The sequence below is a fragment of the Armigeres subalbatus genome, chromosome 3, assembly GCF_024139115.2.
Source record: "Armigeres subalbatus isolate Guangzhou_Male chromosome 3, GZ_Asu_2, whole genome shotgun sequence".
In the NCBI taxonomy this organism is placed as follows: domain Eukaryota; kingdom Metazoa; phylum Arthropoda; class Insecta; order Diptera; family Culicidae; genus Armigeres; species Armigeres subalbatus.
The window spans coordinates 233339656-233410792 of record NC_085141.1 but is presented as its reverse complement, the minus strand read 5'-3'; the positions used below and the strand labels follow the sequence as shown (position 1 = coordinate 233410792).

The 71137-nt window shown below is 46.1% G+C and overlaps 1 protein-coding gene across 1 annotated transcript; it reads right to left on the bottom strand.

Annotated features, from left to right (window-relative positions):
- Positions 1 to 31570: 31570 nt before the first annotated feature.
- Positions 31571 to 59586, bottom strand: LOC134226735 (odorant receptor 4-like). The gene is made up of 6 exons (XM_062707700.1): positions 59296 to 59586; positions 58721 to 59238; positions 58561 to 58660; positions 58406 to 58501; positions 31687 to 31839; positions 31571 to 31621 (listed from the first exon to the last, which is right to left on the bottom strand). The coding sequence occupies exons 1-6, from the start codon at positions 59584 to 59586 to the stop codon at positions 31571 to 31573; spliced, it is 1209 nt and encodes a 402-aa protein (XP_062563684.1).
- Between the last annotated feature and the right edge of the window lie 11551 nt (positions 59587 to 71137).

Genomic DNA, 71137 nt, shown 5'->3' with positions numbered 1-71137 from the left:
GAAAAAATCGGTCAAGAAAAGCTTCCAGAAGGGTTCTCTCACAAACACTGCTTTCCCCTTTTCCCCTAATTTTATTTTCAAACAATAAGTAAGACATACAATAAATAAGACGAGTTTAGAGAATGATTTCTAAAAAATATTAGACGAAAATCGGTTACTTTCTAGAAACTCACATGAAACCAAGTATAAAAAATTTAGATTATTAGCTGCTCTCCTTGAAGCTTTCAATCATAGTTTTAAGAAGGTGCTGTAAAACATTTGGACAGAACTATACCAACTGAACTATTTTATTGTAGACATATTACGTGGCAAAAAACATGGTATCAAATCAAAGATTCTTTGTCTATAATTCGGTAAATATCCATTAAGCATCCTATCAAATTCATGACCTAAAATAGAATAGAGCATTATTATTAATAAAACATCAAAAAGACAAAAGCAACTTGAAAATTTTCCGAGAACAGCAGTAAAATTTAATTGGCATTTGTTTGTTGATAAAAAAAATAATTGAAACTCGGCATACTAGATGAGTTCCAATGTTTTCTACCTCTTGAATGTCAAATTTATGGGATCTCACGCCGCCATTCTTCTTCTTCTTCTTATTGGCATTACATCCCCACACTGGGACAGAGCCGCCTCGCAGCTTAGTGTTCATTAAGCACTTCCACAGTTATTAACTGCAAGGTTTCTAAGCCAGGTTACCATTTTTGCATTCGTATATCATGAGGCTAACACGATGATACTTTTATGCCCAGGGAAGTCGAGACAATTTCCAATCCGAAAATTGCCTAGACCGGCACCGGGAATCGAACCCAGCCACCCTCAGCATGGTCTTGCTTTGTAGACGCGTGTCTTACCGCACGGCTAAGGAGGTCACGCCGCCATTACCGTGCGCAAAATACTGGATAGTGCGAGCGATTTAGGATGAAACACGCGCAATGCTACACTCTGAAGATTCTGATCCCTAGTAACATTTTGTTTTTATACTGGTTTTATCGCACTCTTGTAGTGTAAATTATGGTCTTCAAGAGCGTTATAAAACTTAAAATGTTACTTGGGATAGCACTACCATTAATCAGCAGTTTCCAGTGAAGTTGAGCGTAGCTTTGGACGAGTTACGAGTAGTTGGAGTACGAGAAGCTATGGGAGAAGGTTCAACTCAGCTTTGGGGTTATAGTGTGTGTGTGTGTGTGTCATCCTCTATCCCTCACCCAGCTGGGGGTGGTGAGCAAGTAGTACTACGAATAATTTGATCAAATCTCATGCTCCGTAATGGTGCCCTTTTTGTTACGAATACTAGTACCACAAAAAGGATTCACTTCTGAAGCAAGAAATGTTTCTTCAGGGAGTGTGGGGAATGGGATGTACTAGTTATTCATAACAGGTACAGCAAAACTTCACAAGGACGCCCTTATTCGTACTAACTACTCAGGGAGTAGAAGGTCGAGAAGAGCCACCGTTGCAAACTAAAGCGTGAACCGGATACCTGGGACTCCCACAATATCCGCGGCAATAGCAGCAAGCGATGCCCTGTGCGTATTTAGTGTCAAATATCATGAACATAGTATTCTGAAGCACTATGAGAAATAACTGGAACATGCTCACCATTTTAGTTTGTCCAGAGTTTTGCATTTTCTATCCTCCTTTGCTTCCATTGAAAACGTGATCACAATGCCCAACTATGGCCGATTTGGAGGCTACGTTTGTTTACGCTGGGTTAGCAGCTGTGGAAGTTTTGGTAGCTGAAACTGTCATGCTGCTGCCTTCAAATAGGATCAACTGCGTCCATAGTATTGAAAATTGAATTTGAAATAGAATTCTTGAATTCTGAAAATATTTGTTCAAAAGTAGGGAGGCAGTATCAAACATTACAACATAATAACATAAGTTATTGATTGGAAATCATATACAATTTTAATACCGCCAACGGGGGTGTCATTGGGCCAAAATGTGGTATGCTCCAAATAAATGTTACAAAGCTCTAGTAGTTAACATTGAAATCAAGTTTTAATTAGTTTGGTACAAGCTTGAACAATGAATTTACCACTGTGTGGGGAAAAAATAATAAATAAGGGAAATTCTTCAAAGTTATATGTTGTTTAAAATTGGCCCATTCTCACCCCTCACAGGGGGTGACATTGGGCCACATACAATAAAGTTCAGCGGTGACGATGCAACGATTCAATCGTTCAATAAAAATAATTGCCTACATTACGGCTTTTACCATCTATGTATGGCAAATCAACCAAAGGCTTGGCCCAATCTCACCCCTTTTTAGCATGCATTGCTCGTTGCTACGAAAAAGCAAGACCGCTAAATAAATATTCATAAAATTCGATAAAACAACAAACAGATTATCGTAACATGATCACCAGGTATCCATCGATGTAAAATTTAGTTATGTAATAGATTTGTGGGGCATTACTGACACTATTTTAATACGGGTTCATTCGATCAATAGTTTTACATTCAAATTCCAAGCATTATGGTACGAGCACAATTAATCCTTGGAATTTGTTTTGTGATTTCCTAGACGTGAATTTTAATATAATTTCGAACCGTTTGAAGTTTTGATCAAAATTCGTAACAGTTTCTGAGATATTAGGAGTTGAAGCATTTTTCGTTTTTGGCCCAATCTTACCCCCTAGGCCCAATGTCACCCCGAACGACGGTACATGGAGTGACGTAATTTTATAAAAAAAAAAAAGCTATCGTTCCACAGGAAAGTAGTGATGAAGAATCAATCATAATAAAAATAGACCTTTAACCGTTCGTCGATGAATATCCTGGTAGTCTGAAGATATGCTTTGTTTTGATTCTGTTTTGATTGAAGATTGGAAAACAGAATTCTTGAAAAGAAAGATAATATGAGGAGAAGGAAGGCAGTATCATTCTTCCTATATCATATGCGTTTTTGTTTTAAATCAGGTCTGATTTTTCTCATCAAAACTTTGAAATGTATTAGAAAATTTACAGAATTCAGGTGGTGTATACATATAAACGTAGAAAGAATAAAACAACGGTATTTATGACTATGGTGGGGTGGTTATTACAAGAAATTAACAATAACTATGTTGAAGTGAATTTCGGTAAAGATTCGATGAGTGCGAGAAGACGTGTTATGCAGAAGGATCGATGAGGTTGAATACCAGTCAGTTATTTAACCATCCATAATTTGTATAGTATCAGGGTATCCATCCAGTCGGGGAAATCAAGAAAAGCTAAAAAACGGGATTTGGACCCGATTTTGGAAAAACCGTGAAAATTCGGGAAATGCTGTCCCTTATTTTTCAAATTAAAGTTAAAATGAAAGCAAAAGCTAAAAAGGAGATACGAATAGTCCTCCTGACCTCCTGACATTTTTTGACGAGCATTTTATTGTGTTGGTGGATTCATTCAAAACAAGAACTTTTTTTCTCTAAATAATCGAGATTTAAGTTTTGATCGTTTTTTAAGCTAAGTATTATTTGTAAATCATGTCACTGTTTAATGATTTAAGTGGATTATATTGCAATAAGAACTATTTTATTTCCTTTGAGTTGTTTGTCGCCAATTTTTGAACGCCCAATTCAACACAAGTGAATCACACTAAAAATTGAAAGATCTTCATCCTGGGCCTGAACCAGTTACTAGAAATTAACGAGAAAATTTATCGAGGAACTCGAAGAGCTAAACATTCTCAAGAGTTTTTTACGGAATTTATTGATTCAAAAGTTTCAAATTATGATAAATAATTTCAGATGATTTTTCATGATAACCGACTAATATAACAAGATTGTGGGTGAACATGAACAACTTTTAAACTATTTTTGATTAATTTTGTTAAAAAATATGGAGTTCTGAAAGAATTTTCAATTAATTTTAGATTTTTTTAAAATCCAAATATTTCTCTAACTTTTTACATAGAAAATAAAGAACAAATTCCATAACTTTGATAATTCTAATATTGCAATATTGTATGAAAATTTTAAAAACTTTAAATGAGGTGAAAAATTAGCAGTATTTTTTTTTTAATGAATAAATCTTGAAAAGACAAGGCCCTTTTCAAGGCCCATCTTTGTTGATGCTTCTATTAATTTTTTTCATGTCTTTATTAGGGAGACTTTCGGCCCGAGGCTGGCACGTCTCCTTTTAAAAATAATTGTAGTCAGTTTCATTAAGACTTATCAGTACGTTGCGTAGTAATGTGAATTGAATAACTTAAAAATGTTGTCAACAGATGGAAAATTCAAATTGGTTTTTATCCATGATACAAAAGCGCTACTACGGTTTGCAGTGTTAAAATCATACGAAGTGGACGTAAGTGTCGTAAGCCATTAATAGACCTTCAAACAATGTAAACAATGCTTCATAAAATTCAACTTGTCAGGGAAATGTATATACTCGGTTACATTTCAAGATATGCTTAGATCCGTAAACGTTTAGTTGATTATAGCAAATAATAAAAAAAATCAATAGGAGAAGAAGGAAGAAATCGCCGAATATCGATTTTTTTTTAAATTCGAATTTGACAACAAGGAACAATGTCAATGACAGAGGCCAAAAATAAACTCAATGAAAACTCGTAAGAATTATCTAAGAAAATTCGGAGAAAGGATCTTCCATTGAAATTTGAAGTTCCCTGTGGAAATTTGTAACCACTTCTTAAGTCGCGTTTCTAAATTTGGGTATGGATAACAACGCTACTTAAAAGTCAAACCCTTCCTCTGTCATAAAAGGAAATAACGCCTTAGCCTAAAAAGCATTGGTCTTCAGTAAAAGAGTAAACTTCTTAAATTGTAAACGAATGAAATTAAAACAGAAACTAATATTCCATCTATCTTATAAAATTTAGAGACAATTTCTCAATGATGCGTGGTGTTAGAAAATATTTTTAAATTTTCTTATTTCCTGTACCTATACTTTTTTTTTAATCTTTTAAAATTTGTTAGTTTCCTTCACCGAAGTTGTAGAATTTCATGCAAACATGCTTAAATTATTCGTATAGAAGTAGTGTAGGCATCCTTTAATCTGGAAATATTTTTTTCAATGCAATAGGCAGACTTTTGTGCGGATGTCCATCTATATTGTAAATTCGACAAATCATAAAAATATATTGAAATTATAAAAATATATTTTTTCTAATATTATTTTGACACATAAGCGATTGATGAAAGGTATTCAAAATAATCTTTATTCAAAAGAAAGAAAAAAATTGTGGTTGTTTGAAACATATATTTAAAAAAATCAAACTTTTCCGTTTTGTAAACCCATACAGAAATAAAGGGCATTTCCATCAAAGTCTGTGCTTTGGCACAGCCTTTTCAAACGGTAATAGAAAAATTATATTTAGTAGTAAGCAGCTATGTAATAAATGCTCAAATGAACACATACTACTACGTTGAACATTATGAAGAAATAATTAGTTTGTGTCTGGAATATGATTTGTGTCGGAAGATGCAAAATGAATCAAAGATTGTACAAACAAAAATACAATACTAAGTCTACTCAGTCAAAAAACAGATACAAACGGTGAATGAAACATGAACATCAAAAGTTTTACTTTACATAAGGTAAAATTATACTTATTAATCCTTGATTCAAATCCTCGAACTGGAAAGAGAACGAACGAACTTCAGAATTGGAAAGTCAAATTGATGGCTTGACGATTCCCAATGCCAATACAAAACTTCAAACTGCAGCAAATCTTTTCGAGAACTTAATGAAGTCTTCAGTCCATGGGTGGCCGGATCCAAGAAACGCCGCAGCCTCAAACTCGGATTGCGTTCAGGCTCCAGGGTAAAGTTCCAAATTATCCGAAATATGTCTATTTGTTTGCTTTTCTTCAAAATTGAAATAAAAATTGACACAACACCAGCACGAAAATTTTCACGTCCGCTTGTAGCCACAGCATACTACGCTCTTTCAACTCAGCTTCGGGGTTATAGTAGGTGAAAAATCTAGAAAGATTTTATTTGTGGCATGCCGGAACAAACGATCTTCTGTGTATAACCGTGCTGTTCGCTTTAATAAAGAAAACCTACAAATCATCGTTACTTCAAAAACTATACTGGACCGTCTGGTGGTATGGAATCGAATATAATGATTGAAGGTTTTCAGAAGAAGATGTTTGGTTAAATACTATAACAACGGATGGCGATTCAACAACTACATATAGCGAAGCTATAAAATGCTATCAAGTACGGCGCATCCATTCAACATCTGCATCATGTCACCAAGAATTGTGGCAAAAAACTCCGAGAAGGACGGCTTTTAACCTTTCATGAATAAGGGGTCTGAAAGAAGTGTGATTGATGAGACTTTTTTAGTAAATACTTTATGTTCCATTTGCAATGCACTCGTAGATGTGACAAAGATGGCGTTGCTTGTCATCCCCGTGGTACTACTTGATCCCATGTATGATATTTAATGCTAGAATAAAATTAATTGCCTACATTATGGATGTACATCCGTTGTTGTAGCGTTCCAGATTTTTTATCCGTGATGTAGACAAATATCATGTGCACCTTTTTGTACCGAATATTATTATTATTATTATTATTACTATTACTATATATAATAGCCCTGTTTGTCTGTCCGATGATTAGCCAACCAGACGCAGCACGCGGGAAAATTCTTACAAAAAATAAAATATTTGACACTTCAATTCTTTTCTACTATCAGATGCAGAAAACAAAACCAGTGAAAACCTTAGACAACCAGACACAGCATTTGATGAAAAAACAGAGACAACAGACGTTGGAAATTTTGATTGAAAAAAAAAACACTTGCCACGGGCGCTACAGCGTCCACAAATAAACTAGTTACATATATCAACGCTTGTTATCAACATTATCAGCATTCATAAAGGTATCAACCTCCTATTTAATTGTGTTACGGCTAGAGGGATTTTCTATATAATTTTTGTTATTTTAACAACCAAATTTATAAGACATTTTGTTACAATATTTTTCTGAAACAAATAACTCCCCTTGTTATACCTTTGTTATGTATTATTGATCGGGATGTTGGCATAATTGCTGAGACCAGCTCGGAAGAACAGTTCGTCCAGCACAAGTTTTGAGCTCTCTTTGTCTAGAATTGGATTGTAAGCTCTCTGGGCTTTCGAAATTGAATCTGGCACAGTGGGAAGAATTGATCCATTGATGGTAATTAATGTTTATAGCTGGAAGCTATAAAACTTCATTCAGCGATAATTGATTATTTTGCTCAACTTATTAGCTAACAAAATTGTTCCCGGAATATATAATGAGATATGAACGTGAACGTAAAATTTGATCATGTTTGATATGAACAAAATCGTTGGCTATTAAGGTTTACAGTTCGCAATTTTATATGTATTTGGTATCATTTACCGGAAACAGGAAAGGATTTTCTGACGCAAACACACTCAGAATTTTCGGAGGAAACACGCCCGCCTTAAAATTACAAGAAAAACATTATTATTTTAATATAAGTGTAGAACACCGAATCCGTCATAATGTAAGAATACATGGGAATCTTTTTTATACGAAGAGCCGCGGACCGATTCTTCTTCGGCAAAAATATTCCCTTCCTCCAACAGTTTAAAGTGATACAAAATTAGTTTTCATTGTTCTGGGAGGTCAGAGTCTAGTAATACTGGTGCTGTTCTGCACAATATTTAGTAACGTAAAGCTTTTTTAAAGTTGCTATGCTTTCGTTTACAGAATAATGTACAGTTGCTCATTAATGGCCCAAACAACTTAATGAATATAGGGTAATGTACTGTAAAGTGGTGCTCCAGTCGCAATGGTACATCAAACTGTTCCGACCTTATGCACAAATATTCATGAATAAGGGATACTAATAAATTCACTTGATCATTAGAAACGACTGGAGCTGTTATTATATCAGTAATCTCCTTGATTAAAAGCATCATCGTCATCAATTGATTGTTCGTATTTATTGATATGCTTAACCAGAAGGTCATTCATCCCCAGGGAAGAGTAAGCCTGTCATTCACGAACAAATCAAGCCTACCTAAGGTGTATTATCCGGGCCTCACCATTTAGAAAAGGCGGACCACCCCGTTTGGAAAGTATAACACTGTTTGAATTGGAATCTTATAGGATATTGGTTAATCTACTTTACTGCTGACTAACAAAAAAAATGTGGGATTGTTTATTTGCATTTGCTTCATACTACATGTTGAGGAGGCGCGATGCACCACATATTACCCCCCCGCACTTGTTTATCCCCAATACAGCTCACCAATTGAATAGTCTTCTTGGGACTAGAAAACTGTTCTCACTATACAGGCTTTAAGGTTTTTTTTTCAAATTCAAGACCAATAACGATGACGACCACGTTCTTACAGTCAATTAGGATAAGAAAAATTAGTTCAACACTCATAGCTACAAGAGACCGATGAATCCTCTGCATTTCCATGAGCGCACTGGAAAGGAATAATATGTTAGTTAGGAAGAAAATCCCTCCTTAGCCGTGCGGTAAGACGCGCGGCTACAAAGCAAGACCATGCTGAGGGTGGCTGGGTTCGATTCCCGGTGCCGGTCTAGGCAATTTTCGGATTGGAAATTGTCTCGACTTCCCTGGGCATAAAAGTATCATCGTGCTAGCCTCATGATATACGAATGCAAAAATGGTACTGGCTTAGAAACCTCGCAGTTAATAACTGTGGAAGTGCTTAATGAACACTAAGCTGCGAGGCGGCTCTGTCCCAGTGTGGGGATGTAATGCCAATAAGAAGAAGAAGAATAAGAAGGAAGAAAATCCATTGGAACTCGCCTTGGTAAGCGACTAATTATTTATTTTGAACGACGCCATATTCATGGTGATACAAAGACGAAAACGTAACCTATGTCTAACGTATTTCACCGAAGACTAATTCGGTATCTTAACCATTTCGCGACGGCTAAAACACGCACTGCACTGACATGCCCGATGGCTACTGCAAGCAATCTGTAGGAAAAATTGGGATATCATTTCTTTAAACTACATGAAAAGTCATATAGAATTGAGTCTGACTAATGATTACGTCATCAAATATATTTTGATAATTAGGTTGCTTGTAAAATTCAATATATTTAAGAGTGTTTTATTTTATTTTGGACGTTTTCATTACATTCTGTCAGAATGCTATATTGTTGATAAGATTTGTAGAATAATCACCAAATTATCAAAAAAGGAAACTAATGTATTTTTCTTCGCTCCAACGAGTAACTTTCTAGCGTTGATTGTTTCGATACCAGCCTATTTCAACGCTGGAATTTCGGCTCACCTTCCGGCCGCGAAGCTAAATCACTAGCGGAAACTTTTTACCTAGCCGTCATTAGATGCACTTTCGTTCTTATCAAGTTTGTTTTCCCCAATTTCGTCTGTAACATATCAGTAGGAGAAGAAAAAAACCCAAATTGCGTAACTTATTAAATTACATACTTTCGCCAGTTTGGCGTTATTCCGCCAGTTCGTGACGTTCGTCAGATGAAAAACGTGTTGGTCGACTTCCCCGGACAAAAACGACGCACACAATACGGGATGGAAAAAGACATGGCAAGTATCTTCCCAACTCCCTAAGTGCCAACCGGCCAGCCAGCATCGTAATCAGCAGGAACTTTGTCGTTGGTTTTTCCCAGATGTGGTTCAGCAGCGTTCAATTAAGCTGTTTGTCAGATGGATGATGAGGAAAAACCTCGGAAGCTTGGTAAGATGATACACAAGGCTGTGTATGGGGAGGGGGAAGTAGGAGAAGGAAATGATGAAGCTGTCGTCCGGCAGACAGAAGCATTTGATCGAGTGTTTATTCTGGCGGTGAACGAACGACAGCAGCTCCCCTTATTAGCTGTTTATGTATAACCTACACCCTTAATAAGTGCTTCATATGTGGGGTTTGATTTATGCTTTGTGCTTCGCTCGGTGTCACTAATCAATTTAGTTTCCTATTTCTGTGAAGAAAGCTTAACTGTTCCGAGAGCTGTGCTCGGTCAACTAACTGAGCGTGCTGATAGAATAGTGTTTAGGTATTAAATCAAGTGGCAAGGCTGGCCTTAAATGGGTTTATCACGAGAGCAATTAATATGTATCGGAGCAGATGGAGCATCAATTCTTTACCGTTTGACTAATTACACAAGTTATTCATTGCTTCTATTAGGTGCAGCGGAAGCAATAATTGTTTACATGTGGATTCAAATGCACAAGGCGCTTCTTTAGACGTTTTAGGGGTCATGCACTATTACGTTAGGAGCTTTTCAATGCCTCTCCCCCACATTGTAGGTTTTTGTAGAAATTAAGTTTGTTTATGGATCGTAAGTAATTTACAAACCCATATTCTTCCTAAGCTTTTACGTACCGTAGTTATGCGCAATGCTGAAATTGCAACTCTACGACACTACCCATAATTCCATTACCCATAATGCCATTACACCGAAGGCCACTACCCCGAACGCCACAACCCCGAATGAGTCACTACCCCGAATGCTATTACCCCTAATGGAACACTACCCCGAATGAGCCAGTACCCCGAATTAGTCATTATTACAAGTTTATACACCCGATTCTTTTTTTACACGGGGGATGCGTTCCGTGTAAAAAAAGTTTTCAGTTCAAAATTTGAAAATCCGTGTAAAAAAAGTTTTATGATTTCTCGACGAATCATGCAAAATGGAGCAACTTTGCAAAAATTTTGTATGGGATTTTTTTTACACGGCCGTATAAAAAAAATCCGTGTAAAAACAGAATTGGGTGTACTTCATTTCAATGAAAAAAATGTTACTCAATAAAAGTTTATTCATAATTCATATGAATGAACAATAATTGGAACTGTAAAAGTGGATGATTGAGTAAGAGTGGTTAAGTGAGTAAAAGTGGGTGAATGAATGAGAGTGGGTGAATGTGTAATAATTAGTAAGACAGAGGAAGTGAGTGAGTAAGGAAAAGATATTTTAGTTACAAGATAAATATTGTCGCTTCGGTTCCCTTTGTTCTGCTGTCCGTAACATGAGTGTTACTAAACTGTCAAATCATATGTATCTTTCCTTCATTGACATTTAGATCCCCTATCCTCGCCGGCAAAAGATGTTCCAAACAGCGACGACACCGACAATCTTTATCTAGTACACAGAATTTTGTTTTCACACGATTTTTTTTCGCTCGTATTTTTGATCGCGTGACTTCAATTTGCAACCAAACTCATCGCTGTTTAAAAAAAATCCAGATTAAATCAAAGAAAAATGACATGATAATTAATATACGTTAAACATTTAGGATGAGTGGAAAATTGAGAAAATGTAAATCGCGTTAAAACAAAATCCAGTGTAACTAAAATATCTTTTGAGTAAGGGGGTTTGTGTATGAGGGTGAGAGAAAGGGAGATCTTGTTTGTCTTCGGGAAGTTGCGTTGACTTAAAGAAGGCATCATCTCGTTTCGCCTTCTAACGAGCAGACGTTACTTTTAAAAAGGCAGTATTTCCTCTGTGTGCCTTATCGAGCACGTTCATTAAAAGGAGGTATCATCTCCTCTGTCTGCCTTATACCGGGCAAACCCGTCCATTTAAAGAAGGCATTATCTCCTCTGTCTGCCTTTAAACAATCAATTATTTCCTCTGTGTGCTTTATACCGGGCAAACACGTCCATTTAAAGAAGGCACCATCTCCTCTGTCGCGTCCATTTAAAGAAGGCATCATCTCCTCTGTCTGTCTTATACCGGGCAAACGCGTTTATTAAAAAAGGTCATATTTACCGTGTATGCCTTATACCGGGCAAACTCGTTCATTTAAACAAGACATTATCTCCTCTGATCGCCTTATACCGGGAAAACGCGTTCTGTTGGAAAAAAGGATCTCTTACTCCATTTCGTAGAATAGTACTTTTCCAGGTCATAATGACAGGAATGACAATTAAAGCTAATTAGAAGATAAATCAAAACTGTTGGTTAAATTGGTTGGTTAAAAACTGTTGCGATTCATCGATATCTGTTGGTGTTAAACATAATAATAGAATACTATAGATTCTAAATGTTTTCGGGGTAATTGCCTTTCGGGGTAATGGATTTCGGGGTAGTGTCCCATTCGGGGTGATGGTTTTCAGGGTACTGTCCCATTCGGGGTAGTGGCCTTCGGGGTAATGGCATTCGGGGTACTGGCATTCGGGGTAGTGGGGTGGAGCCGAAATTGCGCATCAGCTGGGAGCTGTCTTACCAGATAATGATTTAATGGAGATCATTGGGTTTCACGGATGGATAAAGAGGAGGACATTCGAAAAAGTTGTTTCATATGTAGAGATTTCGGCTATCTCAGTCTTATAAAACCATTAAACGATTAGCGTTTTACTCTGCCCGACGTTTCGACCATTGGATGTGGTCTTTTTCAAGTTTTTGCCTTTCTCGTATGGAAAGTATACGTAAAGGCTATATGTTCGCTTCAAAAAAAAACTTTTTGTAGGAGGCCCGGTGACCCATAGTGTTATATACCGATCGACTCAGCTCGACGAATTGAGGTGATATCTGTATGTGTGTGTGCAAAATTTCTCACTCATTTTTCAGGCACTTATCCTTAACCGATAACCGAGTCCTGTCCCATTGTTTCGTATTGAAAATTGGCCATATCGGACTATGGGCTCAAAAAGGTTGTATACTATTTCGCCGAAAAACATTTCGCGGAATTTTTTTTCGTGGTACGACATTTCGCGGAATGTATCAACTCTCCGAAACACATTTCGCGGAATGTATCATTTATCCGAAAGACTTTTCGCGGAAGGTACATTCCGAAAATCATTCCGCGGAATGCTATTTGGCGGAATTCAGTTAGAATAATTATCATTCAAATATTTAACGATTTCTGCTTAATTACATGAAATCCGGGCTTATTTTTTTGGATTTAATGCAAAACCGAACCCGACCCCTACCCGAGAATTTTTGCATTCGTAAACCCGTACTCGACCCGAACCCAACATAATTTAATTATTTAAGCCCGCACAAAAGTTTTCCCCGGAAAATTCATACTAGATATTTTCTGGTTCTCTTTAAATTGAAAAAATGTAAGCCCAAACAACGAACTAGCCTCACAATTAACAAAACTGAATAAAATAATTTTCAGTATTTTATTTTTTAAACCCGTAACCGACCCGAACCCGATATTGTACTAAATTTTCAAACCCGAACCCGACCCAAACCCATCGGGTTCGGGTTCGGTTCGGGTTGCGAGTTTCAAAACCTGAAACCCCACCATATCTAATGCCCGGTATGAGGCGAAAGGAGTTATTAATGTCTCCTTTCAAAGAACACGTCTTCCCGGTATAAAGCGAACGGAGGGGTTACACCTTCTTCAAATAAATGCATTTGTACGTTATAAGGCAAAAGGGGTTGATAATGCCTTCTTTAAAAAACGCGTCTGCCCGGTATAAGGTGAAGGGAGGGGTAACGCCTTCTTTAAATTGATGAATCTGCCCGCTATAAGGCGAAAGGAGTTGATAACGCCTTCTTTAAATGGATGCATCTGCCTGGTATAAGGCGAAGGGAGGGGTAACGCCTTCTTTAAAAGAACGCGTCTGCTCGGTATAAGGCGAAGGGAGAGGTAGCACCTTCTTTAAATTGATGCATCTGCCCGGTATAAGGCGAAAGTAGTTGGTAATGCCTTCTTTAAAAGAACGCGTCTGCCCGGTATAAGGCGAACGGAGGTGTGATGCCTTCTTTAAATGGATGCATCTGCCCGGTATAAGGTGAAAAGAGTTGATAATGCCTTCTTTAAAAGAAAGCGTCTACCTGGTATAAGGTGAAGGCAGAGGTAACGCCTTTTTTAAATGGATGCATCTGCCCGGTATAGGGCGAAGGCAGAGGTAACGCCTTCTTTAAATGGATGCATCTTCCCGGTATAAGACGAAATGAGTTGATAATGCCTTATTTAAATGAACGCGCCTGCCTGGTATAAGGTGAAAGGAGGGGTAACGTCTTCTTTAAATGGATGTATCTACCCGGAATAAGGGGCAATTGAAATTTTGAAAACTTATTCTAAATATTCTGGGAGGCCTTCCTTAGCCGTGCGGGAAGATGCGTGGCTGCCAAGCAATACTATGATGAAATTTATCGAAAAAAAATGTTTCGGCTTTTTAGGTATAAAAGTTTAAACGTGTTAATCTCGTGTTTAACGAATGCAAAAAAATGGTAACCTGGTTTAGAAACCTCGCAGGTAATAATTGTAGGAATGTTGAATGAACAAAGGCTATTATTATTAATATTCCGCGAAATGGTGCATTCCGCGAAATGGTACATTCCGCCAAAAGTCATTCGGCGAAAAGGTACAAACCGCCAAATGTCGTACCGCGAAAAGTTACAAACCGCCAAATGTTATTCCGCGAAATGTTCAACCGCGAAAATGAATTCCGCGAAATAGTTTTCGGTGAAATGTTATACAATCGCTCAAAAGTTATGGCCAAAATACAATTTTTATACCAAAAACGGGCGCGAAAAAACTTCTCACTCATTTTTAGGCACTTATCCTTAACCGATTTGCTCGACGCAGAATCCTGTCCCATTGTTTCGTTTTGAAAATTGGCCATATCGGACTATGGGCTCAAAAGTTATAGCCAAAATACTATTTTTATAACTCACGAGAAAGGATCCATCACCGCTAGGTGGATTATTCTGAGTTTTTTTTTAATCTTTATTATTTTTCCAAGGAAAAAAATAGTCAATCGTTTTCGTCCTAATTTACATGCCGTTCTAGGTGTCTTATGGTCATAGTTTTGGCTTTTTTGGGGTAGTTTTGTTATACAATTTGATATTTTATCAACGGTCACAGTGCTCATCTTCTCCTCTTCTTCTTATTGGCATTAAATCCCCACACTGGGACAGAGCCGCCTCGCAGCTTAGTGTTCCTTAAGCACTTCCACAGTTATTAACTGCGAGGTTTCTAAGCCAGGTTACCATTTTTGCATTCGTATATCATGAGGCTAGCACGATGATACTTTTTATGCCCTGGGAAATCGAGACAATTTCCAATCCGAAAATTGTCTAGACCAGCACCGGGAATCGAACCCAGCCACCCTCAGCATGGTCTTGCTTTGTAGCCGCGCGTCTTACCGCACGGCTAAGGAGGGCCCAGTGCTCGATATTACATTATTCATACTGTGTAGTTTTATTTAGAAAATTCTTATTTTATAAATTGCAATTTTCAAAATATGATGTTACATACAGGGGTTAGGCAAAATGATTGAGATAGGCAAAATTTAGCCCAAATTCAAATCCTTATAACTTTTTGAAAAATTGATGAAATTGGACAAAACCGGAAGCATTCGACGGCAAATTTAGTCAAGATTTAGGAACATGCATGGTCACAAATACTGGCCAACGGACACCGGAGATGTTCCGGATTTTCGGAGACCATGTCAAAAACACATTTTTTCTGCCGCTCGTATTCATGAAGATGCTTTTAGACTCTCCTGTCGAACAGAGTTCGCCTACTACAGGGCAATCATGGCAGTTGCTAGTTCTAAAATGCTTTACAAATATCAGTTTTTAAAAATCTTGAAGTTTGATACACATATTGATATAGTTCTGGACATTTGCCACTTCCCCGGGTTACCTGAAACCTACTACAGAGTGGTCATGGCAGCTGCTGGTTTTAAAATGCATTTAGAAGTAACGCCTCAAAACATCTTGAAGTTTGATACCCATATTGATAGGATTCTGAACGTTTTTCAAATTGGCCACTTCCCCCGGGGCACCTGAAACCTACTACAGACTGGTCAGGGTAACTGATCCTCCTGAATATGCTTCCTGAAGCATCTCTATGAATAATCTTGAAGTTTGATACCCATATTGATATGGTACCGGATAATATATACGTGATTGGAAGAATATACATAATAGACCATAGTATACGGAAACAGGTTTACTAAAATGGCCATATCTCGGATGTTTTTCAACGGATCTTAGCGCAACCGCCCGCATTCAATTTTCAATAAGATCTAGTTTCTAGGAAAATAGTGTTTATCGATGTAACTTCAAACCACACAAAAATACGAGCGGCGGAAAAATTTTTTTTTTGACATTGCCTCCGAAAATCCGGAACATCTCCGGTGTCCGGTGGACAATATTCGAGACCATGCATGTTCCTGAATCTTGACTAAATTTGCCGTCGAATGCTTCCGGTTTTGTCCAATTTCATCAATTTTTCAAAAAGTTATAAGGATTTGAATTTGGGCCAAATTTTGCCTATCTCAATCATTTTGCCTAATGGGCCAAACACAATGGATACGTTTGCGTACGTTTTGACAGTTTTCCCATGGGAAAACTGTCCAAACGCACGCAAACGTACCAATTGTGTTTGCCCCATAACCCCTGTATATTAGTCCGATAGATTTTCAACGTTCAACCCTGAGATGTGTTTGTGTTATCACGCTGCTTATTGTTAATTATTTTTGAAACGAAATATTGAATTTGCATGTTGGTCCGAAGCAAAATGGCGTTGAGGCCCAATCTGATTCAATGTTTTACGGAATAGTTCGAAAATTTTTTCGGCGTGGTTTATTTTTGGATCGTTTTTTGTCGTTTGACCGAATGGCTCGTTTGGCCGAAAGGATCCTTTGGCCGGAAGGGTCGTTTGGCCGAATGGGTCATTTGGCCGGCAGGGTCGTTTGGCCGAAAGGGTCATTTGCCCGAAAGGGTCATTTGGTTGAAAGGGTCGTTTGGTCGAAAGGATCGTTTGGCCGAAAGGGTCATTTGGGTCGTTTGGCCGAATAGGTCATTAGGCCGAACGGGTCGTTAGGCTGAATGGGTCGTTTGGCCGAAAGGGTCATTTGGCCGAAAGGGTCGTTTGGTCGAATGGGTTATTTGGCCGAATGGGTCATTTGGCCGAATGGGTCATTTGGCCGAATGGGTCATTTGGCCGAAAGTGTCATTTGGCCGAAGAAATTATTTGGCCGAAAGGGTCATTTAGGTCAATTGGCTGAAAGGGCCATTTGGGTCATTTGGCCGAATAAGTCATTTGGCCGAATAGACATTAAGACGAACAGTTCATTTTTAAAGTGAGAAACTAGCAATGAAAGAGACGTCTCACTTCTCACTTTTCACTTTTCTCTTCTCACTGTAAAAAGTGAGAAGCGCGACGTGAGTAGTAAGACGTCTCACTACTCCCTTCACGTTTCTCACTTTTGACAGCGAGAAGTGATACATGAGGAGTGAGAAGTGAGGCGTCTCTCTTCTCATTCCTAATTTCTCTCTTTTCAAATGATTTATTCGGCCAAATAACCTGTTCGGCCAAATTTCCCTTTTGGCCAAACGAATCTTCAAGCCAAATGACTTTTTCGGCTTAATGATCCTTTCGGCCTAATGACCATTTCAGTCAAACAACCCTTTCGGCCAAATTACCTATTTGGCTATTTCTGCCAAACAACCCTTCCGGCCAAACGACCCTTTCGGCCAAATGACCCTTTCGACTCAATGATTCTTTCGGCTAAATGACTCTTTCGGCCAAATTACCCATTTGGCAAAACGACCATTTCAGCCAAACGACCCTTTCGGCCAAATGACCCATTTGGCCAAATGACCCATTTGACCAAACGACCCATTCGGCCAAACGACCCTTTCGGCCATGGCCAAATGATCCTTTCGCCCGAACGAGGCCAAATGAATTTTTGCCCGAATAGGACATTTGGCCGAATAGGACATCGGTCCGAATAGGACATATGGCCGAAAAAGACATTTGGCCGAACAGGACATATGACCGAACGATATTCGTCCAAACGGCTCTTCCCCATTTTGAATAGTATGGTGGTTTATATTAATGGCTATTCTATTTTTGTTGATGAGTAACTTGATTTTCGCCATGAATATTCCACCACTCATCAGTTATTAAGAGTTACAAATCTGAAGGATATTTGAGTTGCTCTTCTTGATACAGAGAAAGCATTTGACAGTGTTTGGCGTGCAGGTTTGATTGTAATATTGATGAATTTTAATTTTTCTCTGTACATTATTCGCTCACTGCAGGTAAACCATCAGAATTCTAAATCTGATAGATTACTGTAAGGGCTGGTGTCCCCAAGGCAGCATACTGGGGCCCATATTGTATAACATTTTTACTTCTGACTTACCTGATTTACCACCAGGGTGTCAAAAATCTTTGTTTGCAGATGAAACGGGCCTTTCATTCGAAGGGCGAAGCCTTCGTGTCATTTGTAGTATATTGCAAAAAAGTTTGGATATTTTCTCCACTTACTTTCAAAAATGAAAAAAATCCCCAATTACTTCCAAAACTTAGCGTATAATTTTCCCACATAAGCCGAGAGCTTCTTATTTGAAACATTTTAGCAGACATATTGTTACTATGAATGGGGTTCCAAATAATTGGTCTAGCGAAGCTAAATATTTAAGACCTTAGATCAAAAATTAAATGAAACAAATATATCAAGTGACTTATAAACAGAAAATCAAAACTTTGTCTTAAGAACAAATTTTAGATTTACAAATAAATTTTTAGACCAGCCATGACTGTGCCAATATGGACTATTTGCTCCAATACCAGAAAAAAGGCACTTCAGAGGATTCAAAATAAAATTTTGAAAATGATTCTGAATCTGCCTCCGTGGTATAGTTCCAATGAACTCCATAGAATTTCTAATATGTATTGCATTCCTAATATGTATGGACATTGCAAAAAATGTCCAACAAAATAATTTCCAAATTTAAACAAAAATTGTTGCAATCTTTAACTGCAATAATTAGCTCTTTGTACCCTTAGTATAACCAGCTGAACCATCTGAATTTGAAATCACATTTGTTCTAAGGAGCAGGAAGCGAAATCTTTCACATGCCTTTGTTTTTGAACAAGTTTTTCTCAAGTATGGCGACGATTGGTAAATTTCAAATAACTTTCAAGATTGATTTTGAATAGTCAAAAAGTGCAAAAAAAAATTTAGCTTCAAAAGAGTCCACATATATTATTACAGTCAAACCTCCATGAGTCGATGTTCTATGACTCGATATCGACTCAAGGAAGCAAATTATGCCATATTAAAAAATATTTTCTGGGTTACTGTGATGGTCCATTCAAACGGCTTTCCAAAGATTTGCTATTCCTCATCTCGATATTTCCATAAGTCGATGGTCCCTTCAATATCGACTCATGGAGGTTTGACTGTAAATATTTTGTATGAAGATAAACATGTTTTGTATTTTAAGATGTACATATTCTAATGCACATATTTGGAGCATACTAATAACGCAATATTCAATAAATTGTGCATCGAATAGTTATTCGTTTGTTAGGGTTAACTGCCTTTTATATGTCGTTTTCCTTTTCCTTTCTGCAGAGCGCCTTCTATTTGCCTGTCTCTACACTAATCAACATTCAACCATTTTCCCACCCCGAGCTAGACTGGTTCGAGAATCGAATTCTTAGTTGGCAGTAGACCAATGCAAGATCTTAACTTAACCTCAAATATTTGACAGTTCACAGAGCTTGTTTACAGGGTGTTAGAATAAAAATCGATCAGCTGGAAATAAAAATCCGTAATTTAAGTTCAAAATCATTTTGATCCGAATATTCTAGTTATGTGCTTTGATTCCTACCATAAATCCACCACAGCAGCCAACAATATTTTTAATCAATCGCAAAACAGTTTTTCCGGAAGCTGCTCCAGAGACTATGTCTCTGTAAACAAGCTCTGTGAACTGTCAACCTACGTCATCATGCACTGGTCTATGCCTTTTGTTAACAAACCTAATTAGAGGCATGTTAACACTGCTCGATACCACATTCTCTATTGAGAATCACATAAATTTCCATCGACACTCGCCCCACGTGACCTGTCAATGGTTTATTTGTTTCAATCGCACTACACGGCAGCATGTGGGGCACTGCCTAACGGAAGCCGCGATATGGCCACTTCCAGTAACGATCCCCATTTGGAAAGCGAGAGTGAGAAAAGCGTAAAAAATACCTCTCAGTAAAACTGTACGCATCTCGTTTTGGAGTCCGTGTTTTATTATATATGTTGCCTCCAGCGTTCTGTTGCTTCTACATTTATGCTGCCTCCCTCGTGGACGAGTGGGACAAATAACCACCTCCCGGCCGAACAAGGCTGGAGGGTTGGAGATGGCGAGCCTCTGTCAACTTTATTGGGTGGTGTGTTGGTAGAAGAAAATGGTACAAATGGTACGTCGTACGCATTGAAATGGAAAATTTTAAAATGGACGCCAGATGAGTCTCAAAACCTTCTACAATTTTCGTCGTGCTCATGGAGTTACGTAAAGACCAAAACTCCAAGCACTTGTTATTATTGTATGGTATACTATGCCATGTAGGTCCTTCTAGTGCTTACAATGCTGCGGGGAATGCGAACGTTCATAGTTCTAACTACAATGAAGTCGAAGATAAGTTCCTCGGAGATCCCAAAAACCACGTAAAAATATACTTTATTGGAAATTGGGTCTCGTGTTTACCAAAAAAAAAGAAAAAAAGTTTTTGAAAAATCTTCGTGAAAAAAACGCGTGAACAATTTGTCACTTACGTTTGACACCCTCAATTATATCAGCGTTTTCAATTTCAGTTCCAATAACAGCAAATCCCCTTGATTTCTTGTCGAGCTGTACATAATAGGACCGCTGCCTTAAAAATGTTACAATGTTCAGCTAAAATTGAAGAAAACTGTTTCCAAATATTGTTTCGAGCAAAACACCAATACAATTACACCAAATTATTAAATATTTTATTACTCAGTAATTCATGAGATTCTATTATACCTACGTATTATTCCAGTCAAGGTGGGACAACTTTGCGCCAGTCTCTCCCCTGTGCGGACTAGTGTGATGATGGTAGGAAGCGAGAGCTACAGCGACGAATAACAAGAGTGATGTGTTGCGCAACATCCCTCACCGAGATCCGGTGCAAGTAAATAAACCGGGTGTTTCCGCCTACTTTTCTATAGGCGCAGTACATAGGTGCTCCTGCTAATTACTTTTGGGCTGCTTTTGGGTATTGAAAATGTGAGCGGTTCAACGGGATGCTCGTTTTTTTAGAAACGATCATAGGATGTGGTTTCAATGCAAAATAATATTTAAAACCCAGATTAATCCACCTAGCGCTGGTGGTGCCTTTCTCGCGCATTATCCAAGTTTAAAATTTTTGGGGACCCTTGGTCAAAAAACAATGTTTTTCCAAATATCGAATGTAATCTTCAATGGTCAACTCCGAAAGATCACTCCATCAGAAGTAACCAAGTTCCAGGTGTCGCTTCCAGAACATTTTCGCATGGGCCTGATACGATCTCATCAGCCTATGGAACGCAATGACCGATCAAGATAATTTTCAATAGGAAACAACTAGACCGCAATCCGCATCGATTGCAACTTGTTGCTACACCCAACCAGCAGATAGCAGATTTTAATACAGTTCTGCATTGGAACCTTACAGAAAATGTCTAATAATTTGGAAGATTTTGCTTGTTTGTTTATTTGTTGTTCAAACCTCATCTGGTAGTTATCTTAATGAGGGCGTAGATTTGGAAAAGTCCTTTTGAACATGTTACTGATGACGTACTCAAGAGGACATAAAAACCACAAATCTTTTCCAATGACATATAACATATAGAACGATAATTGTCGTTCTAATCACTCGTCGCGTGTTTCCAGTTCACTCTGTATTGAGTAAGGTTGAAGATGCAGCTGTTTCATATGAAGGCATATTTGCAATGTCATTCCACCCTGAAACCCTGAAACCTGCCAGCCTAACGAGTTTTTAGTTGAAATTGCTTAAGCGCCACTCCCGAAGGAGACCATTAACCTGATTGAAGGTTGCCCGACCTTGTGAGACCCTTCAGGGGAGGGTAAGATTTTTCCCAACGAGATTGGGCGGGAGACAAGTGGGCTGTTCAGGGAAAATTGGATGCCTTTAGACCGTGGGGTCTACAGGCCTGGTAGCGGGTCACTTTTTAGTGACTTGGTCACTTTTTTTTGACCTCAAGTCACTAAAGTCACTTTAAGTCACTATTTTCAACTATTTTGAAACTATTGACTATTTTTGAATGAAGCTCTATGTATAGGTCAGATGATGCTTTGTTCATGGTGGAAATGAAATTACGGATCTTGAAAAAATGATCGCTCTGAAACTTCGTCAGCCATATTACTCGCTTATTGGCATTTCACCAGTAGCTAATTGACCTATCTCGCCGAAGTTTTTAACTTGCTCAATCGATTCATCTTCTTTATCGATATTTGATTTTTAAAACTAGGCTTAGCTCTCTAATTGGTCGGGGTTCAGCCAAAACGCACCAAGCGCCAACGAAAAATTACCGATTTTTCTGCACAAACTTTCGTTTAGTAGATTTAATTGATCGTAAATCGTATCGGATATCCCTCAACCCCATAACTGAGGATATCCTTCTGCAAATGTACGTTCAAATCGATATAAAACTATATTCGTTGTCCTTCTACGAACAAAATATCACAAGTCAGTCGAAAAGTCGTTTGGTGCGGTTTGGCTGAACCCCGACCAATTCATCTTCCTCTATTCTGTCTGACTGCTCGACTTCAATTAGCGGTGTGACCTAAACTGGTGCGGTGTTCACTCTATGGTGCGGTGTTCATTCACCCTCTTTTAACGGTAAGAGCCAACTACCTCGCTGATGCGTGTGGAAGGAACGGTAGGGCTATATCGGCTTGGCCACGCTAGCAGGTGGGCTAAGACTAGCGGCACTCATTCGCCATGCGCATGAAGAAAAATAATGAAACATGCATGTTTACTCACTCTGGTTTTGCTGCATACCCACTTGGAGGCGTCTGCGGTTCTCCGCTACCACTTGGCACCAAGTGTACCACGCGCGGTCTCTCCCACGGACTACGGAAATGTTCACGCGTCGTTCAACGGTGTCGCCGTTGACGATGACGCCTCCGGCGCGAAATTGTGGTCTGCGCAACGAGATACAGCCGTCGGTGGCGTCGAGCTACGGTGTGCGCCTCCCGATTCAAAGGTCACCGGTTCGAATCCAACCGGGGCAAAACTTTTTATACGCGACCGTTTCACGCTCTGCATACCGTCACTCACGAAAAAGGTCCGGGTGTTGCCGGGAAAAACGTGCCCTGCCCTCTCCGGCCCACGTGTACCGCCGGGACGTCCTTCGTAGCAGTCAAACGTGATCAAAAGCAGTCTCCAACTGTGTAGGTGGTGTGTCGGGCCTTGCAACTTGCAACAATCTGGTAAAGAAAAGAGGACCAACACCGGTCTGGAACACCACACATTGCACCATGTTTAGTCTATACAGTCTTACCGCTTTATCCACAAGTCTACACTGCCACCAAACCGACAGAATGCACTAATCACTTGATTACGGTTTGACTAGCTAGTAGTGTAGTCGGCACTGGCCGATGCTTTAGAAAATCGTGCGGCTTAAGCGCCACTCCATTCGGAGACCGCACGACGCGTCTGAATTGCCCGGTTGAGACTGCCCGCCTACTAACTACGCAGAAACTCGGGAAACTACCCTACCACACCTCTGCATAAATCTCAAAACTTCCAAACTATTTCTCCAAAGTACAGTATGAGATCACGCATACCCTCCAACGTTGCAACCAGCAATGCTACGTTGCACGTTCTCTTTTCATCACTGGTAACTTCAACTAAAGTCCACCAGAGGCGCAACGAACAACGAGAAGCTTCACACCCGGGTGACTTACAATAGAGGTTGGATGGGTCGTTCACAAATCACGTAACGTGCGCACGTTTTATTAGTTCCACATCCAACCTCAAACTTTTATGGACGCGTCCAAATTCCTGACTCAGTCAGTCATCGACCTACGGTCGGCACAAAAAAATCCTCCGAGGCGTCCTCACCGGACGCCCCACTCGACAAAAAAGAGATCGCTTGACTCACCGACTGTTCTTCGCTTAACGATCGATGTTCGCAGCGATGAATGGCCGTTGGTGACGTGGCCAATTCACCCAGGGGCGGGGGGGGTGGTCGAAAGGGTCATTAGGCCGAATGGGTCATTTGGCCGAAAGGGTCGTTTGGCCGGAAGGGCCATTAGGCCGAAAGGGCCATTTGGCCGAAAGGGTCATTTGGCCGAAAGGGTCGTTTGGCCGAAAGGGTCGTTTGGCCGAAAGGGTCGTTTGGCCGAAAGGGTCGTTCAGCCGAAAGGGTCATTAGGCCCAAAGGTAAATTTGGCCGAAAGGGTCGTTTGGCCGAAAGGGTCGTTTGTCCGAATGGGTCATTTGGACGAAAAGGTCATTTGGCCGAAATGGTCGTTAGGCAGAAAGGGTCGAATGGCCGAAAGGGTCGTTTGGTTATTTGGCCGAATGGATCATTTGGCCGAAAGGGTTGTTTGGCCGAAAGCGTCGTTTGGCCGAATGGGTCATTTGGTCGAAAGGGTCATTAGGCCGAAAGAGTCATTTGGCTGAAAGGTTCGTTTGGCCGGAAGGGTCATTAGGCCGAAAGGGTCATTTGGCTGAAAGGGTAATTTGACCGAAAGGGTCGTTTGGCCGAAAGGGTCGTTTGGCCGAAAGGGTCGTTTGGCCGAAAGGGTTGTTCAGCCGAAAGGGTCATTAGGCCGAAAGGGTCATTTGGCCGAAAGGGTCATTTGGCCGAAAGGGTCATTTGGCCGAAAGGGTCATTTGGCCGAAATGGTCGTTTGGCCGAAAGGGTCGTTTGGTTATTTGGCCGAATGGATCATTTGGCCGAAAGGGTCATTAGGCCGAAAGGGTTGTTTGGCCGAAAGCGTCGTTTGGCCGAATGGGTCATTTGGTCGAAAGGGTCATTAGACCGGAAAGGTCATTTGGCCGAAGGGTTCGTTTGGCTGGAAATGGTCATTAGGCCGAAAAGGTCATTTGCCTGAAAGGGTCATTTGACCGAAAGGGTCGTTTGGCCGAAAGGGTCGTTTGGCCGAAAGGGTCGTTCAGCCGAAAGGGTCATTAGGCCGAAAGGGTCATTTGGCCGAAAGGGTCATTTGGCCGAAAGGGTCGTTTGTCCGAATGGGTCATTTGGCCGAGAGGGTAATTAGGCCGAGAGAATCATTTGGCCGAAAGGGTCATTTGACCGAAAGGGTCGTTTGGCCGGAAGGGTTTTTTGGCCGAAAGGGTCGTTTGGCCGAAAGGGTCGTTTGGCCGAAAGGGTCGTTTGGCCGAAAGGGTCGTTTGACCAAAAGGGTCATTTGGCCGAAAGTGAGAAGAGAAAAATGAAGAGTGAGAAATGAGACGTCTCACTTCTCATTTCTCATTAATCATTTCTCACTGTAAAAAGTGAGTAGTGAGACGTCTCACTACTCACTTTTTACAGCGAGAAGTGAGAAATGAGGAGTGAGAAGTGAGATGTCTGTTTTTTCACTCTTCATTTTTCTTTTCTCACTGTAAAAAGTGAGAAGCGCGAAGTGAGTAGTGAGACGTCTCACTTCTCATTCTTAATTTCTCACTTTTCAATAAACCATTCGGCTAAATGACCCTTTCGGCCAAATGACCCTATTACTACCGTGGGGGGAAGGGTCATTCGGCCAGATGATCCATTCGGCCAAATAATCCATTCGGCCAAATGGCCTATTCGGCCAAATGACCTATTCGGTCAAATGACCCTTTCGGCCAAACAACCATTTCGGCCAAATGACCCTTTCCCCCACGGTAGTAATCTTAAAGCATATATTGTGAACTTTGCTTGAATGGCTTTAATTTGCCTTATCCCAGATATCAGCATATGGGCACCAAACCATACTAGCAGTTTCGATCGTGGAACAAACGAGCGAATAGTAAAGCGATCGTAAGAAAAAAAGTTCTGAAAATTCACGAGTTTATCGCATTATAAATAATCTATATACATAAAAATGAATTTCTGCCTGTCTGAACCTTATAGACTCAAAAACTACTGAACCGATCGGCGTGAAAATATGTATGCAGAGGTTTATGGGGCCGTGGAAGATTCTTAAGATGATTCGAGACCTCTTCCTCCTTTGAAAAGGGAGGCTCCCACTCAAATGAAATGGCAATTTCTTCATAACTCGAGAACTAATCTAACGAATGGAACCAAATCTGGTATGTGGAGGTTTTGGAAGGGAAGATATGCTTCTATGGTGGTTCAAAACCCCTACCCCTTCTGGACAGTGACGGGAAATGTCATATCGATGTCATGGGACTAACTTGCTTATAACTTTTCTCACAGGTCATTTACAATTATGTTTTCCTTATAAACATGTAGCCCTTAAAGGACCCGCAAACTTTTTCTAACAGGTAATTTCTCTAAATATGATATTGGCGGCGTGAGAGCCGAATTAGTGTCAAATGACATTAATGTCATGACATTCCGTGACATTTTTCTAATCTCACTCTCATGGCTCACACTTTGTATTTAGAACAATGATCTGTTCGACAAAGTTCTAGGATCCTTCAAGTACTACATGTTAATAAAAAAATCGGAACTGTAAATGACTTTTGAAACAAGTTATTAAGAAAGTAGTAATAGCAATGCCATGACATTTTTTTGACATTTCCCATCACTGCTTCTGGAAAAGGGAGCTCCCATATAAATGAAACAGAATTTTCTGCAAAACTAGAGAACTAATCAGAGAATAAATAAATTTTAGGCGAAATGAAGTTTGTCGGGTCTGTAGTAGTGATCACGGAAAGACATGTTAGATGGAAATCTTCTGAGCGCTGAAGAATAACTCGGATTGTGATGGTTTTGTGGAAAGCATTTTATATGATGAAAAATAATGATGATTATTATTTATTCTCCACTTATTCAACATGAATTGTTTAAAAAACAGATGCTCTCTAGAATTAACATGAAGAGTTTAACTTAAACCTAGATTTAATAGAACAAATCGAATAAATTTTCAAAGTTCAAGGGACAATGCGGAAGACAATTTAAAACGTAGGAATGGTTGTAAAACGAATATATTTGATGAATAAACATGATTTCATAAATTGTTTCAATTCTGCTCCTTGAATGGCTTAATATACTTTGATTTCAACATTTTTCACGTGGGACAACTGTACGATTTGAATGGGATGTATATATAAAGTAGAATAACCTTAAAAAACATGGATTGGTAATGCATTAATTCATCCAAAATCCAGTTTAAATTATATCACATTCACACGGTTCGATTTTGTTAGAAGCTGTATCATTGATTGTCGAGTAGAACGCAATGGTTCAGTTTCCATTTTGGAAAAAAAATTAAATTGCTGAGTTGCCCTCCATACATGGAGATATTGGTGGAAATACATTTTAGTTCGATAATATTTCTTGAAAATTGGTCCAATCGTCCTTTTTTTATTTATTTGTGAGAATTCCCAAAAGTATCTAAATTTTTCTATCAAATCTCCGTTCAATCATAGTACAGAATCAAAATACTTTTTAAACTTAAAAATAAATTGAGGAATAGTCTGATTCCCCGAAGAACGGCGCACCCAACTAATGAATGTAGCTTCGCTCATTATCCTTAATGAGAGCTTCAAATATTCTTCGAAAATCCCTTTTCATATTTTTTTTAATATTTTTTTTCGTAGAAACTTTGTTCAGAAAAAAATGTTCGATTGTCGCCACACAAATGCTTGATTTCGCAAATTAAATTTTAAAACTCTCCTTGAATTCACCTTCCCTGTATTAGCGTGCAAATGAGGAAACATGGAAACGTCAAGATATATTATCTTGCTGCAGTCTGAACACCTCGTAATAATTGGATACCCTCTCACTTAACAAAGTCATAAATAGCCCAATCTGAATAGGCTATAACCCGTTCAATTTGTGTTCCGCATATTTCGTAATCCCATACAATAGGCGATCTTTTCCGATTAATTGCATATTATTCGGCAACTCGGCAGTGGATAGACAACAGTAAAAGCACAACCGCGAGCTAACCGCGGTGGAGGTTGGTACTCGGTATTCTGATGGCTTTCCGCAAACGTGACCTTTAAGTGGTCTTGTTGTGTAGGGGTTATCACGCCTATCTAGAGAGTAGGAGGTTGATGGTACGAGTCCGTCCAAGACACGTGGATTCATTTCGCAAAATTTCATATCAATTTGTCCATTTCGAAACATGTGCTGTATATATGCACAGCCAAGGTATTTAATGATCTTTTACGGATGAACGATTTAACTGAACATTTTTGAGCGGTTATGGTCATGCAGTTTCTTAGACACCAATTCTGAGTCCGGGTGGAGCATAGCGTCCGGTTCAATGGTGCTCCGTCAACCCGAAACCAGTGCTATAACGCGTCACGATCTACGCGGCCTAGTCTTCGACGATGGATCTAGCCTACTCCGACTAGAAGCTCCCCGGCGGCAGAAACTCTTCGAAACCAATCTTCTGTAATCTTGAGCCAATAAGCTCCCGACCCAATCGCGGTATACTCAGTCAGATTCCTCCTCGTGATTAGTCTTGGGGAACACCCGCTGTTATGCCTATTCTCTTCAGCCCTTCATGTGTGTCGTAGACCAACGTCCTATTCTCAAAGTAACTCTTCAGGATTCTGCACAGGTACCCTGGAACCCCCATCCCGTGTAAGAAGCTGGCTATTGCTTCCCAGCTGGCACTGTTGAACGCATTTTTCACGTCTAAGGTTACCACAGCGCAGTAGCGGTTTCCTCTCCTCTTTTGCTTCTTGGTTGATTCAGCAGCTTCAACGAATATCCGTATGGCGTCAACTGTGGACCTGCTCTTCAGAAACCCGAACTACATGCTTGATAATCCGTTAGCACTTTCTGTGTGGATCGCCAGCCAGTTAAGTATGACCCTCTCAAGAATCTCCGGGTGGCTTACCTTGCTTCGGCAGCAGTACTAACTTTTGCCGCTTCTGCCAATCGGGGAAGTTTCCTTCGTCTATGCACTTCTGCAATGTTGTGCGTAACATATCCGGATTAACCTGGATCGCCGTTTTCAAGACCAGATTGGTGCCTTATTAGTTTTTACGCTTTTTGCTGCCGTGACACGGGCTTCATCTCTACTGCTGTTGTCACCATACGGTGTACGAGGCCAGACTGATGATTCGTGATGCGGAAACAGTCCCTCCATAATTGTTTTGAGTTTTTCTAAGCTCCTCTCTAGCGGTATCGCTGAGCCTTTAATCTTAGCCATAGCGACCCTGTATACATCCCCATGGGTTTGCATCCGCGTTGTGGCAGAGCTCTTTCATGCAAGCTGCCCGCCAGATTTCTTGTTTGAGAGCAGCTTTAGCCGCCCTAAATACTGGTTTGCGCTCTTCTCTTTCTACGTCGTTGTGGGCTCTCTGCATCCTCCTCCTTGCTCGAAAACAGCTGTGATGAGTTCGGCGATCGTTTTATTCCACCATTGGCCTACGTGCATACCGTAGATGTACCTTTCTCGGCATGGTTGCATCGCAGGCTCGGGTCAATACCAGCTCGTCTCAGATCAGATTTTGCAGATTGCGCTCGAATCGCATTGCTTCCACAAACACATCCTTGCCAAAGGCTTCTGTCTTTCACTTTCGCTCCTTGATACTTGATACGGAGTTCACCAAAAATAGGTAATTATCATTAAAACAGTTTAATATATTTTGGTCTTTGCACCAATAGTTGCGGTAGCGTTCCTATAGTTCACTATAGAGCACCATAGAAAAAACAATGTGATCTTAATGAACATCATAATGAATACTATTGCAATGGCTTCTCGATGGCAAAAAAAGTAATTTAAATAGCTTTTGAATACATTCACAAGGTAAGTGGAACAACATATGTATCTGTTTTAAGATCCCAAACAGTGATGGAAAGTGTTTAGTTCCTCCACTATTGGATCATTTACCAAATACATAACGAAACTGATGGGGGGTCCCGTAGTGTAGTTGGCTACACGTTCGCCTCATAAGCGAATGGTCATGGGTTCGATTCCCAGCCCCTCCACCAAAATCTTGTCAGTCGCCAGAAGTGCAGTCCGTACGGTGGCGTTTTTGGGGAACGCGCCTCATCGACACGGCTGCCTGATGACGACTGACAAAACTGTTCTTCTCGGAGGCATTCCCCAACGTTCTTTGATTAATGGCAACCGAACAAAGCAATGATCACTGGATTCATCACATGGACAAATGAACACAATGGACTCACGATGATATGGACTGGCAACGACAACAATAACGAATTATGGACATCTAAAAATAGATTCTATGTGGACTCTTTTATGACGATTATGATACGAATCTTTGCTACTTTGATTATGTATCACTAGAACCACACGTTCCTGCTGGACATACTTGTGAGTACACTGCCCATATGACCTGCCCAATTCATGATATTCGCCGGATGTCAAATGCATTCGCTCGGCCGCGACAGGTGTAACAGCCAAAGCATATTTTTTTCAGTTCTTCGTCTACAAAGAACTGAAATGTTTTCATTTTGGCGGTTACGCCCTTTGGTCTAGCATTGCATTTGCCACATAATAAACATAGTCATGCAATGGCAGGCATGAGAAAGTTTCAATAGAAACTGTGGAAATGCTAATAGAGCACTAATTTGAGAAGCAGGCCAAGTTCCAGTTGGAACCTAGATCCACTGTAGAAATGAAGATGAATCTGTTGGGATTCTCCGGTTAATCCTGAATTATCAAATCAGATTAGTACATGCAAGAATCATTACCCTAGGTTTAAGCTACGAAAGTTATTACATTCAATCAAAATGCTTTCAACAATATTTGAGCTCAGTATCGTACACAAACGCCATAAATATTCCAAGGCGGGAGACAATGAAGCCATTCGTCATAATATTTGCAGACAGCGTAAATGGCTTTAGAATCCGGAAATGTTTTCCGATGAACCCGGTCAGATAAAGGACTGAAATAGCCGTTTTTCGCAGTCGAACCCTTTCCCCCTTTTATTTTTGGCTCTTATTTAGTTGGCAAGCCGTTAAATCACTGTCGCATCAGTATGATGGAGGAACGGAATAACTTTCAAGTGTGTATAACGCAGAAAAGAACAGCTCTGTTCCTTGTATAAATTTATTGTTATTAATATGATTATTTTATTACTGGATCAGTGGCATGGGCAAGATGTGGAAAACTCCTCCACCCCAAACCAAAACAGCAGCGGTTCAATGGAAAAGTTGAAAGAGGGTAAATGAGATTGGATCGAAAGATGATTATGATTCACATATTCATTCCGGGGTGAGCGGATAGATAGTTTTTATTCGATGAATAATTCCTTTTGCCTTCCATGAAAGCTACTTTGCAAATGTGCACATTTACATAAAAATTACATTTTATGCGACTTGGTAATGTCCTACTCGTAGTGCAAGGAAAACTTGTGCTATCCAAACTACGACTTACAATGGTGCTACTGCGGAAAAGAAATCCAACATCAAAAAACTGAGCAAGACATTCCATCACAATTTTAATTTCCCTTAGGTATTTTGAAAATCATGCTCCAACGCGCCGACGATGGTCCTCCGCAGCAGACGACATCCGGAGAATTCTTAACACATCATCATCACCATCTCATCGTCTTCGTCATCATCTTATAATGCGATCCTTCGGTTGCGTTCTCTGCAAATGACATTCATTACTCCCTTTCCATTCGGCTCCGTATGTTCCCGGTAATGATTACCATATTTATTACAATATCTGTTGACGTGTAAAATAATTTCTGTGGCCTCGTTCATCACTCACCCCAGCATCTAATTGAAGCTTTGCAGCATGGTGAAGTAGGAGTAAATTTTCTTGTAAATCTGAAATGGGATATAAAATCGTTAATGAAAACTCCCACGTGCGATTTGCGAATATCATTGAGTACCTGAACGAAAGCAAACAAATCAATCGAATCGAAACCATCGGAAAGTACCACTGGATGTTGCGAAGAATTCAGAATTAGCGCTAGAGATTTCTGAACAGGAATTGGTAGTGCGTACCATGATATATTGTAGATTTCGTCAATCAGTTGATCATTCTGCGAAAGAACGGTAAGTTATCTAAATCAGATCATCATAGCTAGGGTGACCAAATGGTATCATAAAGGAGGACATGTTTTGCTTTTTCAATAAAAAAAAAACGAATGCCATCCATTTGAATGTCCTCCTTTTTGAATATTTAAAGAAAGTAGTTAATAATGCTGGATATCAGTTTCAGAAGACTTTCATCTGAAGAAAATATTAAAACAGATCCATTCGCAAAAAACAACGAATATTTGCATTTATCTATATGGTTTCAAGATGAAATATTTTTCATTGAGCTTTTGAATAAAATAAAAGTAGATAATGACCATAATCAGTAAATCATCACCATAGGATGTCGATGTCGAAGTTAGGTTTTTGTAGAAATAGGTTATAGAAAATTCAACCATATTCCCTTGAATATGTGACGCGAAGAGCAATCGGTCTCTTACCTTTGGTACTCTTGCAACCTTTACGTATAATCCAAAATGGCTTGGAAATATTCAAATGTGGGGAAAAAATGGTTTTCACTAGTCAATCAAAGTTAAATAGTTAAATGCCAACATTTTCAGCTCTTCTCCAGCTAACGTGAACGTTGTTCACAATATTTGGAAACTCATTGCATATGTGAAAGATTGAATTCAAAATATGTATTGGAGAAAAAATTAAATAAATTGTTTTCTACCTTAAAACGATCAACTGCAAATAAATAAAACCGCGTGAAACCAATCCAAATACATTAAAATCCAGTAAATCCTACTAAAAACCAACCCAAATCCAATCCGAATCCAATCCAAATCCAATCCAAATCCAATCAAAATCCAATCCAAATCCAATCCAAATCCAATCTAAATCCAAATCCAATCCAAATCCAATCCAAATCCAATCCAAATCCAATCCAAATCAATCCAACCAATCAATCAATCCAATCCAATCCAAATCAATCCAATCTAATCCAAATCCAATCCAAATCAATCCAAATCAATCCAAATCCAATCCAAATCAATCCAGTCCAATCCAAATCAATCCAATCCAGTCCAAATCAATCCAGATCCAGTCCAAATCAGTCCAGATCCAGTCAGGTCAGTCAAATCCAGTCCAGGTCAGTCCAGATCCAGTCCAGGTCAGTCCAGATCCAGTCCAGATCAGTCCAGGTCAGTCCGATCAGTCAAATCAATCCGATCCAGTCAATCAGTCCAGATCCAGGTCAGATCCAGTCCAGTCAGTCCAGATCCAGTCAGGTCAGTCCAGGTCAGTCCAGGTCAGTCAGATCCAGTCCAGATCAGTCCAGGTCAGTCCAGGTCCAGTCCAGATCAGATCCAGTCCAGATCTGATCCAGGTCAGTCCAGGTCAGTCCTGATCAGTCCTGATCAGTCCAGGTCAGTCAGTCCAGATCCAGTCCAGTCTGATCTAGTCCAGATCCAGTCCAGGTCTGAGTCAGATCCGGTCCAGGTCAGTCCAGGTCAGTCCTGATCAGTCCTAGTCCAGTCAGGTCAGTCAGGTCAGTCCAGGTCAGTCAGTCCAGATCCAGTCCAGGTCAGTCCAGATCCAGTCCAAGTCAGTCAGTCGGTCAGGTCCAGTCCAGATCAGTCCAGGTCAGTCAGGTCAGTCCAGGTCAGTCAGATCCAGTCCAGATCCAGTCAGGATCAGTCGGATCCAGTCAGGTCAGTCAGATCCAGTCCAGTCAGTCAGTCAGTCAGGAGTCGGATCCAGATCAGTCCAGTCCAGTCAGTCCAGTCAGTCCAGTCCAGGTCAGTCCAGGTCAGTCCAGGTCAGTCAGGTCAGTCCAGATCAGTCAGGTCAGTCCAGGTCAGTCCGGATCCAGTCGGATCCAGTCCAGATCCAGTCAGGTCAGTCAGATCCAGTCAAGATCGGTCCAGGTCAGTCCAGGTCAGTCCAGGTCAGTCCAGATCCAGTCAGGTCCAGATCAGTCAGTCCAGTCAGATCCAGTCTAGGTGAGTCAGGTCAGTCAGGTCCAGATCCAGTCCAGGTCCAGTTTCAAGATCCAGTCCAGATCTGGTCAGATCCAGTCGGATCCAGTCCAGATCCAGTCCAGATCAGTCAGATCCAGTCCAGATCCAGGTCCAGTCCAGATCCAGTCCAGATCAGTCCAGGCCCAGTCCAGGTCAGTCCAGATCAGTCCAGATCCACTCCAGATCAGTTCAGATCCAGTCCAGATCCAGTACAGATGCCGTCCAGGTCAGGTCAAGAGCCAGTCCAGATCCAGTCCAGATCTCAGATCCCAGTCAGTCCAGGTCAGTCCAGATCCAGTCCAGATGCAGTCCAGGTGCGGTCAGTCCAGTCCAGATCGGTCAAGTCCGGTCAGATCCAAGTCAAGTCAGAGTCAGATCAGTCCAGATCCAGTCAGATCCAGTCCAGGTCCAGTCAGGTCAGTCCAGATCCGGTCCAGGTCAGTCAGTCAGATCCAGTCCAGATCCAGTCCAGGTCAGTCAGATCGGTCAGGTCAGGATCCAGTCCAGTCCAGGTCAGTCCAGAGTCCAGGTCAGTCGGTCCAGTCGGAAGTCAGTCCAGATCCAGTCCAGGTCAGTCCAGGTCAGTCCAGGTCCAGTCCAGGTCGGTCCAGGTCAGTCCAGTCCAGTCGGGTCCAGATCCAGTCCAGATCAGTCCAGATCAGTCAAGGTCCGAGTCCAGGTCAGTCCAGATCCAGTCCAGTCAGTCAGATCAGTCAAGATCAGTCCAGAGTCAGTCAGGTCAGTCCAGATCCAGTCAAGGTCGATCCAGAGTCAGTCCAGGTCCAGTCAGGTCCAGTCAAGGTCAGTCAGATCCAGTCCAGTCAATCGATCCAGTCCAGGTCAGTCCGATCAGTCCAGATCCAGTCAGATCAGTCAGATCAGTCAGATCCAGTCCAGGTCAGTCCAGATTCCAATCCAGTCAGGTCCAAGATCCAGTCCAGATCCAGTCGGTCAAGTCAGTCCAGGTCAGTCCAGATCCAGTCAGGTCAGTCCAGATCCAGTCAGATCCAGTCCAGGTCAGTCCAGATCCAGTCCAGATCCAGTCAGGTCAGTCCAGGTCAGTCAGATCCAGTCCAGGTCCAGTCAAATTGGTCAGTCCAGGTCAGTCCAGTCCAGGTCAGTCAGGTCAGTCCAGGTCAGTCCAGGTCAGTCAGATCCAGTCAATCCAGTCAGGTCAGGTCCAGTCAGTCCAGGTCCAGTCAGATCCAGTCCAGGTCCAGTCCAGATCGGTCCAGTCCAGTCAGTCCAGTCAGATCAGTCCAGGTCAGTCAGGTCAGTCCAGATCCAGTCCAGGTCAGTCCAGGTCGTCAGTCCAGGTCAGTCCAGATCCAGTCAGGTCAGTCCAGGTCAGTCCAGTCCAGGTCCAGTCCAGGTCAGTCAGATCCAGTCGGTCCAGATCCAGTCAGTCAGGATCCAGTCCAAGGTCAGTCCAGATCCAGTCCTGGTCAGTCCAGATTGGTCAGTCCCAGGTCAGTCCAGGTCAGTCCAGTCCAGATCCAGTCAGGTCAGTCCAGATCAGTCCAGTCCAGTCCAGATCGGTCAGTCAGAGTCAGTCAGATCCAGTCCAGATCCAGTCCAGATCGATCTCCAGATCAGTCAGGTCAGTCCAGGTCGGTCCAGGTCAGTCCAGATCCGGTCCAGGTCAGTCCAGGTCGGTCCAGTCGGTCAGGTCAGGTCCAGATCCAGTCCAGGTCAGTCCAGGTCAGTCAGATCCAGTCCGGATCCAGTCCAGGTCAGTCCCAGGTCCAGTCAGGTCAGTCCAGGTCAGTCCAGGTCAGTCAGATCGGTCAGGTCAGTCCAGATCAGTCCAGGTCAGTCCAGGTCCAGTCCAGGTCGGTCCAGATCCAGTCCAGGTCAGTCCAGATCAGTCCAGGTCAGTCAGATCCAGTCAGATCCAGTCCAGATCCAGTCCAGATCCAGTCAAGGTCGGTCCAGGTCAGTCCAGATCCAGTCCAGATCCAGTCCAGGTCAGTCAGGTCAGTCCAGATCCAGTCCAGGTCCAGTCCAGATCAGTCCAAGATCCAGTCCAGATCCAGTCCAGATCCAGTCAGGTCAGTCCAGATCCAGTCAGGTCGATGTCAAATCAATCAAAGTCAGTCCAGATCCAGTCAGATCCAGTCCAGGTCAGTCAGATCCAGTCAGATCCAGTCCAGATCCAGTCAGGTCGATCCAAATCAATCCAGTCCAGATCGGTCCAGGTCGGTCAGTTGGGTCAGTCCGGATCCGAGTCAGGTCAGTCCAGATCCAGTCCAGGTCAGTCCAGGTCAGTCCAGTCCAGTCAGGTACCGAATCAGTCAGTCAGTCGGTCCAGTCGGTCCAAAGGTCCAGTCAGGTCAGTCCAGTCCAAGGTCCAGGTCGGTCAGGTCAGTCCAGTGCGGTCAGGTCAGTCCAAGTCAGTCAAGTCAGTCAGGTCAGTCCAGGTCAGTCAGGTCAGTCAGGTCAGTCCAGGATCGGTCCAGGTCAGTCCAGGTCCAGTCCAGATCGAATTCAGGTCCAGTCCAGATCCAGTACCGTCAGTCCAGATCCAGTCCAGTCCAGATCCAGGTCAGATCCAGGTCGATCCAGGTCGGTCAGGTCAGTCCAGATCAGTCAGATCCAGGTCAGGTCGGTCAGGTCAGTCCAAGTCGATCAGTCCAGTCCAGGTCAGTCAGATCCAGTCCAGATCCAGTCCAGGTCAGTCCAGATCCAGTCCAGATCCAGTCCAGGTCCAGTCAAGTCAGTCAGGTCAGTCCAGATCCAGTCAAGTCAGTCAGTCAGTCCAGGTCAGGTCCAGTCAGTCCAGATCCAGTCCAGATCCAGTCCAGGTCAGTCAGGTCAGTCCAAGATCCAGTCCAAGTCAGTCCAGGTCAGTCCAGGTCAGTCAGGTCAGTCCAGGTCAGTCCAGATCAGTCCAGATCCAGTCCAGGTCAGTCCAGATCCAGTCAGGTCAGTCCAGGTCCAGTCCAGATCCAGTCAGATCAGTCCAGATCCAGTCCAGATCCAGTCCAGGTCAGTCCAGGTCAGTCCAGTCAGTCGGATCCAGTCCAGGTCAGTCCAGATCCAGTCCAGGTCCAGTCGATCCAGATCGGTCAGGTCAGGTCAGGTCAGTCAGGTCGGTCCAGATCCAGGTCCAGATCCAGTCAGTCCAGTCCAGATCAGGTCCAGGTCAGTCCAGGTCAGTCAGATCCAGTCCAGATCCAGTCAGGTCAGTCCAGAGTCGGTCAGGTCAGTCCAGGTCGGTCCAGGTCGAGTCCAGGTCAGTCCAGGTCAGTCCAGATCCAGTCCAGGTCCAGTCAGATCCAGTCAGATCCAGTCAGTCCAGGTCCAGTCCAGATCCAGTCAGGTCAGGTCAGTCCAGGTCCAGTCCAGGTCGGTCAGTCCAGTCCAGGTCAGTCAGGTCAGATCCAGTCCAGGTCAGTTCCAGATCCAGTCCAGTCGGTCAGATCCAGTCAGGTCCAGTCCAGATCCAGTCCAGATCCAGTCCAGGTCAGTCCAGATCCAGTCCAGGTCCAGTCCAGATCCAGTCCAGGTCAGTCAGTCCAGATCCAGTCAGGCCCAGTCCCAGGTCCAGTCCAGGTCCTGTCAGATCCAGTCCAGATCGGCTCCAGATCAGTTCAGGTCCAGTCCAGGTCAGTCCAGATGCCATCCAGATCCAGTCCAGGTCTAGTCTGATCCAGTCAGGCCCAGCCCCAGAGTGCAGTCAGGTGCAGTCAAGTCAGTCCAGGTCAGTCCAGATCCAGTCCAGGTCAGTCCAGATCCGGTCAAAGTCTCAGTCCAGTCGATCCGATCAGTCAAGATCACAGTCCAGATCCGGTTTCAGGTCCGGTCAGGTCGGTCCAGGTCAGTCCAGATCCAGTCCAGGTCAGTCCAGGTCAGTCCAGATCCAGTCCAGGTCAGTCCAGATCCAGTCCAGGTCAGTCAGTCAGTCAGATCCAGTCAGTCCAGATCAGTCCAGGTCAGTCCAGTCAGTCAGATCCAGTCCAGGTCAGTCCAGATCCAGTCCAGGTCAGTCCAGATCAGTCAGATCCGATCAGTCAGTCAGTCCAGAAGTCCAAATCAGGTCAGTCCAGATCCAGTCCAGGTCTGTCCAGATCCAGTCCAGATCGGCTCCAGGTCAGTCCAGATCCAGTCCAGGTCCAGTCCAGATCCAGTCCAGGTCAGTCCAGATCAGTCCAGTCAGTCCAGGTCAGTCAGATCGGTCCAAGTGCGGTCAGAGTCAGTCCAGGTCAGTCCAGGTCAGTCCAGGTCAGTCAGATCCAGTCCAGGTCAGTCCAGTCGAGTCAGATTCAAGTCCAGTCCAGATCCAGTTCAGGTTCCAGATCCAGTCCAGATCCAGTCAAGATCAGTCCAGATCAGTCCAGATCCAGTCCAGGTCAGTCCAGGTCAGTCCAGATCCAGTCCAGGTCAGTCCAGGTCAGTCCAGATCCAGTCCAGGTCAGTCCAGATCCAGTCCAGGTCAGTCAGGTCCAGGTCAGTCCAGGTCAGTCAGGTCGGTCCAGGTCAGTCCAGTCCAGTCCAGATCCAGGTCCAGGTCAGTCCAGTCAGAGTCAGGTCAGTCAGATCAGTCCAGGTCCGGTCAGGTCGGTCAGTCCAGGTCCAGTCAGATCGATCCAGATCCAGTCAGGTCAGTCCAGGTCAGTCCAGGTCCGGTCCAGGATCAGTCCAGGTCAGTCAGATCCAGTCCAGGTCAGTCCAGATCCAGTCAGGTTCAGTCCAGGTCAGTCCAGGTCAGTCCAGGTCAGTCCAGGTCAGGTCCAGTCGATCCAGGTCAGTCCAGTCAGTCCAGATCCAGTCCAGGTCAGTCCAGGTCAGTCAGTCAGATCCAGGTCCAGTCCAGTCGGTCCAGTCCAGTCCAGGTCAGTCCAGATCCAGTCAGTCAGGTCAGATCCAGTCCAGATCCAGTCCAGATCCAGTCAGGTCAGTCAAGGTCCAGTCCAGATCCAGTCCAGGTCCAGTCCAGGTCAGTCCAGGTCCAGTCCAGGTCAGTCCAGATCCAGTCCAGATCCAGTCCAGATCCAGTCCAGGTCAGTCCAGATCCAGTCAAGGTCAGTCCAGATCAGTCCAGGTCAGTCAGGTCCAGTCCAGTCAGATCCAGTCCAGGTCGGTCAGATCCAGTCCAGATCCAGTCAGGTCAGTCCAGGTCAGTCCAGGTCAGGTCAGATCAAGTCAGTCCAGATCCAGTCAGATCCAGTCCAGATCCAGTCAGTCCAGTCAGTCCAGATCCAGGTCAGGTCAGTCCAGTCCAAGGTCAGTTCAAGAGATCCAGTCCAGGTCCGGTCAGTCCGTCAGTCAAGTCAGGTCGGTCAAGGTCCAGTCCAGATCCAGTCCCAGGTCCAGTCAAGGTCAGTCCAGATCAGTCAGTCGATCCAGTCCAGGTCAGTCCAGGTCAGTCCAGGTCCAGTCCAGATCCAGTCAGGTCAGTCCAGGATCCCGGTCAGGTCAGTCCAGATCCAGTCCAGGTCAGTCCAGGTCAGTCCAGATCGGTCAGGTCAGTCAGGTCAGTCAGATCAGTCCAGGTCAGTCCAGGTCCAGTCAGATCCAGTCCAGGTCGGTCCAGATCCAGTCCAGGTCAGTCCAGATCCAGTCAGGTCAGATCAGGTCAGTCAATTCAGTCAGATCCCGGTCAGTCAGTCCAGGTCAGTCCAGATCCAGTCAGGTCAGTCCAGGTCAGTCCAGGTCAGTCCAGATCGGTCCAGGTCAGATCCAGTCCAGATCCAGTCCAAGATCCAGTCCAGGTCGATCCAGGTCGGTCAGGTCAGTCCAGGTCGAGTCCAGGTCAGTCCAGGTCAGTCAGTCCAGGTCAGTCCCAGGTCAGTCAGGATCCAGTCAGGTCAGTCCAAGGTCAGTCAGGTCAGTCGGTCAGATCCAGTCAGGTCAGTCAGATCCAGTCCAGGTCAGTCCAGGTCCAGTCCAGATCCAGTCCAGGTCAGTCCAGATCCAGTCAGATCCAGTCCAGGTCAGTCCAGGTCAGTCCAGATCGGTCAGGTCAGTCCAGGTCCAGTCCAGATCCAGTCCAGGTCAGTCCAGGTCAGTCCAGAGTCAGTCCAGGTCAGTCAGGTCAGTCCAGTCCAGGTCAGATCCAGGTCGGTCAGGTCAGTCAGTCAGGTCCAGATCCAGTCAGGTCAGTCAGGTCAGTCCAGATCCAGTCCAGTCAGTCCAGGTCAGTCCAGGTCCAGTCCAGGTCAGTCAGATCCAGTCCAGGTCAGTCCAGGTCAGTCCAGGTCAGTCCAGATCCAGTCCAGGTCAGTCAGATCCAGTCCAGGTCAGTCCAGGTCAGTCCAGGTCAGTCCAGATCCAGTCCAGATCAGTCCAGATCCAGTCCAGGTCAGTCCAGGTCAGTCAGGTCAGTCCAGATCCAGTCCAGGTCAGTCCAGATCCAGTCCAGGTCAGTCCAGGTCAGTCCAGATCCGGTCCAGATCCAGTCCAGGTCAGTCCAGATCCAGTCCAGGTCAGTCCAGATCCAGTCCAGGTCAGTCAGATCAGTCCAGATCCAGTCAGATCCAGTCCAGGTCAGTCCAGGTCCAGTCCAGTCAGTCCAGTCAGGTCAGTCCAGATCAGTCCAGGTCAGTCAGGTCAGTCCAGATCCAGTCCAGGTCAGTCCAGGTCGGTCCAGATCCAGTCCAGGTCAGTCCAGGTCAGTCCAGGTCAGTCAGGTCAGTCAAGTCCAGGTCAGTCAGGTCAGTCCAGTCCAGGTCAGTCCAGATCCAGTCAGATCCAGGTCAGGTCCAGATCCAGTTCCAGTCAGTCAGTCGGTCCAGGTCAGTCCAGGTCCAGTCCAGGTCAGTCCAGGTCAGTCCAGATCCAGTCCAGGTCAGTCCAGATCCAGTCCAGGTCAGTCAGTCAGTCCAGGTCGGTCAGGTCAGTCAGGTCAGTCCAGAGTCAATTAGATCCAGTCCAGATCAGTCCAGATCCAGTCCAGGTCAGTCCAGATCAGTCCAGATCCAGTCCAAGGTCAGTCAGGTCGGTCCAGATCCAGTCCAGGTCAGTCCAGATCCAGTCCAGGTCAGTCAGATCAGTCCAGATCCAGTCCAGATCCAGTCCAGATCCAGTCAGGTCAGTCAGGTCAGTCCAGATCCAGTCCCAGGTCGGTCAAGTCAGTCCAGTCCAGTCCAGGTCAGTCAGGTCAAGGTCCAGATCCAGTCCAGGTCAGTCCAGTCCAGTCCAGGTCAGTCCAGGTCAGATCCAGGTCAGTCCAGATCCAGTCAGGTCAGTCCAGTCAGTCAGGTCAGTCCAGGATCAGTCCAAGTCGGTCAGGTCCAGTCCAAGTCGGTCCAGTCCAAGATCCAGTCCAGGTCCAGTCCAGGTCAGTCCAGGTCAGTCAGGTCGGTCAGATCGGTCAGTCCAGATCCAGTCCAGGTCAGTCCAGATCCAGTCCAGGTCAGTCCAGGTCCAGTCAGAGGTCAGTCCAGATCGGTCCAGATCCAGTCCAGGTCAGTCAGGTCAGGTCCAGGTCAGTCCAGATCCAGTCCAGTCAGTCCAGGTCAGTCCAGGTCAGTCCAGGTCAGTCCAGAGTCAGTCAGGTCAGATCCAGTCCAGGTCAGTCCAGGTCCGGTCAGGTCAGTCCAGATCCAGTCCAGATCCAGTCCAGATCCAGTCCAGGTCAGTCCAGGTCAGTCCAGGTCAGTCCAGGTCCAGTCCAGGTCGGTCCAGATCGGTCCAGTCAGTCCAGGTCGGTCCAGGTCAGGTCCAGGTCCAGTCCACGGATCCAGTCAGTCAGTCCAGGTCAGTCCAGGTCAGTCCAGGTCCAGTCCAGGTCAGTCCAGATCCAGTCCAGATCCAGTCCAGTCCAGTCCAGTCCAGGTCAGTCCAGATCAGTCAGGTCCAGTCAGGTCGGTCAGATCCAGTCCAGGTCCAGTCCAGGTCAGTCAGTCGTTCCAAGTCAGTCCGTCAGTCGGTCAGTCCAGGTCAGTCAGGTCAGTCCAGGTCAGTCCCAGGTCAGTCCAGGTCAGTCCAGATCCAGTCCAGATCCAGGTCAGTCAGGTCAGTCCAGGTCCAGTCCAGATCAGTCCAGGTCGGTCCAGATCCAGTCCAGGTCAGTCCAGGTCAGTCCAGGTCCAAGATCCAGTCCAGGTCAGTCCAGATCAGTCCAGGTCAGTCCAGGTCCGGTCCAGGTCAGTCAGATCCAGGTCGGTCAGGTCAGTCCAGATCAGTCCAGGTCAGTCCAGGTCGGTCAAGTCAGTCAGATCCAGTCCAGGTCAGTCCAGGTCAGGTCAGGTCAGTCCGTTCAGTCCAGATCCAGTCCAGGTTCCAGTCCAGTCGGTCAGTCAGTCAGGTCGGTCCAGGTCGGTCCAGTCAGGTCAGTCAGATCCAGTCCAGGTCAGTCAGATCCAGTCCAGGTCCAGTCCAGGTCGGTCAGGTCAGTCCAGATCCAGTCCAGGTCGGTCAGGTCGGTCAGGATCCAGTCAGGAGTCAGGTCAGTCCAGTCCAGTCCAGGTCAGTCCAGTCAGTCCAGGTCAGTCAATCGGTCCAGGTCAGTCCAGATCCAGTCAGGTCAGTCAGGTCCAGTCCAGGTCAGTCAGGTCGGTCCAGGTCAGTCCAGATCCAGTCCAGGTCAGTCCAGATCCAGTCAAGTCCAGTCCAGGTCAGTCCAGGTCAGATCCAGGTCAGTCCAGATCCAGTCCAGGTCCAGTCCAGGTCAGTCAGGTCAGTCCAGGTCAGTCCAGGTCAGTCCAGATCCAGTCCAGGTCCAGTCCAGATCCAGTCCAGATCCAGTCAAGATCCAGTCCAGATCCAGTCCAGGTCAGTCCAATTCAGGTCAGTCCAGGTCAGTCCCAGATCAGTCCAGGTCAGTCAGATCCAGTCCAGTCAGTCAGGTCAGTCAGTCCAGTCCAGTCCAGTCCAGGTCAGTCCAGATCCAGTCCAAGGTCAGTCCAAGTCGGTCCAGGTCCAGTCCAGGTCCGGTCAGGTCAGTCCAGATCCAGTCCAGGTCAGTCCAGGTCAGTCCAGGTCCAGTCCAGGTCGGTCAGGTCAGTCCAGGTCAGTCCAGGTCCAGTCCAGATCCAGTCCAGGTCAGTCCAGGTCAGTCCAGGTCCAGTCCAGATCCAGTCAATTCAGTCAGATCCAGTCCAGGTCAGTCCAGATCCAGTCCAGGTCGGTCCAGGTCAGTCCAGTCAGGTCGGTCCAGGTCAGTCCAGGTCAGTCCAGTCAGTCCAGATCCAGTCCAGGTCAGTCCAGGTCAGTCAGTCAGTCAGATCCAGTCCAGATCAGGTCAGTCCAGATCCAGTCCAGGTCAGTCCAGATCCAGTCCAGGTCGGTCCAGGTCAGTCCAGGTCCAGTCAGGTCCAGTCCAGGTCCAGTCCAGGTCCAGTCAGGTCCAGTCCAGTCCGGTCCAGGTCAGTCAGGTCAGTCCAGGTCAGTTCCAGATCCAGTCCAAGATCAGTCCAAGGTCCAGTCCAGGTCAGTCCAGGTCGAGTCCAGATCCAGTCCAGATCCAGTCCAGGTCAGTCCAGTCAGTCCCAGATCGGTCAGGTCGAGTCCAGTCAGTCCAGGTCAGTCCAGGTCAGTCCTCAGGTCAGTCGATCCAGTCAGGTCAGTCCAGGTCAGTCAGATCGGTCCAGATCCGGTCAGATCAGTCAGTCCAGAGTCAGTCCAGATCCAGTCAGGTCGGTCAGATCCAGTCCAGGTCCGGTCCGATCCCGGTCCAGGTCCGGTCAGGTCAGTCAGGTCAGTCAGGTCAGTCCAGATCCAGTCAGGTCCAGTCCAGATCAGTCCAGTCAGTCCAGATCCAGTCCAGATCCAGTCCAGATCAGTCCAGGTCGGTCAGATCCAGTCCAGTCGGTCAAGTCAGGTCAGTCGGTCAGTCAAGATCCAGTCCAGGTCCAGTCCAGATCCAGTCCAGGTCAGTCAAGTCGGTCAGTCGGTCAGGTCAGTCAGGTCGGTCCAGGTCAGTCAGATCCAGTCCAGGTCAGTCAGGTCAGTCCAGGTCCAGTCAAGGTCAGTCCAGGTCAGTCCAGATCCAGTCAGGTCAGTCCAGATCCAGTCCAGATCCAGTCCAGTCAGTCAGGTCAGTCCAGATCCAGTCCAGTCAGGTCCAGTCCAGATCCAGTCCAAGTCAGTCCAGGTCCAGTCCAGGTCAGTCCAGATCCGGTCCAGGTCAGTCCAGGTCAGTCCAGTCAGGTCAGTCAGGTCAGTCCAGATCCAGTCAGGTCCAGTCCAGGTCAGTCCAGGTCAGTCAGGTCCAGTCCAGATCCAGTCAGGTCAGTCCAGATCCAGTCCAGATCCAGTCAGGTCAGTCCAAGTCCAGTCCAGAGTCAGTCCAGGTCCAGTCCAGATCCAGTCCAGGTCAGTCCAGATCCAGTCCAGGTCCAGTCAGATCCAGTCCAGGTCAGTCCAGGTCCAGTCCAGATCAGTCAGGTCAGTCCAGGTCCGGTCAGGTCAGTCCAGATCCAGTCGGTCCAGGTCAGTCCAGTCCAGGTCCAGATCAGTCCAGGTCAGGTCCAAGTCAGTCCAGGTCAGTCCAGGTCAGTCCAGATCCAGTCCAGGTCAGTCCAGTCCAGGTCAGTCCAGTCAGTCAGATCAGTCCAGATCCAGTCCAGGTCAGTCCAGGTCAGTCCAGATCCAGTCCAGGTCCAGTCAGGTCAGTCCAGGTCAGTCCAGATCCAGTCAGGTCCAGGTCAGTCCAGGTCAGTCAGGTCAGTCCAGATCCAGTCCAGGTCAGTCCAGGTCAGTCCAGATCCAGTCCAGATCGGTCCAGATCAGTCAGGTCAGTCCAGATCCGGTCCAGGTCAGTCCAGATCCAGTCAGGTCAGTCCAGTCGGTCCAGGTCGGTCCAGGTCGGTCAGGTCCAGTCCAGATCCAGTCCAGATCCAGTCCAGGTCAGTCCAGGTCGGTCAGGTCAGTCAGATCCAGTCAGGTCGGTCCAGGTCGGTCAGTCCAGGTCAGTCAGTCGGTCCAGGTCCAGGTCAGGAAGTCAGTCCAGGTCAGATCCAGGTCAGATCCAGTCAGGTCAGTCCCAGGTCGGTCCAGGTCAGTCCAGGTCAGTCCAGATCAGTCCAGATCCAGTCCAGATCCAGTCCAGGTCAGTCAGATCCAGTCCAGGTCAGTCCAGGTCAGTCCAGATCCAGTCCAGATCCAGTCCAGGTCAGTCCCAGGTCCAGTCAGGTCCAGTCCAGAGTCCAGTCCAGATCCAGTCAGGTCAGTCAGTCAGTCCAGGTCGGTCAGGTCAGTCAGTCGGTCAGGTCAGTCCAGGATCAGTCAGATCCAGTCCAGATCCAGTCCAGATCCAGTCCAGATCCAGTCCAGGTCAGTCCAGAGTCAGTCAGTCAGTCCAGTCCAGTCAGAGTCGAGTCCAAGTCAGTCCAGATCCAGTCCAGTCAGTCCAGGTCCAGTCAGGTCAGTCCAGGTCAGTCCAGGTCCAGTCCAGATCCAGTCCAGATCCAGTCAGGTCAGTCCAGGTCAGTCCAGATCAGTCCAGATCCAGTCAGGTCAGTCAGAGTCCAGGTCAGTCCAGTCCAGTCCAGATCCAGTCCAAGTCCAGTCCAGGTCAGTCAGTCAGGTCAGTCCAGGTCAGTCAGGTCCAGTCCAGGTCAGTCAGTCGGTCCAGTCCAGTCGGTCCAGTCCGGTCAGGTCAGTCCAGGTCAGGTCAGGTCGGTCCAGGTCCAGTCCAGGTCAGTCCAGGTCAGTCAGGTCAGTCCAGGTCCAGTCGTCAGTCCAGGTCAGTCCAGGTCGGTCAGATCCAGTCCAGGTCAGTCCAGGTCCAGTCAGGTCAGTCCAGATCCAGTCCAGGTCGGTCAGGTCCAGTCCAGGTCAGGTCGGTCAGTCAGTCCAGGTCAGTCCAGATCCAGTCAGATCGGTCAGTCCAGTCAGGTCAGTCCAGTCAGTCCAGTCCAGATCAGTCAGTCAGAGTCAGTCAGGTCAGTCCAGATCCAGTCGATCCAGTCAGATCCAGTCAGGTCAGTCAGTCCAGATCAGTCAGTCCAGATCGGTCAGGTCAGTCAGGTCAGTCCAGGTCGGTCCAGTCCAGTCAGTCAGTCCAGGTCAGTCAGGTCAGTCAGGTCCAGTCCAGGTCAGTCCAGATCCAGTCCAGATCCAGTCCAGATCAGTCAGAGTCAGTCCAGGTCAGTCAGGTCGGTCCAGGTCCAGTCAGGTCCAGTCCAGGTCCAGTCCAGGTCAGTCAGGTCCAGTCCAGTCAGTCCAGTCCAGGTCAGTCAGGTCAGTCCAGATCCAGTCAGTCCAGGTCCAGGTCCAGTCCAGGTCAGTCCAGATCAGTCCAGGTCAGTCCAGGTCAGTCCAGATCCAGTCCAGGTCCAGTCCAGATCCGGTCAGGTCAGTCAGGTCAGTCCAGATCGGTCCAGGTCCAGTCCAGGTCAGTCCAGATCCAGTCCAGGTCAGGTCAGGTCAGTCAAGTCAGTCCAGGTCAGTCCAGGTCCAGTCAGGTCAGTCCAGGTCAGTCCAGATCCAGTCCAGGTCAGTCCAGGTCAGTCCAGGTCGGTCAGATCAGGTCCAGGTCAGTCCAGTCAGTCCAGGTCCAGTCAGATCAGTTCCAGGTCAGTCCAGGTCAGTCCAGTCAGTCAGTCCAGATCAGTCCAGATCCAGTCAGGTCAGTCCAGGTCAGTCCAGGTCCAGTCAGGTCCAGTCAGGTCAGTCAGTCCAGGTCAGTCCAGGTCAGATCCAGTCAGTCGAGTCCAGTCAGTCCAGTCCAGGTGTCCAGTCCAGGTCAGATCCAGTCGGTCCAGGTCAGTCAGAGTCCAGTCCAGATCCGGTCCAGATCCAGTCCAGGTCAGTCCAGGTCAGTCCAGGTCAGTCCAGATCCAGTCCAGGTCAGTCCAGATCCAGTCCAGGTCAGTCAGTCCAGTCCAGGTCAGATCCAGTCCAGGTCAGTCCGGTTCCAGTCAGTCAGGTCAGTCCAGTCAGGTCAGATCCAGATCCAGTCCAGTCCAGGTCAGTCGGTCAGTCAGTCAGTCAGTCCAGATCCAGTCAGGTCAGTCCAGGTCAGTCATCCAGGTCGGTCCAGGTCAGTCCAGATCCGGTCCAGGTCAGTCAGGTCCAGGTCGGTCAGGTCGGTCCAGGTCAGTCCAGGTCAGTCCAGGTCAGTCCAGGTCGGTCAGTCGGTCCAGGTCAGTCAGATCAGTTCAGGTCAGTCAGGTCCAGTCCAGATCCAGTCAGTCAGTCAAGAGTCAGTCCAGGTCAGTCCAGGTCGGTCAGGTCCAGTCCAGGTCAGTCAGTCGGTCAGTCCAGGTCAGTCAGGTCCAGTCAGATCGGTCAGTCCAGATCCAGGTCAGTCCAGGTCCAGTCCAGGTCAGTCCAGGTCAGTCCAGATCCAGTCCAGGTCAGTCCAGATCCAGTCCAGGTCAGTCCAGGTCCAGTCAGGTCAGTCAGATCCAGTCCAGATCCAGGTCCAGTCCAGGTCAGTCCAGATCCAGTCAAGTCAGTCCAGGTCAGTCAGATCCAGTCGGTCCAGGATCCAGTCCAAGGTCAGTCCAGGTCCAGTCCAGGTCAGTCAGTCAGGTCAGTCCAGATCCAGTCAGTCCAGGTCAGTCCAGGTCAGTCCAGATCAGTCAGGTCAGTCCAGGTCGAGTCCAGGTCAGTCCAGATCCAGTCAGTCAGGTCGGTCCAGGTCGGTCAGGTCGGTCCAGATCAGGTCCAAGATCGGTCAGGTCCAGGTCCAGTCCAGGTCAGTCCAGATCCAGTCCAGGTCCAGGTCAGTCCAGGTCCAGTCCAGGTCAGTCCAGTCAGTCAGTCCAGTCAGGTCCAGTCAGTCCAGGTCAGTCCAGGTCAGTCAGGTCAGTCCAGTCCAGTCCAGGTCAGTCAGGTCAGATCCAGTCCAGATCCAGTCAGATCCAGTCAGGTCGGTCCAGGTCAGTCCAGGTCAGTCCAGGTCAGTCCAGGTCGGTCAGTCCAGATCCAGGTCGGTCCAGATCCAGTCAGTCCAGGTCAGTCAGTCAGGTCAGTCCAGGTCAGTCCAGGTCAGTCAGGTCAAGATCAGTCCAGATCAGTCCAGAATCCAGTCCAGATCCAGTCAGGTCAGTCCAGGTCAGTCAGTCCAGATCCAGTCCAGGTCAGTCAGATCAGTCAGGTCCAGTCCAGATCCCGGTCCAGGTCCAGTCCAGATCCCAGTCAGATCGGTCAGGTCCAGTCCAGGTCAGTCCAGTCAGGTTCAGTCCAGGTCAGTCCAGATCCAGTCCAGATCCAGTCCAGGTCAGTCAGTCCAGTCCAGGTCAGTCAGGTCAGTCCAGGTCAGTCCAGGTCAGGTCCAGGTCAGTCCAGATCAGTCCAGGTCAGTCCAAGGTCAGTCCAGATCGGTCAGTCAGGTCAGTCAGGTCAGTCCAGATCCGGTCAGGTCAGTCCAGATCCAGTCAGGTCAGTCCAGGTCAGTCAGGTCAGTCCAGGTCCAGTCCAGGTCAGTCCAAGGTCCAGTCCAGATCCAGTCAGGTCAGTCCAGGTCAGTCAGGTCAGTCCAGGTCAGTCCAGGTCCAGTCCAGGTCAGTCCAGATCAGGTCAGTTCGGTCCAGTCCAGTCCAGTCAGGTCCAGTCCAGGTCAGTCCAGGTCAGGTCCAGGTCAGTCAGTCCAGAGTCCAGTCCAGATCAGTCCAGTCGGTCAGTCCAGTCAGTCAAGGTCAGTCAGAGTCAGTCCAGGTCAGTCAGGTCAGTCCAGGTCAGTCAGGTCAGTCAGGTCCAGTCCAGGTCAGTCCAGTCCAGTCCAGGTCAGTCCAGGTCAGTCCAGGTCAGTCCAGATCCAGTCAGGTCAGTCCAGATCCAGTCCAGATCAGTCCAGTCAGTCCAGGTCAGTCAGTCCAGGTCGGTCCAGGTCGGTCCAGTCAGTCCAGTCGGTCGATCGGTCAGGTCAGTCCAGGTCGGTCAGTCAGGTCAGTCCAGATCCAGTCAGTCAGTCCAGGTCAGTCAGGTCCAGGTCAGTCAGGTCAGTCAGATCCAGGTCAGTCCAGATCGGTCCAGGTCCAGTCCAGGTCAGTCCAGTCAGTCAGGTCAGTCAGGTCCAGTCGGTCAGTCAGATCCAGTCCAGGTCAGTCCAGATCCAGTCCAGGTCAGTCCAGATCCAGTCAGGTCAGTCAGGTCAGTCCAGATCCAGTCCAGAGTCGGTCAGTCCAGTCGGTCAGGTCAGTCAGGTTCGGTCAGGTCAGTCCAGGTCCAGTCCAGTCCAGGTCAGTCCAGATCCAGTCCAGGTCAGTCCAAGATCCAGTCCAGGTCAGTCCAGGTCCAGTCAGATCGGTCAGTCCAGGTCAGTCAGTCCAGTCCAGTCAGTCAGGTCCAGATCCCAGTCCAGTCAGGTCAGTCCAGGTCCAGTCAGGTCCAGTCCAGTCAGGTCAGTCCAGGTCAAGTCAGTCCAGGTCCAGTCAGGTCCAGTCAGGTCAGTCCAGGTCAGTCCAGATCCAGTCCAGTCCAGGTCAGTCCAGGTCAGTCCAGTCAGGTCAGTCCAGATCCAGTCAGGTCAGTCCAGATCCAGTCAGGTCAGTCCAGGTCCAGTCCAGGTCAGTCCAGGTCAGTCCAGGTCCAGTCCAGGTCAGTCCAAGTCCAGTCAGTCGGTCAGGTCAGTCCGGTCAGGTCCAGGTCCAGTCCCAGTCCAGTCAGTCAGGTCAGTCAGATCCAGTCCAGGTCGGTCAGGTCAGTCAGGTCAGTCCAGGTCCAGTCAGGTCCCGGTCCAGATCCAGTCAGGTCAGTCCAGAGTCAGTCCAGTCCAGTCCAGGTCAGTCCAGATCCAGTCCAGGTCAGTCGGTCAAGGTCAGGTCAGTCCAGTCCAGTCGGTCAGTCCAGTCCAGGTCAGGTCAGTCCAGTCCAGGTCAGTCCAGGTCCAGTCAGGTCAAGGTCCAGTCAGGTCAGTCAGATCGGTCCAGGTCAGTCCGGTCCAGGTCCAGTCAGATCCGGTCAGGTCAAGTCGGTCAGATCAGTCCAGTCAGTCAGGTCAGTCAGGTCAGATCCAGGTCAGTCCAGGTCCAGTCAGGTCAGATCCAGTCCAGTCCAGTCGAGTCCAGATCCAGTCAGGTCGGTCCAGATCCAGTCCAGGTCGGTCAGGTCAGTCAGATCCGGTCCAGGTCAGTCCAGTCAGTCCAGGTCCAGTCCAGTCCAGTCCAGTCAGTCAGAGTCCAGTCCAGTCCAGTCCAGGTCAGTCAGTCAGGTCGGTCAGGTCAGTCCAGTCCGATCCGTCGTCCAGGTCCAGGTCCAGTCCAGTCCAGGTCAGTCCAGATCCAGTCCAGATCCAGTCAGTCCAGTCAGTCCAGGTCAGTCCAGTCCAGGTCAGTCCAGGTCAGTCCAGATCCAGTCAGGTCAGTCCAGGTCAGTCAGGTCAGGTCCAGTCCAGGTCCAGTCAGATCCAGTCCAGGTCAGTCCAGTCCAGGTCAGTCCAGATCCAGTCAGTCAGTTCCAGTCCAGTCAGGTCAGTCAGGTCAGGTCAGTCCAGATCAGGTCAAGTCCAGTCCAGTCAGTCAGTCAGATCCAGTCAGTCCAGGTCAGTCAGTCAGTCCAGGTCCAGTCAGTCCAGGTCCGGTCCAGGTCAGTCCAGGTCAGTCCAGGTCCAGTCCAAGGTCAGGTCAGAGTCAGGTCAGTCAGGTCCAGGTCAGTCGGTCCAGATCCAGTCAGTCGGTCCAGGTCAGTCAGGTCGGTCAGTCCAGATCCAGTCAGGTCGGTCCAGTCCAGTCAAGTCAGTCAGTCAGGTCAGTCAGATTCAGTCCAGGTCAGTCAGGTCAGTCCAGTCGATCAGAGTCCAGATCCAGGTCCAGTCCAGGTCCAGTCAGGTCAGATCAGGTCAGTCCAGGTCAGTCCAGGTCAGTCCAGGTCAGTCCAGGTCAGTCGGTCCAGTCAGGTCAGTCCAGGTCAGTCCAGATCCAGTCCAGTCAGTCCAGGTCCAGGTCAGTCCAGATCAGGTCCAGTCCAGGTCAGTCAGGTCAGTCCAGATCAGTCAGGTCAGGTCCAGTCAGTCCAGGTCAGTCCAGGTCAGTCAGGTCAGTCCAGTCAGTCAGTCCAGGTCAGTCCAGGTCAGTCCAGGTCAGGTCAGTCCAGGTCAGTCCAGATCAAGGTCCAAGTCCAGTCAAGTCCAGTCAGGTCAGTCCAGGTCAGTCCAGATCCAGTCCAGGTCAGTCCAGGTCCAGTCCAGGTCAGTCCAGGTCAGTCCAGGTCAGTCAGGTCAGTCCAGGTCCGGTCAGGTCAGTCCAGATCAGTCAGATCGGTCCAAGGTCAGTCCAGGTCAGTCAGTCCAGTCCAGGTCAGTCCAGATCAGTCCAGATCCAGTCAGGTCAGTCAGTCAGTCCAGGTCAGTCAGATCCAGTCAGTCAGTCCAGGTCAGTCCGGTCAAGTCAGTCCAGTCAGTCCAGTCCAGATCCAGTCAGTCCGATCCAGTCCAGGTCAGTCCCAGTCCAACAGTCCAGTCAGTCAGTCCGGTTGAGATCCGGTCAGTCCAGATCCAGTCCAGATCAGTCAGTCCAGTCCAGGTCGGTCAGTCAGATCCAGTCAGTCAGATCCAGATCCAGATCAGTCAGGTCAGTCAGGTCCAGTCCAGATCCAGTCAGTCCAGATCGGTCCAGGTCAGTCCAGATCCAGTCAGGTCAGTCCAGGTCCAGTCAGGTCAGTCAGATCCAGTCCAGGTCAGTCCAGAGTCGGTCCAGGTCAGTCCAGATCCAGAGTCCAGGTCAGTCCAGTCCAGTCCAGATCGGTCCAGAGTCAGTCCAGATCCAGTCCAGGTCAGTCCAGGTCAGTCAGATCCAGTCCAGGTCAGTCCAGATCCAGTCCAGGTCAGTCAGGTCAGTCCAGATCCAGTCCAGATCAGTCCAGGTCAGTCAGTCAGTCAGGTCGGTCCAGATCCAGTCCAGGTCCAGTCCAGGTCAGTCCAGGTCAGTCCAAGATCCAGTCCAGATCGGTCCAGATCCAGTCCAGGTCAGTCCAGATCCAGTCCAGTCCAGATCGGTCCAGGTCAGTCCAGTCAGTCCAGGTCAGTCAGATCCAGTCCAGATCCAGTCCAGGTCAGTCAGGTCCAGTCCAGATCAGTCCAGGTCAGTCCAGATCCAGTCCAGGTCAGGTCAGTCCAGTCAGGTCAGTCAGGTCGGTCCAGTCAGTCCAGTCCAGGTCCAGTCCAGATCCGGTCCAGGTCCAGTCCAGGTCAGTCCAGGTCAGTCCGATCAAGTCAGTCAGATCCAGTCCAGGTCAAGTCAGGTCAGTCCAGTCAGTCAGTCCAGTCGGTCAAGGTCGGTCAGATCCAGGTCAGTCCATCAGTCAGGTCAGTCCAGGTCAGTCCAGATCGGTCAGGTCAGGTGGTCCAGTCAGTCCAGGTCCAGTCAGGTCGGTCAGGTCGGTCCAGGTCAGTCCAGATCCAGTCCAGGTCCAGTCCAGGTCCAGTCCAGGTCAGTCAGGTCGGTCCAGGTCCAGTCCAGGTCAGTCCAGTCGGTCAGGTCCAGTCAGATCGGTCCAGGTCCAGTCAGGTCCAGTCCAGGTCGGTCCAGGTCAGTCAGGTCCAGTCCAGGTCGGTCAGTGGTCAGTCCAGGTCCAGTCAGTCCAGTCAGATCCAGTCCAGTCCAGATCCAGTCAGGTCGGTCCAGGTCAGTCCAGGTCAGTCCAGGTCCAGTCCAGGTCAGTCCAGTCAGTCAGTCCAGATCCAGTCCAGTCCAGTCCAGGTCAGTCCAGTCCAGTCCAGGTCGGTCCAGATCCAGTCCAGGTCAGTCCAGGTCAGTCCAGGTCAGTCCAGGTCAGTCCAGGTCCAGTCCAGGTCAGTCCAGGTCAGTCCAGTCCAGTCGGTCCAGGTCAGTCAGATCCAGTCAGGTCCAGTCAGTCCAGGTCCAGTCCAGATCCAGTCAGGTCAGTCCAGGTCAGTCCAGGTCGGTCCCAGAGTCCAGTCCAGGTCAGTCCAGAGTCCAGTCCAGGTCCAGGTTCAAGGTCAGTCAGTCGGTCCAGGTCCAGTCCAGTCAGTCCAGGTCAGGTCCAGGTCAGTCCAGATCCAGTCCAGGTCAGTCAGATCCAGTCCAGGTCCAGTCCAGTCAGTCAGTCCAGGTCGGTCCAGATCCAGTCCAAGGTCCAGTCAGATCAGATCCAGGTCAGTCCAAGTCCAGTCAAGGTCGGTCAGGTCAGTCCAGGTCAGTCCAGTCCGGTCAGGTCAGTCAGGTCGGTCAGTCCAGTCGGTCAGTCGGTCCAGTCAGTCCAGTCAGTCAATTCAGGTCCAGTCCAGGTCCGGTCAGGTCAGTCCAGGTCGGTCCAGGTCAGTCCAGGTCGGTCAGGTCAGTCCAGGTCAGTCCAGGTCCAGTCCAGGTCCAGTCCAGGTCAGTCAGATCAGTCCAGGTCCAGTCCAGGTCAGTCAGGTCAGTCCAGGTCAGTCCAGTCAGGTCAGTCAGGTCAGGTCAGATCCAGTCAGATCCAGTCGGTCCAGGTCAGTCCAGATCCAGTCCAGGTCGGTCAGATCCAGTCCAGTCCAGTCCAGTCCAGATCCAGTCAGGTCCAGTCCAGGTCAGTCCAGATCCAGTCAATCCAGTCAGGTCAGATCCAGTCCAGGTCAGTCCAGGTCAGTCCAGGTCAGTCCAGTCAGATCCAGATCAGTCAGGTCGGTCAGTCCAGTCAGTCCAGGTCCAGTCAGTCAGATCCAGTCCAGGTCAGTCCAGGTCCAGTCAGTCCAGATCCAGTCCAGGTCCAGTCCAGGTCGGTCCAGGTCAGTCAGGTCAGTCCAGGTCAGTCCAGTTCAGTCAGTCCAGATCCAGTCAGTCCAGGTCCGGTCCAGATCCAGTCCAGGTCCAGTCCAGGTCAGGTCAGTCAGGTCGGTCCAGATCCGTCAGTCAGGTCAGTCCAGGTCCGGTCCAGGTCAGTCCAGTCGGTCAGGTCAGTCAGGTCGGTCCAGATCCAGTCAGGTCAGATCAGGTCAGGTCCAGGTCAGTCCAGGTCAGTCAGGTCCAGTCGGTCAGGTCAGTCCAGTCCAGGTCAGTCCAGTCGGTCAGATCCAGTCCAGTCGATCCAGTCAGATCCAGTCAGTCAGTCCAGTCCAGGTCAGTCCAGGTCAGTCCAGTCAGTCCAGGTCAGTCCAGTCAGTCAGTCCAGTCCAGTCCAAGTCAGATCCAGTCAGGTCCAGATCCAGTCAGGTCAGTCAGGTCAGTCCAGTCAGATCCAGGTCAGTCAGATCCAGTCAGGTCAGTCAGATCCAGTCCAGTCAGTCAGATCCAGTCGAGTCCAGGTCAGTCCAGGTCAGTCCAGTCCAGGTCAGTCAGGTCAGTCAGTCCAGGTCCAGTCAGGTCAGTCCAGTCCAGATCCAGTCGGTCCAAGGTCAGTCAGTCAGGTCAGTCCAGTCGAGTCCAGATCCAGTCCAGTCAGTCGGTCAGGTCAGTCAGTCAGTCCAGTCCAGTCCAGTCAGGTCCAGTCAGTCCAGATCGGTCAGGTCAGTCCAGGTCAGTCCAGGTCAGTCCAGATCCAGTCCAGTCGGTCAGATCCAGTCAGGTCAGGTCAGTCCAGATCCAGTCAGATCAGTCGGTCAGGATCCAGTCCAGGTCAGTCCAGATCCGAGTCCAGGTCAGTCGGTCAAGTCCAGAGTCCAGATCAGTCAGTCCAGATCCAGTCAGTCCAGTCAGTCAGATCCAGTCAGGTCAGTCCAGGTCAGTCCAGTCAGTCCAGGTCAGGTCCAGTCCAGGTCGGTCAGATCCAGTCCAGGTCCAGTCAGGTCAGTCCAGTCAGTCAGATCCAGTCCAGTCAGTCCAGTCAGATCCAGGTCAGTCAGGTCGGTCCAGTCCAGTCCAGATCCAGTCAGGTCAGTCCAGATCCCAGTCCAGGTCAGTCCAGGTCAGTCCAGTCCAGGTCAGTCCAGATCCAGTCAGGTCCAGGTCCAGTCAAGTCGGTCAGGTTCAGTCCAGGTCCAGTCCAGGTCGGTCCAGGTCCAGTCCAGATCCAGTCCAGGTCCAGTCGGTCAGGTCAGTCAGGTCAGTCCAGGTCAGGTCAGATCGGTCAGTCCAGGTCGGTCCAGGTCAGTCCAGGTCCAGGTCAGTCCGGTCAGGTCAGTCCAGTCGGTCAGGTCAGTCCAGGTCAGTCCAGATCCAGTCAGATCCAGTCAGTCCAGTCCAGGTCAGTCCAGTCAGTCCAGGTCAGTCAGATCCAGGTCAGGTCAGGTCAGGTCAGTCAGTCCAGTCCAGATCCAGTCCAGGTCAGTCCAGATCCAGTCCAGGTCAGTCCAGGTCCGGTCAAGATCCAGTCCAGGTCAGTCAGTCAGTCCAGATCCAGTCCAGATCAGTCCAGGTCCAGTCAGGTCAGTCCAGGTCCAGTCCAGGTCAGGTCCAGTCAGTCCAGATCCAGTCAGGTCGGTCCAGGTCAGTCCAGGTCAGTCCAGATCCAGTCAGGTCAGTCCAGATCCAGTCAGGTCGGTCAGTCAGTCAAGTCCAGGTCAGTCCAGTCCAGGTCGGTCAGGTCCAGGTCCAGTCCAGGTCAGTCCAGGTCAGGAGTCCAGTCCAGGTCGGTCCAGTCAGTCGGTCAGATCAGTCCAGGTCAGTCCAGGTTCGGTCCAGGTCAGTCCAGTCAGTCCAGGTCAGTCAGGTCAGTCCAGGTCAGTCCAGTCCAGGTCGGTCAGTCAGGTCAGGTCAGGTCAGTCCAGGTCCAGTCCAGGTCAGTCCAGGTCAGTCCAGATCCAGTCAGTCCAGTCAGTCGGTCAGGTCAGTCAGGTCAGTCCAGGTCAGTCAGTCAGATCCAGTCCAGGTCAGTCAGATCCAGTCCAGGTCAGTCGATCCAGGTCAGTCGATCCAGGTCCAGTCAGGTCAGTCCAGGTCCAGTCAGGTCAGTCCAGGTCAGTCCAGATCCAGTCCAGGTCGGTCAGGTCAGTCCAGGTCAGTCCAGTCGGTCAGGTCAGATCCAGTCAGTCAGTCAGGTCAGTCCAGGTCCAGTCAGTCAGATCAGTCCAGGTCAGTCCAGGTCAGTCAGGTCCAGTCCAGGTCCAGTCAGATCCAGTCCAGTCAGTCCAGGTCGGTCAGGTCAGTCCAGATCCAGTCAAGTCCAGTCGGTCCAGATCCAGTCCAGATCAGTCCAGATCCAGTCAGGTCAGGTCCAGGTCCAGTCCAGATCAGTCCAGGTCGGTCCAGGTCAGTCCAGGTCAGTCAGTCAGATCCAGATCCAGTCACAGTCCAGGTTCCAGTCCAGATCAGTCCAGATCCAGTCAGTCAGTCCAGTCAGTCCAGTCCAGATCCAGTCAGATCCAGTCAGATCCAGTCAGATCCAGTCCAGGTCATCCCAAGATCCAGTCAGGTCAGTCCAGATCCCGGTCCAGATCAGTCCAGGTCAGTCAGAGTCCAGATCAGTCAGTCCAGGTCAGGTCAGTCCAGGTCAGTCCAGATCCGGTCAGTCAGGTCCAGTCAGGTCAGTCCAGGTCAGTCAGGTCGGTCCAGATCCAGGTCCAGTCCAGATCGGTCAGTCAGTCAGTCCAGGTCAGTCCAGATCGGTCAGGTCAGTCAGTCAAGTCAGTTCCAGATCCAGTCCAGGTCCAGTCCAGGTCAGTCCAGTCAGTCAGTCAGTCAGTCAGGTCAAGTCCAGTCCAGATCCAGTCAGGTCAGTCAGATCAGTCAAGTCAGTCCAGGTCAGTCAGTCAGGAGTCAGTCCAAGTCAGTCCAGTCCAGTCGATCCAGTCAGGTCAGTCCAGATCGGTCAGTCCAGTCCAGGTCAGGTCCAGTCAGTCAGGTTCAGTCCAGTCCAGTCAGTCGGTCAAGGTCAGTCCAGATCCAGTCCAGATCCGGTCAAGTCCAGTCAGTCAGTCCAGTCAGTCAAGTCGGTCAGGTCAGTCAGTCCAGGTCAGTCGAGTTCAGGTCCAGATCCAGTCAGTCCAGTCAGGTCGGTCCAGTCCAGTCAGTCAGTCAGGTCAGTCCCAGTCCAGATCCGGTCAGTCCAGTCAGTCCAGTCAGTCAGATCCAGTCAGTCAGGTCAGTCGGTCCAAGTCCAGTCCAGGTCAGTCCAGATCCAGTCAGGTCCAGTCCAGATCCAGTCAGTCCAGAGTCCAGATCAGTCAGGTCCAGGTCAGTCAGGTCCAGTCAGTCCAGGTCGGTCAAGTCCAGTCCAGGTCAGATCCAGGTCAGTCAGTCCAGGTCAGTCCAGATCCAGTCCAGTCCAGGTCAGTCCAGTCGGTCAGTCCAGTCGAGTCAGGTCAGATCCAGGTCAGTCAGTCAGTCCAGTCAGTCAGGTCAGTCCAGGTCAGTCAGTCCAGGTCGGTCAGGTCAGTCAGTCAGTCCGATCCAGTCAGGTACAGTCCAGATCAGTCAGATCCAGTCCAGGTCGGTCAGTCGGTTCAAAGTCCAGTCCAAGTCAGTCCAGGATCAGGTCAGTCCAGGTCGGTCCAGTCAGTCAGTCAGTCCAGATCCAGTCAGTCCAGATCCAGTCCAGGTCAGTCAGTCCAGAGTCAGGTCCAGGTCAGTCCAGGTCCAAGGTCAGTCAGATCAGTCAGTCAGTCCAGGTCAGTCCCAGGTCAGTCAGTCAGGTTCGGTCAGTCCGGTCCAGGTCAGTCAGTCAGGTCGGTCAGATCCAGTCAGGTCAGTCAGGTCAGTCCAGTCAGTCCAGGTCAGTCAGGTCCAGTCAGTCAGGTCCAGTCCAAGTCAGTCCAGATCCAGTCCAAGTCGGTCAGTCCAGTCAGTCGGTCCAGATACGGTCCAGATCCAGTCAGGTCAGTCCCAGTCGGAGATCCAGTCCAGTCCAGGTCAGTCCAGTCGGTCCAGTCAGTCAGGTCAGGTCAGTCCAGTCCAGTCAATCCAGTCCAGGTCAGTCCAGTCCAGGTCGATCAGATCCAAGTCGGTCAGAGTCCAGTCTAAATTCAGTCCAGGTCAGTCAGTCAGGTCCAGTCAGTCAGTCCAGGCCAATTACAATCCAAATCAGTACAATCCAGTCAAGTCAGTCCAAGTCAATCCAGATCCAGTCAATCGGTATGATTTGCTCTTTTGCGCCTTGAGCGGCACGCGGTCGCTGTGGCGGAGCCTGCTTGCGGATAAATGCAGCTTTTTATAGAAGTTTAACAGAGTCCACTTTCAAACCCCACCACATCCTAGGCAGGCTCCATAACTCGCGGATGGCTTGGGGAGGGGTCGTCAAGCCTTTGGACATAGTCCATGCTGCCCCTGCTAACATACTTATGCCTAACGGAATTGTATCCGCTTTACCAGAGCTGTTCTACACACACCGAAAAAATATGAATATTACAGGTGACGCACGTGAATAAAATGACACAAAACCACATGACATAAACTGAATCGCATATTTTTCAATGTTACATGATTTAAAATGACATGCCATGAAACCCAAACACAGCACCCGATGCAACGCACCTAACGGTCTGGCAGTCGATGCCCGATGCAGTGAAATACTTGTTCAGTGCAAATCGTGGAACATGCTTTACTTCGATCACCTCTCTATCAAGAGACGAAGATAGCTGAGTGGTAACGTGTTGGGCTCTCACTCAGCGGGCTTATGTTCGGTCCTCGTTCTGATCCTTCAATTTTTTCGTCAATATAGTTGTGATGTAAAATTAAATTATCACCTAATTTTCCGTCAAAAGTGACGCTCGAATATGTCGTTGTCGCAGCACCTAAAATTACATGATTATTTTTAGGTGTGCACAGTAAAAAAAAACTTTACTGAATGAATTTTATTTAATTGTTAAAAATTGTTAAAAATTTAAAGAGCAAACTTTCTGCCAACTGTGTAGGGCAACTCTGCCATTTACAGAAGATACTTTAAGTAATTATAGTACAAAGTAACATACCTTTGTTGAGTAGATTGTTCCCAGTGCACAGGCAATGAATAATTGAACAATACAAAGTAGCACAACTATTAAACCAGGATACCAGATGCCGCTGATCTAGAATCTTTTATAATTGAGCATTATGGACTTTGAAACAATAATTTTGAAATGCTTACGGTAGCTTGTACGTAGAGAGAGGCAACCGTTTCCACTATCATACAACCAAAATTGACGAAAAATCCTGGTTTCATCAATGAATCCATTTTCGACATATACCTGAAAAAAAAATACACATTTTTGTATAACATTGTACTTTTTTCTATATGCTCTACTTACTCCATATGCTCCTGATGCTTTTCAGTAATTTCATTCAACAGTCGGTAGATTTCCTCGTCGTCTTTAAATTTTTCATATTGCAGGGCTAACTCGTCGAGTTTCTTCAAGTAAATAATGATTATATCCAGCTGTCCCACGGCATGCAAGATCAAAAAGAGAAAGCAGCCATCCGTTGCCAAAAGGCCATAACTAGCTTCATAGATTTGCAAAAAATGGTACGACAAATTGATAAGATATCCGAACAACTGTTTATGATCGATCCATGGAAAGAAAAATCCAAATGGCAATTGTAGAGACCTGGAGCTGATGGAGTAAGCAACGGTGTAAACCGGGATGAACGTTGTCAGCATTAAGAACAGATAGCTAAACAGCTTCAAAAATACTTTGCTTAGCACGGCCGTTCTTTGCAAGGACTCCCGAGCTTCCGAATAGTCTCTCACTTTATCGAATCGTTCCACATTGTAGATGTGAAGCTCGTACAATCGATCGTCGGTGGAACTAGCGATCTTTGCAAATCCCTGAATATTTGGGAACTTGTTTTATTATTAGAATTGTATTGGCATTTGATTTCACACCTGGATAGCGATCCCCATCGTGACTAAACAGAAAACGACATCCATCAGTTGTCCCCAAAACACAGTCAAGCACCAACAGTTAACCACAATGTACAAAGTCAAATCGGCAACGAGGAAAAGTAATCGCGCATTCCATCTGGTGTAGTCCCCACCTCGTAGACGGTCTGCGCCACTCACGTGAAAATAACCAATCAATGTGTCGCTCGCACTTTCGTACATGGCACGTGAAGATTTAAACTCCGATTCCAGCTCTAACTTGCGGCGATCCAAATATTTCTGGAATCGTTCCATGATATGTTTGAGGGGGCTCCAGTCTCAAAATAACGAAGCTACAGCGCAATCGAAGGGTTTATAAAGCAAAGAGGTTTGAAACAGAATTTCAAAATAACACACGTGGAATAGGCAAATCGTTAACTTGTTGAACGGTTAGTTCTTTGTGGATGGTTAAATGAACAATCGTTAATAATAAACGATCGTTGAGCGGTAAAGAAAGGAATTTCTCACGGATGATTTTTAACAAGTGCTCAAAAGAATCTAATGGATGCCATTGATTCAATTATTCATCATACAATGAAAACCCTTTAAGTAGGATATGTGATGGAAACAATACCTTCCTACTGGTATTTTTATGAAGACAAAATTTATGATATGTTGAATAGAGCAAACTAACAGAAAAAGAATTTTAGTACCTTAAGGTTAAAAGGTTTCACAACTTCACTTCTTAACGCAATAGCAGATTACTTTCGACATCTTGTATTTAAGGTGATTATAGAATGAAGCCAGAAATCGGCCATTTTGTAAACCACGTGCTTTTCCAATATTTTTTTTCAAGCGCACTAGATGAAAGAACAATAACGCGTATGGGGTTGAAATAATGGTAGATCGTTTGCTTAGTTATGCTGATCAATCATAATTTGTGTTTCGGAACTGTACGAAAACTATTCCGCCAGATTTGGGCTTTTTGAAATGTATGTACAGGGGTTAGGCAAAATGATTGAGATAGGCAAAATTTGGCCCAAATTCAAATCCTTATAACTTTTTGAAAAATTGATGAAATTGGACAAAACCGGAAGCATTCGACGGCAAATTTAGTCAAGATTTAGGAACATGTGCGATCACGAATACTGGCCACCGGACACCGGAGATATTCCGGATTTTCGGAGGCCATGTCAAACTACATTTTTCTGCCGCTCGTATTTTTGTGCGGTTTGAAGTTACATCTAAAAACATTATTTTCCTAGAAACTAGATCTTATTGAAAATTGAATGCGGGCTGTTGCGCTAAGATCCGTTGGAAAACATCCGAGATATGGCCATTTCAGTAAAACTGGTTCCGGATACTATGGTCAATTACGTATATCCTTCCAATCACGTATATATTATCCGGTACCATATCAATATTGGTATCAAACTTCAAGATTTTTCATGGAGATGCTTCAGGAAGCATATTCAGGATGATCAGTTGCTCTGACCACTCTGTAGTAGGTTCCAGGTGCCCCGGGGGAAGTGGCCAATTTGAAAAACGTTCAGAACCCTATCAATATGGGTATCAAACTTCAAGATTTTTCATGAAGATGCTTCAGGAAGCATATTCAGGACGATCAGTTGCCCTGACCACTCTGTGGTAGGTTCCAGGTGCCCCGGGGGAAGTGGCCAATTTGAAAAACGTTCAGAACCCAATCAATATGGGTATCAAACTTCAAGATTTTTCGAGGTGATACTTTTAAATGCATTTTAGAACCAGCAGCTGTCATGACCACTCTGTAGTGCGTTCAAGGTGCCCCGGGGGAAGTGGCCAATTTGAAAAACGTTCAGAACCCTATCAATATGGGTACCAAACTTCAAGATTTTTCATGAAGATGCTTCAGAAAGCATATTTAAGATGGTCAGTTGCTCTGACCACTCTGTAGTAGGTTCCAGGTGCCCCGGGGGAAGTGGCCAATTTGAAAAACGTTCAGAGCCCTATCAATATGGGTATCAAACTTCAAGATTTTTCATGAAGATGCTTCAGGAAGCATATTCAGGATGATCAGTTGCTCTGACCACTCTGTAGTAGGTTCCAGGTGCCCCGGGGGAAGTGACCAATTTGAAAAACGTTCAGAACCCTATCAATATGGGTATCAAACTTCAAGATTTTTCATGGAGATGCTTCAGGAAGCATATTCAGGACGATCAGTTGCCCTGACCAGTGATGGGAAATGTCAAAAAAATGTCATGGGGTTGCTATTACTAATTTGCTAATAACTGTTTTCAAAAGTCTTTTACAACTCGGATTTTTTTATTAACATGTAATGCTTTAAGGATCCTACAACTTTGCCAAACAGGTAATTGTTCTAAATATACAGTGTGAGGCATGATAACGAATTTAAAAAAATGTCACGGAATGTCATGACATTAATGTCATTTGACACTAATTCGGCTCTCACGCCACCAATTTCAGTTTTAGAGCAATGATCTATTAGAAAAAGTTTAAGTATCCTTTGAGTGCTTTATGTTTATATAAAACATACGATTGTAAATTACTTGCGAAAAAAGTGATTAACAAATTAGTCCCATGACATCGATATGACATTTCCCGTCACTGGCCCTGACCACTTTGTAGTAGGTTCCAGGTGCCCCGGGGGAAGTGGCCAATTTGAAAAACGTTCAGAATCCTATCAATATGGGTATCAAACTTCAAGATTTTTCATGAAGATGCTTCAGGAAGCATATTCAGGACGATCAGTTGCCCTGACCACTCTGTGGTAGGTTCCAGGTGCCCCGGGGGAAGTGGCCAATTTGAAAAACGTTCAGAACCCAATCAATATGGGTATCAAACTTCAGGATTTTTCGAGGTGATACTTTGAAATGCATTTTAGAATCAGCAGCTGTCATGACCACTCTGTAGTGCGTTCAAGGTGCCCCGGGGGAAGTGGCCAATTTGAAAAACGTTCAGAACCCTATCAATATGGGTATCACACTTCAAGATTTTTCATGGAGATGCTTCAGAAAGCATATTCAAGACGATCAGTTGCCTTGACCACTCTGTAGTAGGTTCCAGGTGCCCCGGGGGAAGTGGCCAATTTGAAAAACGTTCAGAACCCTATCAATATGGGTATCAAACTTCAAGATTTTTCATGGAGATGCTTCAGAAAGCATATTCAGGACGATCAGTTGCCTTGACCACTCTGTAGTAGGTTCAAGATGCCCCGGGGGAAGTGGCCAATTTGAAAAACGTTCAGAACCCTATCAATATGGGTACCAAACTTCAAGATTTTTCGAGGTGATACCTTTAAATGCATTTTAGAACCAGCAGCTGTCATGACCACTCTGTAGTAGGTTCCAGGTGTCCTGGGGAAGTGGCCAATTTGCAAAATGTTCGAAACCATATCAAAATGAGCATCAAAGTTCAAGGTTTTACATGGAGGGCAGCAGGGACTATGTCCAAGGGCTTGACGACCCCTCCCCATGGCCACTGCGAGTTAGGGGGCCTGCCTAGGATGTGGTGGGGTTTGACAGTGGGCTCTGTTAAACCTCTACAAAAAGCTGCATGTGTCCATAAGCAGGCCCTATCAAACCCAGTCAACACATGAACGTATATAGTGTCGTGTAGGATGCTGGAGTGCAGGCGATAGATGTACTTTTCAACACAACATGTATGTATATCGTCTCCCATTTAGCATCTTGTATTGCACCATGTGCGATTTTATGTAGACTGGGAAGCGAACGTGTGCCGCTCAAAGCGCACAAGCCCAACACGAGTGCCAACCGGCACATCAGGATTAATACCAGTGAGATCCTGATTACGGTATACTGGTCAATGCAAGTGACACACACGCGCGCGAAAGTAATGCAAAATAAACGACATGTAAAATGAACGTAAATTTACATTCTTACTTAACGTCAAATAGAGATAAAATAAGGGTTGCTGAATAACATTAGCTTTCCGATTACTATCAATTATTTTCATTTACGTTAATGAAATGATAACGCGGGCGCCTAATCCGAAATTCAAATGAACAATCGCTCACTTTGAGCGATTGATTGTTTATTCTCGCGAAGAATGAACAATTGAACAAATTAAGGAAATGCTAATACTGCTGTGTAGAAGTTTCATAGGTCACATCACTTTCCATGGTGAATACCGATCTATGTTACTGATTACCCCACCCAACTAACACTACTTCCTTCCCGTGGTAAATGTGGAGATGCAGAGGTATTCTCGGTCTCTAGTAGCAACAATTACCACACACTCACATTCCCTCCCTTTCCCAACTGACTGTAAGGACTTGGCCGGCGCCGTTATTGATCAACATTTGCGAGCTGCTGAAACGTGCACTTCGAGAATAGTTGGTAAATCCCAACCACTATTCACTTGGATCGTAGTGCAATTTGCACCAGTTCTGATCAATCACGGAGTAGCAACCATTGATATGTACAGTCAGTCTAAGCTAAGCTAAGCTAAGCATATTGATAGGGTTCTGAACGTTTTTCAAATTGGCCACTTCCCCCGGGGCACCTGGAACCTACTACAGAGTGGTCAGAGCAACTGACCATCTTGAATATGCTTCCTGAAGCATCTTCATGAAAAATCTTGAAGTTTGATACCCATATTGATAGGGTTCTGAACGTTTTTCAAATTGGCCACTTCCCCCGGGGCACCTGGAACCTACTACAGAGTGGTCAGAGCAACAGTCATCCTGAATATGCTTCCTGAAGCATCTTCATGAAAAATCTTGAAGTTTGATACCCATATTGATAGGGTTCTGAACGTTTTTCAAATAGGCCACTTCCCCCGGGGCAACTGGAACCTACTACAGAGTGGTCAGGGCAACTGATCGTCCTGCATATGCTACCTGAAGCATCTTCATGAAAAATCTTGAAGTTTGATACCAATATTGATATGGTACCGGATAATATATACGTGATTGGAAGGATATACATAATTGACCATAGTATCCGGAACCAGTTTTACTGAAATGGCCATATCTCGGATGTTTTCCAACGGATCTTAGCGCAACAGCCCGCATTCAATTTTCAATAAGATCTAGTTTCTAGGAAAATAATGTTTTTAGATGTAACTTCAAACCACACAAAAATACGAGCGGCAGAAAAAATGTGTTTTTGACATGGCCTCCGAAAATCCGGAACATCTCCGGTGTCCAGTGGCCAGTATTCGTGATCGCACATGTTCCTAAATCTTGACTAAATTTGCCGTCGAATGCTTCCGGTTTTGTCCAATTTCATCAATTTTTCAAAAAGTTATAAGGATTTGAATTTGGGCCAAATTTTGCCTATCTCAATCATTTTGCCTAACCCCTGTAGATAAACGTGTGGTGAATTTGAAATTCACCACGGGCTTCATTCTATAATCACCTTAACGCATGTTTATACAGCCAAAATTTTCAATATCAGCAACCATTCAAACCATCCAACATCAGCGAAGACACGTCCTCCGAACAGGAACCAAATGTCATATAAATTGGGCTCACCATGTTAAGAAAACGAAATAAACTTGACGATGGCAACCGAAGCAGCCGCGGCAGCAGCACTCGTCCATACATCAGCGGAGCGTCAAAACACAATAAGGCCAATTTTTACAACATCACGCATATCAGACGCAAAAATTCAATTTGTTGATGCTATGAAATGCGTGTGGTTATTCCGCTCCAGCTTCGACGCCGGGGTCGAGTGTGATGTGCGTATCCGGTAGATGGGCCGATTCCTCATAACGGATGGCTTTTTACCCAATGCCAGAGGAATGCTCCTACCGCCACGAGGCACCAGAACCAAGCCGTCGAACGCGTTGCGTTTATAAAAAAAAATAGGGGGGTATTTTTCCCAGACAACGTGAAAGCAATTGCAAAATAGGGAAAAGAATAACTATCTTTAGTACAGTATGACTCCATAAAATGCGAAATACAAGAGTAGGAGAATAAGCTATTTACACTAATTGCGTAAAGTAGAGCTGAAGATCTTTTATCAAGATTAATACTGATGATTAATTTCCCGTGCAAGGGATTTCATGAATATAAGTGGGAAAAAATATGCGAATATGAATAACAAGAATCTCAACAAGGAAGGAACATTAATAAAATGTAATTTTAATTATTTCCATTAATATGATTGGCGCATGAGAATAAACGTCAAATCTAATCAATTCACAGTTTTTTTTTATCGAAATATATTTAAGGGACATTAAAAGTAGCATCAGGGGGCAGCAGGGACTATGTCCAAGGGCTTGACGATCCCTCCCCAGGCCATCTGCGAGTTGTGGCGCCTGCCTAGGATGTGGTGGGGTTTGACAGTGGGCCCTGTTAAACCTCTATAAAAAGCTGCATGTATCCGCAAGTAGGCTCCGCCAAAGCGACCGTGGGCCGCTCAAAGCGCACAAGCCCAAGTCCTGGTGTTAGGTGGGACGCTAAACAGCCCTGATACGACGGCCCTCCGACGAGACAGGAGGTTTGCGCAGGCCCAATAAGCCGCCTTTAAAAACAACTATTACGAAAGACATAGAAGATAATACGACTCGATACAATCGGCAACGACCTAGGCGACGAATAAAGGATCACGATTGGAAGCTTGGAACATGGAACTGCAAGTCGCTAGGCTTCGCTTACATCCCCGCAACTTCGATGTCGTAGCGCTGCAGGAAATCTGCTGGACAGGACAGAAAGTGTGGAAAAGCGGGCATCGAGCGGCTACCTTCTACCAAAGCTGTGGCACCACCAACGAGCTGGGAACCGGCTTCATAGTGCTGGGAAAGATGCGCCAACGCGTGATTGGGTGGCAGCCAATCAACGCAAGGATGTGCAAGCTGAGGATTAAAGGCCGTTTCTTCAACTATAGCATCATCAACGTGCACTGCCCACACGAAGGGAGCCCGACGACGAGAAAGAAGCGTTCTACGCACAGCTGAAGCAGACATACGATGGATGCCCACTGTGGGACGTCTAAATCGTCATCGGTGACATGAACGCGCAGGTAGGAAGGGAGGATATGTATAGACCGGTCATCGGACCGGATAGTCTGCATACCGTATCGAACGACAACGGCCAACGATGCATAAACTTTGCAGCCTCCCGCGGAATGGTAGTCCGAAGCACTTTCTTCCTCCGTAAGAATATCCACAAGGCCACATGGAAATCACCTAATCAAGTAACGGAAAACCAAATCAACCACGTTCTAATCGACGGTAAATTCTTCTCCGACATCACGAACGTATGCACTTACCGCAGTGCGAATATTGAATCCGACCACTACCTCGTCGCAGTATGTCTGCGCTCAAAACTCTCGACGGTGATCAACACGCGTCGGAGTCGTCCGCCGCGGCTTAACATTGGGCGGCTACAAGACGGTAGACTAGCCCAAGACTACGCGCAGCAGCTGGAAGTGGCACTCCCAACGGAAGAGCAGCTAGGCGCAGCATCTCTTGAAGATGGCTGGAGAGATATTCGATCCGCCATTGGAAGCACCGCAACCGCTGCACTAGGCACGGTGGCTCCGGATCAGAGAAACGACTGGTATGACGGCGAATGTGAGCAGTTAGTTGAGGAGAAGAATGCAGCATGGGCGAGATTGCTGCAACACCGCACGAGGGCGAACGAGGCACGATACAAACGGGCGCGGAACAGACAAAACTCGATTTTCCGGAGGAAAAAGCGCCAGCAGGAAGATCGAGACCGTGAAGGGACGGAGGAACTGTACCGCGCTAATAACGCACGAATGTTCTATGAGAAGTTGAACCGTTCACGTAAGGGCCACGTGCCACAGCCCGATATGTGTAAGGACATAAACGGGAACCTTCTTACGAACGAGCGTGAGGTGATCCAAAGGTGGCGGCAGCACTACGAAGAGCACCTGAATGGCGATATGGCAGACAACGGTGGCGGTATGGTACTGAACCTAGGAGCACGCGCGCAGGACATGCGACTTCCGGCTTCGAATCTCCAGGAAATCCAGGAGGAGATCGGCCGGCTGAAAAACAACAAAGCCCCTGGAGTTGACCAACTATCAGGAGAGCTGTTTAAACACGGTGGTGAAGCACTGGCTAGAGCGCTGCACTGGGTGATTACCAAGGTTTGGGAGGATGAGGTTCTGCCGTGGGAGTGGATGGAAGGTGTCGTGTGTCCCATCTACAAAAAGGGCGATAAGCTGGATTGTAGCAACTACCGCGCAATCACATTGCTGAACGCCGCCTACAAGGTACTCTACCAAATTTTATGCCGTCGACTAACACCAATTGCAAGAGAGTTCGTGGGGCAGTACCAGGCGGGATTTATGGGTGAACGCTCTACCACAGACCAGGTGTTCGCCATACGTCAGGTATTGCAGAAATGCCGCGAATAAAACGTGCCCACACATCATCTATTTATCGACTTCAAAGCCGCATATGATACAATCGATCGAGACCAGCTATGGCAGATAATGCACGAACACGGATTTCCGGTTAAACTGACACGGTTGATCAAGGCGACGATGGATCGGGTGATGTGCGTAGTTCGAGTTTCAGGGGCATTCTCGAGTCTCTTCGAAACGCGCAGAGGGTTACGGCAAGGTGATGGTCTTTCGTGTCTGCTATTCAACATCGCTTTGGAGGGAGTAATACGAAGGGCAGGGATTGACACGAGTGGTACGATTTTCACGAAGTCCTTCCAGTTATTTGGTTTCGCCGACGACATTGATATCATGGCACGTAACTTTGAGGAGATGGAGGAAGCCTACATCAGACTGAAAAGCGAAGCTAAACGGATTGGACTAGTCATCAACACGTCGAAGATGAAGTACATGATAGGAAGAGGCTCAAGAGAGGTCAATGTAAGCCACCCACCACGAGTTTCTGTCGGTGGTGACGAAATCCAGGTGGTAGAAGAATTCGTGTACTTGGGCTCACTGGTGACCGCCGATAACGATACCAGCAGAGAAATTCGGAGGCGCATAGTGGCTGGAAGTCGTACGTACTTTGGACTCCGCAAGACGCTCCGATCGAATAGAGTTCGCGCACTGGGAGTTTTTGAAAGGAAAGTGTTGCGTACTATCTATGATGGGGTGCAGATTTATTTTATTTTTTTTATTTCGTCAACCAACGTAGACTAGTACATATACATATACATGTTTGTTTTTGTAATGCTATAGTATAATTAAATAATAGGTTTTTTTAGTAAAGTGATGTATAATTTTGATTTTGAATTTATATTGCTGAATTTGTAATGTTTGTTCTTTGGAAATACTGTCTAATGTTATGCCGAGACATTGTTAAGTCAATAGTTTCGCAGTGTTGATTGTAAACGGCCATCATTCGGTTGAGAGGCCCAAATTTGGCGTAATTTGTACGGCAGTGGTTAGTTAAAAATAATGTTCTATGTCGAAGTAGCCGAGAAGGTATGTAAAAGTTAAATTTCGATAAAATTTCAGTTGAATCAACACGTTGAGAAACTATATCGTTAACAAATGAAACCGTTGCACATTCTCGACGCTCTTTCAAAGTTTGTATATTTATAAGCATGCAACGTGCTTCATAAGATGGAAGAGGAAATGACGTCCAACCTAATTTACGAAGAGCGTATAATAGAAATTGTTTTTGTACTGACTCTATTCTTTCTTCATGTGTGGTTATATAAGGCGACCATACAATGCTACAATATTCCAGTATAGATCGTACATATGAAATATATAGTGTTTTGATTGTGTAGGGATCCTGAAAGTTGAAGCAAAAACGCTTGATAAAGCCTAGCATATTATTAGCTTTGTGGATGATTGTGTTATAGTGATCAACAAGAGTTAGTTTCGAATCTAAAATCACTCCTAAATACCTAACTCATTCGTGTCTTTCTACAGTATTGTTCCCTAATACAATTTGTGTATTTGGTGCTATTCTTTTTCTGCTGAATGATATTATGTTGCATTTCTTAACATTCAGTTGCAATAGGCTTTTTCTGCACCATGTATAGAACATGTGTATTTCATTCTGGCATATGATTATTTCGTCTTCATTTTTTATTTCCATAAATAGCTTTATGTCATCGGCATAAATTAAAATCTTTATATTTTGAGAATGAAGGTAATGTCATTTACATATAATATAAATAAAAGAGGGCCAAGATGAGAGCCTTGTGGAACTCCTGAAGTGACTTGAATGGGATTCGATTTCTTTCCGTTAAATTGTATTACTTGTTGCCGGTCTGTGAGATAAGATTCAAGCCATCTAAGGAGTCCTGGCTCAATTCCAATTTTTGCAATTTGAAGAGTAACATTGGAATGTCAATACGATCAAACGCCTTGCTAAAGTCAGTGTATAGAGCTTCCACGTAGTTACCATTATCCATTGCATTAAGAGAATAGTCAATGAATTCTATTAAATTTGTAGCGGTAGAGCGACCTTTGAAAAATCCATGCTGCTTATTCGTAATTCTGTTTTTAAGTTGTGAAAATAATTTTTCATTGATAATGGATTCAAAAAGTTTGGGAATGCAAGAGATAATGGCTATTCCACGGTAATTACGAATGTCAGATTTTTGCCTGATTTGAAGATAGGCACAAGATAGGAGCTTTTCCATACCCTGGGAAAATTTCCGGATTCCAATGACAATCTGAAGAGCCAAAACAAAGGTGCAGTCAGCTCTTTAGCCAGACTCTTCATAAATATCGGTGGAATACCATCAGGACCAGGGCCTTTAGATGCATCTAAGTTTTTTAAAGCGTTTAGAATATCGTTCACCATGATCTGATTAACACCGATATCCCTAGCGAATTCTGGGATAGGCGCAAAAAATCTAGGTCGCGATCTTGTTCCGAAAAGGTGGTGTATATTTCTTGGAAGAAATCTCCAAAAAGATTACAGATATCTTCCGAGCAATTACCGACGCGTTCGTCTAAATACATGGTTGACGGAAAATTGTCTGATTTTAATTTTGATTTTACGTAATTGAAGAAGTTCTTTGCACATGACTTTATTTCGTTTTCTGTTTTCGTGTTGTGTTCTTCAAATGCTACATCAATTGCTAATTTTAATTGATCGCAGATGTTCAAATATTTTTCCAAATTTTCATTCGTCTTGTCTAGCTTGTAAGTTTTATGTAATTTTTGTTTGCGATTCTTTAAATTTTTTTTGCCTATTGTACCAAATTGGATATTTTGAATTTCCGCTCCGTCGTTTTCTTCTTTTTGGGACCTCGTCAATAATAATATCAAAAATAATGTTATAAAAGACATCAACGGAAGATTCAATATTACCTTCATTCTCTAAAATTTGCTTCCAGTTAAATCTACTTAGCTTATGTCTTATGTTGTCATAGTTTGCTTTGTGGTATTCAAGGACTTCTTCAAAGTCACAGTCGCTGGGTTTTTTATATTCATGAACGAACACAGAGTATTCGATTGCCGTGTGGAATGTTTCGTTTTTCCATAAAGGGATTCAATGATTTAGTCACACAGAAATCTTCTTGAATATTGGTTAGTAGGAGATCAAGGTAACAGTTCTGTTGATTTTAATGTGATTGATTTGGTTAAGTCCTAGGCTAGCAGTTCTGTCAAATATAAACATAAGTGTTTCATTTTCCCCAGCGACTGGAAGTAGAATTTGTTCGTTCTCTGAATCCGGAATAAAGTCAACGGTGCGTTGGTTAAAGTCTCCGTAAATATGTACTTTGACTTCAGGTGGAAGTCCTGATAAAATTTCTTCTGCAGTTTTAAAAACTTTCATAAGATGCTGTTTGTGCATGTTCCGGTGGGAAATACACAGAGGAGAAAACATGGGTTTCTCCTGCAATGTTAGATTTCACCCAAACATGCTCAAAGTTCTTATATTTTTGTAGTTATTATTTCTGAATCAAAATTGCTAGAGATTGCGATTAGAACACCACCGC

Coding starts and splice junctions, on each gene's coding strand:
- LOC134226735 (XM_062707700.1), bottom strand. CDS start 59,586: ATGGAACGATTCCAGAAATATTTGGATCGCCGCAAGTTAGAGCTGGAA. Junction 59,239..59,295: donor CGATGGGGATCGCTATCCAG/GTGTGAAATCAA, acceptor CCAAATATTCAG/GGATTTGCAAAGATCGCTAG. Junction 58,502..58,560: donor CTCTCTACGTACAAGCTACC/GTAAGCATTTCA, acceptor AAAAGATTCTAG/ATCAGCGGCATCTGGTATCC.